We start from the raw sequence: 72,089 nt of genomic DNA on the forward strand, positions 1-72,089 counted from the left end.
CAAAAATTTTGCCTCATAAAATGTCCTGCATTACACATAAAAAATATTCCCACTGTTTTCAGTTCCTAGATATTTATTGGACATTGCTACCACCAGCCATTTCTTTTTGCAGAATGGTCTTCTATCTGTTTTGGGGAATAGTATATTGACACATAAATTTTGTCCAAAATATGCAAGAGCCGTATTTTAAACATGCGGCCTATTTAAGAGACAGTCCGCAGATTTAAATCTTCAACTTTCTCTGTGAAGGGAAAATGAATTGTACTTTTTCCTTTTCATTCTATAATGCAAATGTTTAATTGTTTCAGTGAAAGACAAATAAAGGCAACACATTTTATGTAGTTCTTTCCAGAATGAACAAAAGACGACTAAATGGAATTTCAAATGGGAAATTCTATACATAAATCCACAAGATTTTCCATTTGACATCAAATCTTTTCCCATATTTTTTATATCATTCTTTGAAATGCTGTGGGTTTTTTTCCTCTTCAGCACAACAAAAATGCTAAAGGTTTGTAGGAGAAGTGGGAATAGGAAATTCTTTTCTCCAGTATGTGGAGTAGCCAGAATACCCCACTTTTTTTGTAAGTAACTCCGGATTTGTATCACAACTTTTAATGTATCTTCAAAGAACTGTGATCAATAGGCTATTCGCTACTTATAAAAAAGCTGCATACAAAATATGAGAATGGAAATATCTGATGTATTTGGAGGTAAATATGTTTTAAATGCTCACAGTAGAACCCTGTGATGAACAGGGCTGATGCATTTTCATCCTGGTTTTGTGCATGACATCCACTAATAACTAATAGCTCAGCAGGCAGTTCTGAACTCTTTCAGACCATGTAGTATCAGGCAGGTCATTCATTCATGTTCATCATCTCTGTCAAGGGGAAGAGAGTACTTCATTATCTGAGATCTTTTTAATGGTCACTTCTGACACGCCTCTTGTGCCTGGGCAGCATTTTTTACACGTCTTCAACTTCTAGCTAAAAGGTATTCAGAGAGAGAGAGGTTTCTGTCATTATTTTTTTCTCTACAGCAGTAACTTTAGGTTTCATTTTGGGTTGAATTTTGGATTTATTTATATTTCTGAACAGCAGATTATTATATCTTGTTATAAGAGGCAGGAATTTATTTTTGAACATAACTGTGAAACTCCTCTGTTTATATTAATGTATGTTTTTGCAGGTTCCAATTGAGCAATTTTTCATAAAGTAGATCATTAAAAGAAATTCTGCTGAACTTTCTTCATTCTTTGGAATTTCTTTCTCACAGAATAAATAGAAAATCTTATTCCTGTTATGTCAAATGGGGAGCAAGTAGCAGAATTTTGTATGTGATGTCCTGAAAAGAATAATCTTTAAAAATCTCTATATACTGAAAAATATTCACCTAAACTTGTTTAGATTCATGATGTGTTCAGTTTGACCCAGAAATTAATTACACCAGTAGATCTCATCATCTGCAAATTATTTTATCCTCCCATCCTACACTTTTACTCTGAGATATATGGTCTGCATTGCCTCTTCCATCGTCTTCTCAGGATGAGTAGATAATTGTGCAGTCTTCTCTTATGTAGCTCCTCCAGTAATGCTGAACCTCAGTGCAGTAAGTGTCATGGTGCTGGCACTCTTACTTGGTAATTATGAGGAAGAAAAATTCTAATAATTGAAGGATTAAGCTGTTCAATGCCTACCGGGGGTCAAGATAAAGCACCAGCTTTCCAGCTATTTTTCAGCTGTACGTATATGAAATTTCTTACATCTGAGGGAACTGAGGTTCCCATCATTACTCAATTTTGTTGTAGTCTTGTTTTGTTCCAATACTCTTTTCCTCTCATTTGATCTGAGTTCATACAAATGTATTTTTTGCGCACTGGATTGAAACCACTGGCAAAATTCTTTAGTAAGTGGTATCAGCCTCTGTAGATAAGAAATGCAACCTCTTCCATGAACTGTATGCCTTTAAGAGGTACGTTTAGTGACCAGGGAATAGTTCCTGCCCTGGAAGGGATTTCTCCAGCCTGAGGGCTGAAATAGGGTGTGTGATATTTTTAGTATGAAGCTTGCAAGGTGCAGATACAGTTGAAATTCAAAACAATTTCTAAAAGAGGAAAAAAGGGAAGGAAAAAAGCTCATACCAGAAAAATGCAGTGTTTTTCCAGCAAGAGGATGATGCATGACCAATGTGCCAACCGCTGTGCTTTTTGGATAGGACCCACCTTCTGCAGTAACTGGAGGGAAGCAGTCATGTTTGCCAACCCAAAGAAAGGGCAGAATAAATAGGCTCCTTTGGGGCACTCAGCATTAGAGTGGCCAGCCCTGGGAAGTGATGGGCACTGTTCTGCAGAGGACAAGTCATCGCTGCTGGGTGATTATGGTCCTTCTGAGCTGTGCAACAGGTGATTGCTGTTGCCACACTGTAGGGGAGACACAAAGCAAACCACAACTCCTGGACATGCTGATCAGGACTAAGCAAATATCTAGCAGAAGGTATGTCTGGTTAAAATAATCACAAGAGATCTGCACTTCATCTGAGAGTTTGAGAGCTATCTGCCTCTTCCTTGCTCTATGCTTTTCCTCATGCAAACAATGAAAGAAAATTTGCCTGTGAATTGTTGTACCTTGCAGTCTCCAATACGTCCCCCACCAAAGTCCCTTACTGTTTTTCACTTTGCACAGTTTCAGTCCCTATAAGAATCTTTCAAACTCTAATGTTCCTTAAAACCTTTTTATCCTGCCTACATGCAAGATCAGCCAAAGAGGAAACACACAAAATATTTCTGAAGCATTTTAAATTATATCTTCTTTGGGATTCCATCCTTTAATATATAAATCTCTCTGTTACAAATAATTTTAAAGTTGTATTATCTTTGGTTTGCTCTCAAACATGCCTGGATGATGATTTCCTTTCTGACATTCACCACACTACTGGGTGGTGACGTTTATTACCACCTCAAAAACCTGTCAAATACTCATGGTCATGAACGTTCTTATTCTGTGCAGGGTCTGGAACTCCACCACATTAACTGAACACTTGAGCATATGTTCACACCCTTTTGAATCACACCGTTATTTAAGTAACGTCTGTAATTTCACTAAGTCTTTTCTACTGCCTTTAAAAGTCCCTGAGATTTAAAATAGGGGGTCAGCTTTATTCCTAGCATGATTGTTCTCTAATTGTTTAAATGACTCCAGGGATGAATTTGGGTCAAGGTCTTTTCTTAACACCATTTTCTTTAATAGCTGTATTACTTCTGTATATACTCAACATTAGAAATGTCTCTAAATTAATCATTTTAGAAATAACTGTACTTCTTTCACAGAAGAGACGTCTTGGAACACTACTTTTATCAATACATTAAGTACAGCTAACTAGCCATTTCTGCTAGCTATTTCACAAATTAATCAAGTAAATCTCTCATTGCTGTGCTTTACTGAAACTTATAGAAGAGAATGCACAGAAAAATGGAGAAGAATTTTGATTTCATTTAGCTTCTAGTTTGTTGCCTATTTCATAAGGGAATGGAAATAAGAAGTCAATTGCAGGGCTATCTAATTATTCAAAATTTGGTCAGCCACAAGTTGCTGATATGGGTGCAAATTTCCACAGTGCACAGACATTTTGCCATGATGCGTCAACCAAACAAGAATTACAAAGGTCAGGCCAAGTTAGTTACACTGGATCAGGATCTTGAAATGGCCAGGATCCCTTGAGCACAAATAATAAGGTGTTTTATTTATATGAGGGAAATGGGGAGACACAGGCATACATTACAGTTTTTCTTACAATACATGTAGGTCTTGCTAAGTACAATCTTGAGCATCATCACATTGAAGAACTGAATCAGCAAGCCTGAGTACTGGATTTAAAACCTGAGATTGGAAAATTAAACTCAGACCATTGAACAATTTAGGTGGAAAAAATGTTGAAACCTAAGACCAATTAACATTCATATAGTATTTTGAGCTTTACCACCAGCTTTGATGAAGCAGATTCTTTCCACAGAGGAATACAGTTAAAAGTATTTTGATGAAGCACTTACAGCTGGAATGATGCTGGGTTTGGTAGAACCAGATGGGGTCTCTCTCTTGCAAGGTTCAGTAGTGGGTGGCAATCAACTTGAGTCTGCTATTTCCCTTTCTGTCCTTGTTTCAGTGTTCTACTTGACTTGCAATCACCCTCCAAGGTCCCTGTCTCTATTAAGGCTGACCAAACCTCCTTTAGTGAATCAACTCCTTGTAGAACAACTTCCTGTAAATTATTCAGGGATTTTGGAACCTTTAGGCTAGCCTATGCATTAGGAAATCCACCTGCTATAATGGTGCACATTGCTTTCTTTATTCCAAAACAAATCTCATCCAAAAAGCACTAGTTTCGAATAAGAATTTTTTTAATAAAACCCAAACAAATAAAGGCCTATTTTTTTCTTTTTTACATTTACACACTTGCAAATCTCCCATCATATAGGCTTTGCTACATAATAGATTATTTTAAGCTATGAGTAAAACTGTATAGTACTATGATGTTTTTCCATCCCACCAAAACTGCACAGAATATACTGCTTGAAATTACACTATCTGTAGATATATTAAGTAGAAGAGAGTTCTAAAGCTGCATCTTCCTATGGCAAATGTTGAAGCTTTATGTTAAAGGTTACTAAATGGTTCTAAGGTGTACTCATCTCTGGTTTTGGTAAATTAAATATAGCAAATAGAATTTTTTTATAAAATAAGAGTACGGATTTGGGGTCACCTAATGGTTATTTAGTTATGAGTCTTTAAATTCAAGGAACTTTGAGTAGCTATTCTGAATTAAAATACTGGGTTTTTGATTAGTGGGTGGACTTTTGTATTTATTTCCTGTTAGTCAATTCATTTAGACAGAAGATGAACAGAGCTTTCTCCGTAGGTATTCAGTCTTGCCATCATACATTCTACCAAGGAAAATTAAAGCATTTATACTTAAAATTCTGGTAATATAGCCAGAGATTTAAAAAAAACCAAAACCCACTTATATTAAAAATTAGGTGTTTCTTATGGATTACTGATAGCATCTGCTGGTGGGAAGAGACTTGGAGAATTAAGAAAATAATAAAATAATGTCCTCAGAAGCTTCCTTGTGGATGATGGTTCAGATTCTCACATGCCAGATTTGATGGCATGTGTCATACTGTGGTGGGTTGACCCTGGCTAGACATCAGGTGCCCACCAAAGCCACTCTATCCCTTTCCACATCAGGCGGACGGGAGAGAGAGAATGCAACCATAAGTTCCTGGGTCAAAACAAAGACAAGGAGAGAACACCCAGCAATTACCATCACAGGCAAAACAGACTCAGCTTGGGGAAATAAGTTTAATTAAATTACCAAGCAGACCAGATCCAGATAATGAAGAACAAAACCAAACTTTAGGAAACACCTTCCTCCTAAGCGTCCCATCTTTCTGGACTCAGCTTCACTCATAATTTTCTCTCTACCTTCTACATCCTCAACAGTGCAGGGGAATGGTAACAGGCTCTGTTGTCAGTCCACCACATATTGTCTCTGTTATTCCTTCATCCTCACGGGGAGGTTTCTTCACATGCTCCCCCTGCTCCAGTGTGGAGTGCCTCCCATGGACATGAGCCTGAGTCCTTCCCACGGGCTGCAGTTCCTCACAAACTGCTCCCACAAGGTACAGTCCTTCAGAAACAGACTGGCCTAACATGGGTCCCCCGTGGTTTCACAATGCTGGTTGGCATTGCTTCTGTTTTTTCTCACAGAAGCCACCCCTGTTCTATCCCCCTACCAAAACCTTGACAACCAACAGAGGTGCTCTGGCATAAATAAAAGTAGCAAAAATGTATAAACTCAAGGTCATAAAAATTTTACTGTGAAGATATTCAAGTTAAGAAGATAGTCTTATTCAAATCAACATTCACCTTAAGAAAATATCACTTCTAATTATAGTCAGGGAAAATATTGATGTAAAGAGTCACTTATCTGAAAAACACAACCATCCAACCAAACAAAAGGTTTCTGTCTGAAACTTCTTGTCAGGAGAAAAATATCCTATTTTATCATCAACTCTACTATCAACATTAATGCTGTGTTACAGCAGTAGCATTTTATAATGCTTGAAGCTCTGAGATGGTGAGGCAGCAACTGCAAAGTTTTTAAGTCCAGAATGAGTTGCAGGAAAGGATTAGAAGAAAGGTCATTGACTCCAGAGAATGAATAGTGAACAACATCTGTTTTCAGGAACATTGTGCCTTAGAAATAAATGGAGAATAAATTGTTACTTTGCATTTTCCAGTCCATATGCTGATATCATCATTTTTGCATAAAATCTAAAGAAACTGAAGACATCAAATAGAGAAGTGTTTGGTGCCCTTCTGTAATGGTTGCAGTTTAAACTGAAATTAATCAGAGCTATAAAATGCCTGATCTTTGGTAAGAGAAGCAGAGAAAGACTCAGACTTTTCTGGCTCCTAACACAGCAGAAACAAGCAATCTCACAAGAAAGAATGTTGATATCGAATTGATACAAAATATTATATTCTTCTGTTGCCTGGAGCATTTTTTGGAAACAAGATACCCCTGTATGGATAAAAGGCAAAAGAGAGATTGAAGAGGCAACAAAGTATTTCTGTTAAGGAGAGCCATAGCTAAGGGTGATGAGAAGAGTTAGTACCCTTTATGGATCTTGGACAAAAGATCTGAGTCTACATTCCAACATAATACTAAAAACTAGATCAAATTCAGTTGCTGTATATTTCTGTTTTCTCAGTGTTGTAGCTGGGAAAGCTATAGATTCTTGAAGTAAAAAGCTTGAAGAAATTCTAACAGGAATAAATCCAACTTTCCATTTAACTTCATAACTACATCAGTCTGTAACAAGGCCTTGCCTTTGCTAGTAAAAGGCAATAAACTCTGTAGAGAGTTTGGAAGGCCTTGGGACAAATCTGTCAAGTCCACTCTTACTGAGATTTCCTTGACCAGCCTGTAGCTTTGTTTTACTGGATTTAACTCCAACACCATATTTTATATTTGACCAGGTGTCAAAGGGGAGTTTGTTTCCATTCTGTTTATCTCTGTATGCTGCCACCTCTAACACAAAGAAGTAACAAGTAATGTGGACATGGCAGAAGCTTTCCTATGATTGCAGAAGCTTTGAGAAGTGAGGCCATAGGATATGTGTGATATGAGGGGGGTGCAGGTATGGAAAGGTTAGAGACGGAGTACAGACTTGATACAGAATACCCCACACTTATGAATATCTCAACAATGAAGAAATGCATACCTAAAGACAGGCAAAACTGGTTTTTCAGGTAACAAAATAAAAAAAGAAAACATTTAATACATAAAAGTTACTACATTAGTAAATGCAGATGCAACATGCAGCTACAGATCAATTAAGAACAAGGGTGTAAAAACATGCTGTCAAATATACAAGAATTTCCCTAAGTGAATCCTAGAGTGAGGTGAAAGAAGAAACTAGCAACACCATACACCTCCTGATGAGACATCAGAGGTTGACATCTCATTGTAACACCATCTCCAACACTGTAGAGATACCAACTTCACAGCCCACTGGAGCAGTGGAAGGGTGAGTACAACATCAGGAAGGGATAAAAACTTAACATGTGTATTTCAATTTTAATTACATTGTTACTATTATTGATTTTTCTTAATGAAACTATTCTTAATATGTATTATATTTTTTCTTTAACAACTAGATTTAAATTAATATGATTACTCAATTCACTTTTGAATATACTAACAACAAACTCTAGGCTGTATATGCCATGGGTTTTTTTCTGCCTAATTCATTGAAGTAGAAAGCTTGAAGAAATTCTAACAGGAGTTTATGAGGGGCTATGTTACCTCTGATCCATAAGTTCACCTAGCTCAGGTCCCCTTTCTCTACCCTTGGCCATACAGAAGTTGTGGGTACTCTTAAAGATGCTCTCCACAGTGTTAGAAATAATTTCAAGATTTGTTTATTCGGATGGATCCTGACCTTTCTGCAATCACTTTCAGAGCTTTCTGGATTTTACTACTCATTTATGATTGTAAAAGCTGAAACCAAAACTCTTAAATTTGGCTGAAGTTAGGTGATAACAGCAATAATGAAGCACTGTGGTCAATATCCCTATGACAAAGCCACCAATCTTTGATGTGTTCTGGTACTTGTAATCATTCTCTCATATGCTGCTCTGATGAACTCATCTCTTTGTTTCCATCCCACCCTCCACTTTGCCAATATTTCTATTCTCTATAGTTCCTCTTATTTGCCATGCACCCTGTCATCTACCAACCCTGTACCATTTCAAACATTTCTAAACACTAAGTCAATTAAAAGCTCAGTCTCTATTTCTATTGATTTTGAAAGTTGCCATTGCAATTTCCTTTTTTGTAAAGTATCTTTCCTTTACTGGCATGATCCTGACTTACAGGGTTATCCCTGAGGTCTGTCTCACCTTTAGGCTCTGACTACATAACAGAATTTTTGTGTTTAACACTCAGTCACCTCCCTTTCATCAATTTTTTTTTGTGTTTTTTGATTTTCCTTTGCCTTCCCCATGAATCTACATCATTCATTTCTGCACCTAGATGCAGTGTTGCCAAAAAGGGTCAGGACTGTGTCCTAAATTATACTAGATGCTTCCTCTTCAGTTCCTTTTTCTCCATCTTCAGACATTCCTTTTTCAGAAAATGTCTTTAGAATCTCTGATGCACTCCAGGTGATCATAAAATCTTTTGTCAGGCCTCATTTCACAGATGCTATTTTATCCTGACAGCTTTGCTGATGCTTAGGCAAACTCCCCCTGTAAACAAGACCTGTCTTGCCATGGCAATATAGAAAAGCTCTCCAGATATAAAAATGTGTGCTGGGAAAATATCACTTCATATATTTGACCTCACAGATTCTTTCAAGCTGGCTAAAGCAGGGACAGGCTTATATTCAGCAAAATAATGAGCTCCCTTTCTAAAATGTGAATGCTGGTGCTTGTGGTAAGAATCCCATCTACACACGACAGAGATTAGCATCAGTATCTTTGTAAAAACAACATTTCCTTTCTGGTGACCCTCTTCTTCCTTTCTCTGACTCAACAGCAACAAACCCAAACAAAAACACCCCGAAACCAAACAACAACAAAAATCAATTGCAAAGTCAGAGCCATGTTGTTTACTGAGCTTGCTATCAGGCTGTGCTATCAAAAGTAGTGTTGACCATAAAAGGTTTGCACAACTCTACGAAATTCCACTTTATTTCTGAAATATGCACATGGTTTCTTCATGATTTCTCTCCTCAGCAGGATCTTTCTAATCATTTTCTGAGGTAATTTTCATAAAAATCTCAGAATTGTCAGTTTTTCATGCGCAATGACAGAGAGTCCTTTCCCTTTAAAAGCATACACACACACCTGTGTGTGCACACATGCACACATAAAGGTTTGCACGGTTTTGTTTCTATAGCAATAATTAAAAGAGGTATTGTTTGTGCTGAGAGCATTGTGTTTTCTGTTTAGGGAAAGTGAATGTTTCAGATGCTACGGTAATAGCTTGGATGGCTCAAAAGGAAAAGATATCTTTGAAACAGGGATGAGAGTACACGGTTCTCAAAATATGAGTGTAAAAATAAAAACATTGCTCAAATGAACTACTTTCAAATGACTGGCTGGCTTTTTATTGGAATAAATAAGCTTAAATTATTGCGGATTACAGATTCACAACTGGAAGGCTAGTCGTTCATGAGACTTCTTAAAATTAAAGAAAAATAAACCCTTCACCTCTGTGTAAAGCTTAGAGGCTTTATGAAGTGGCAAAAGAAGACCACAGAAAGGAATTTGACCTGGTTATGAGAGAAGTAGTGTTATCTTCTGGGATGTGCTCTTTAAACTGTGATAATTAACTTCTCACTAGCAGGTGCGATATTTGACACCTCTTTTCACACAAACCTGGCCCTGAGTCACCTGCAGGCACGTGGCACTGATAAATTTCAGCAGGCTCTACAGAACAGCATTGTAAAGTATTGAAAAAGGAGATATATTATGCAGTTGATAAATTCAACACATTTGGAATGGAAATGGCGTTATTTGCAAATAGCTTTTTTTGCTGCCCCTCCCTGCTCTGCAAACTGACATCCCATTATCAAGGATTTAAAAGTCTATGGCAAAGAAAAAGTATTGACCTTCAAGTTAATGCTATTAAAAATGTAATGTGATTCAAATGAATGGAATTGAAAAGAATCTCTGCATAATGTACAATACTGTCTTAATTAACAGTGCATTAATGTGCTGAAGCACAAGGTCAGAGGCATTAATGTATTTGCAGGAAAAGAATGACCAGAAGTCACAAATCTTTCAAATACTAAATGATTTTAAAACTCTGGCATTATGCAAAAGTCAGACATTTTATGTACTCATCTGCTTTAGCAAACAGATGCAAAATCCATTCACTCCACCTAAGTGCAAACCATGATCTAGCCTAGCCTTTTTGACTTCTACTAGTAGAAGTCATTCCTCCTTTCCATTACCCCACTTCAGTAGGTTTTGATGGCACAATCAGCACTGTACTGAGTGCAATATCAGGATTATCACTGGAAGATTATAGAATATTCTGTGTATATAGAATATTCTGTTTATTGCCTTTAATTCCTCTATTGCCATAATAATTTAACTTGAAGTTGAAGCCATATCTTAGTCAAAATTTTTCTTCCTGAATGACTTGGTTACTTGACTATAAGAAGGAGCAAAGTATCTGTTAGCCTCATTTGATTGTCTGTTCCACTGATTGATTGCTAAAGGTTTAAATTTAAAGCTAAATTTTGAATTTTAAACTTTCAGCTTTGGATTCTAGCCACTTATGCTTATTATATTTCATGCTTATTATACTATCAGTGCAGTATTATAAGAATATTTAGGCACTTAAATATATTACTTTAACTTTATGGTGAACCAAAAAAAAAAAATACAGATCTTTTAGATGCCTACTCTAGGGATTTTTGCCTGATCATGAAACAATGATGCTCTTAAGATACTAAAAATTTAGGAAGGTCATTCATGTTCTCATGGCCTGTGTTGCTGATTTGCATATGAAACTTACTGGCTTATTAAATTTATTCTATGTATTAGAACTATATAATGCAATAGTCACAAGCATCCTTTCCATACTTTTTGATAGTCTTTGTATTACCTAAAGACCAAAAGCAGTTGAGACCTTTAGATCTTGTCATTCATCTGTGTGTCAGTTATTTCCTAGATTGTGTCAGGCTTTCAGAATAATAATTTTATTATTATTTTAAAATTATTATTATTTCAGAATAATAATTTTATTATTATTTCATAATAATAATGAACAGAGTTTACTGCCCAGATTTCTATACAAGAGACACAATAACAACAGAGGTTTTGATTCTACAAAAATTGTTTTCTTTCAATATTCTAACTTTGAAAACAAGCAAATAATAACTTCTTATTATGCATTTCTGAATAGCTCAAGTCAGAACAGTACAAAATCTGTCATACTGCAGCTTGTGCAAAATCCCCTTGAAAGGAAGCATGCCAGAATAGCACACAATATTGTATTAAATTTGTATCTAAGTCAAGTCACTTCTTTTCACTTGCTTATTTTTTTGCACTAGCCTTATTTTGTTATAGAAGCACACTGAGCAGTTATATTGAGTTATTTGTCCATGAAGACATTTAAAATCTATACAGACTCATTGGTGTAGAATACATTTCTTTTTCTTAGGACAGGTTGCATTGGCATTTTGCTGTATTAACAATTTTTTTCCTCATAGCTCCCAGCTTGCTAAGTGAAGGAGGAACTGCCACCTGTTCGATCACAAGATATAGGAAACTGTTCTCTGAAATCACTCCTTCTTGCAAGGATTCATCCTGAACCATAGGTCTGGTTTAAATTTTGTAACTCAACAAAGATGGTTAAGGGACTGGAGCATTTCTCCTATGAGGAAAGGCTGAGATCTCAAGAAGGTTCAACTTCAAGAAGAGATGCCCGAGAGTGGACCTGATCAATGTCTATGAATATCTGAAGGGAGTAGTGTCAAGAGGATGCAGCTAGGCTCTTCTCAGTGGTACCCAGAAATAGAACAAGAGAAAATCTGCAAAAACTGGACCACGGGAATTTCCACCTGAACATCAGGAAGAATTTCTTTACTCTGCAGGTGACCATGCATTGGAACAGATTTCCCGGAGAGATTGTGGAGTCTCTCTCACTGGAGATAGTCAAGAACTGCCTGCATGAAATCCTGTGCAAATTGCTCTACAATGACCCTGCTTAAACAGAGAGGCTGGATCAGATGATCCACTGTAGTTCCTTCCAAACTTACCCATTCTGTGGTCCTGTGACACTGGGCTTTCTGTGTGCCACCATGCAAGACTGAACCAAGAATGTATTCTAGAGAAGTGTTTAGTTCCATGCTTTGTCTTTTCTAAAACAAGAGGGAAGCTAACAGCAGAAACAGGAATTCAAACTACTGACAATTTTGTTTGTATTCTGCTCTGGCAGCAGCTGAAATTCTGTGATTTTTCGTCTTGAGAGTTTGTGACCAAGCTACAATTGAATCCTAGATTGTTAGTAAAATGTCTATTCATAAATGCACACCTTCAGTATTGTTAAATTGCCAATAGGTGGTTTAGATTTCTACTTGGAACTTTATATGCATTATAGAAATAGTACACTCATAGAGGATAAAAGCACTATTGGTGCATAGTAGAGCTGTAATGATTCTAGTGAAATAAAAAAGAGTCTGAGAGCCACAGCTCATAAAGGAGCTGAAAAGCAGAATCACTAAACACTATAGAAAAAACAGTAGCACTGTGATACCTCTGGAGGTATTTTTCTGTAGAATTGAGAATATGGAGCAGAATCTTCTTTAGACTCTATACACCTACTATGCACAACCTTTTCACTATTCACTTCTGCATAAAATAGGGGAATATTTTACTCTGCAAACAATCTGTGATGAGCAGAGTCCTCAGTTAATACCTCTCATCAGTGTGCAAAATTTCAGTCAGTCAAAGGTAAGTATTTTTGAGGCAGAGAGGAGGTGAGGGCAGGAGTCAGAATGTGTAACTAACTTATTATTCCAAGGATGTCACACAGTCTCATAATATTTAGCCCTAAATCCAATTTTGATAGCATGTGATTTTTTAAGGGAAACTTTCCAGGGAATTAAAATGTCCCCTTGCTAAGTAAAGATACTGATTTAGTCAGAGGTTTTTTATTTAAATATAATCTCCTTTTTCTTTCACCTATGTGAGAAACTGAAATGTTAATGGTTAAAGGATCAAACAATTAGCCATTTGAAAAAGCAGTGGGTGTTTTGCTGACAATGTGCAAGACAACAGCCCAGGTGAAGCAGGTGTGAGCACCAGAGGATGACCACCACAAATCAATCTTTGTTTAGCAAGAAGCTGGGATTTGGGCCAGGTAAGGGAAGAAGCTGATAAGAAGAAAATTTCTTAGTTGATATATTTAATAAATATATCTTTGTACTTTTTTTTTTTTTTTTTTTTTTTTTTGCATTTAATTTTATGTGTAATTATATGCAAAACTAATTAGCAATGGCCCAGCTGTGCCTTAAGGCATAATTTCAAAAGACACCACTACCCAAACTGGGGCCAAATTTCCAAAACAGCTGTGTTCTCACACAGATGTAGATAAATTTTGTCAACAAGCAACAGGAAAAAGAGGACAACAAAGAGCAAAAGGCAGCAGAGGAAGAGGAAAAAGAGGAAGAAAGCACATCAAATTCACAAAAAAAAAATGTACAGAACAAATACTATTTTATGAAAGCAATCTAAAAATATTTTACATCAATATAGTTGAAAATCTTTGTTTAAAACAAAAGTTGTAAGGGAAGTTGAACTTACTTTACTCTTTTCCCAGCATATAAAATATTAGCCTTCAAACACATTAAAATTAACAATGACAATTGAAAGAGATATAAAAATACAAGTGCAAATACATGTGCAGACATGAACGAGAATTTTAATGGAAATATTTAGCACTGAATCTTATCCGTCTTAAGTCTTATATTTAATATGTGGTCAAAAAATCAGTATATTTGCTAGGGAAAACTTGTATATGAAGAGAGAGCATAGTATTTTTGCAACTGAATATAGTAACTTGAAATAATCACACTTAGAGAATTTAGTTTGCAGTAGAGGAAGTTTTAAAAATGTTAGGAAATATTGAAAGAAACTTCAGTATGGTGCGTGAAATCATTTGGGAATAATTTGTAAAGTCCTAAAGCACTCTTTGTCCCAGTTGGGAAGCTAAGCTAAAAGAAAAATATTTTTTTAAAGATTATACTAGTAAAACAAAAAGTCATCTGATTGAAAATTAAATATTTAATTTAATTATAACTCTGCTTATCAGACTAGTCCTTACAGTTTTGACTACAACATTGGAATTTGTTAGTATGCTTTCTTACTAAACTGATATTATCAGCATCAATGAGTTCAAACTTGTTTATAAAATATAAGCAACTACTTTTTATGAATTTCAATCTTTGTATTCTAGTCAAGTCCTTGATCTTGAAAAGATTAACCAGGCTGGGCATTACTCTTTCACAGATGCAAATGTAAGACATCTTAGAATATTATTTGGCTTAAAAATCTGTTGTTTGAGAAATAGTTGTTGGATGGTTGATAAACAAATTAGCATTTCTCAAGTTAGCTCAGGAAATCTATCAGAAGTAATGATTAAAGAAACTGTATACTAAGAGCTGACATAGTGATGAAGGCTCTTCCAAAATACTAAGAAAATTGCTGCAAATCTTTCTATACAATAATATTAATCTTGACTGAATTAAGGCATTTTATAAGAGAAATCTGTTTTAATCATGAAGTATCATTGGCTTTGTTCAGGCTTGTCATTGTGTCCAGCATCACCACAAATTATATAATGCAGGATCCGAGAGAAGGAAGTATACTATCACTGTCTGACACAAACACATTCATACCTGCTTGGGTTTTGTACTACTAGACTGCAGTGCAAAATTACATTGTTGTAATATTGATAAAGTGAGAGAAAAATATTTACTACCCAGTCTCGTCAACCCTGTAACAGAGGGATGAAACAACTGGTATCTCAGTATATTTTAGCTGTCAGACATTCAAAGTGATTGATGATAAATAAGAAATAGGGTACCGTGATAGCAGCAATTAGTCTGCAAAATCCAGTGCAGAACCTGGAAACTGACTGGTGAAAGGAAGGTGCAAGTTTCCTGTGGGTAGATCTTAAACTCATGCTTTTGTCTGGCTTCCTTACTGGCCAGTTACTGGCTTCCAAAATTGGAACTTTATATATTAAATGGGACTGAAAACAACTAGTCTAGATGTACTTTCCACTATTATTAATTTCTTTTAGACATCTTAGGAATCAATTTGTCTAACTTTATGTTTCTACACTGTAGATATCTTCTCAGGAAAGCTCAGTGGAGAGAAAAAAAAACCAAATATATTTACTGGAAACCTCATCAGTTTTAGATTTGAGATTATGGATACACAGAAAGTGCTTCTTTTTCTTCAGTGAATACAAAAGGGAGTGAGTTCAGATGTATACACCTTCATTGTAGACAGAGGCATTTGGTAGGATGAATTCCATTCTTCCTGTGTTTTATAAAGAGGAAGAAAACAGCAGCAAAATCTTCCTCGTGTTTCACTGATGAGCACCCATGAGGCCCGTGTCATTAAGGACCTAGTCCTCTAGTCAAAGCAAAACCTGTGTTGTGATTTGAAAGCAAAACGAATGAGAGGCTCCAAGTCAGAGATATAATTTAATAAGAAGAAAGGTAAAAAGGTAAAAATAAAATAAAATAAATGCAATAACACAAAGGACCACTGACAGAGTCAGAATACAACCTGAGCAGGGTGGTGGAAGCAGTCCAGGTGAGGTGGTCTTCCTGAAGCAGTGATCCTGTAGAAAGGTCTGGGAGCTCTGGTCCTCTGGGAATCCAGTAGGTAAGTGCTGCTTGTATTGTCCCAAATCCGAGGTTATATCCAGGTGAGAATGCTTGCCTCCTCCCCCTGGCTGGAGCATCTCACAATGGGATGAGGAGTTGTGAAGTGGGTCCTTGATGGCCCATTAAACAGAGATAACTCCTGGAGGGAGTTATCTGTGAATCATGGTCAAGGCGTTGATGGGCCATTAGCAGAAGACAGCCCTACACTAGAGCTCTGCCCCACTTGGTTTCAACAGTTCATGAAGATGGTGATAGAATAAATACTTTGTGTACATCCCATACTATAACCCAGGACAACCTGACATTAGCTTTCTGTGCAAATGAAGCTTCAGTAAAAAGGATGGGTTACTGCACTTGCACTAATACACTGAAAAGTGACACTAAGCACATGCCACACTAGAGCAAGGACCTTGCCTTGACTGAATTAGAGAAAAGGTGTTATTTGTGAAGACTTTTTTGAAAGTGGTCTCCAGCCATGTTTTTATTCTACAGAGAGTCACACAAGAGAATTTTTCATCCACATAGCCATTTGGTACAGGCAGGAAGAACATAATTTTTCTTTATTAGAATGGAATCACAGGTCATTTTCAGTATTATTTAGCCTCCTGAGTCTTTCTGTGATGAAAATAACAAAACTTTACAGTCTTCTGTTTCTGTTTTGGGTTTTTTTTCATTATTGATACCATTACAGACAATATTAAGCATGAGGATTATGTCAGATCGAATTTCCGCATATTCTGTATTCTGGATGATATTGTTCAAAAACCTATTCAGCCTGCTCTGGGATTGGCAGTTTAGGTCAGAAAATAAGCATTCTCAGTTCCTTATGTCTTCCTGTTCTGGCCATGGTTTCCCATTTGGGAGAATTTAGTGGGACTTGGTACGTGTCAGAAAGTAGCCCAGAGCCATTTGTTCTTAAGGTTGTATCTCCAGAACAGAATTGACATCTATTTTATTTCCAAAATCCAATTATAATCCTTACATGAGTCCAAAAATGACAGATGAATCATCAAAACAGAAATCACCCAAGGTCCTTTTTAAGCTTGGAGAAGAGAAGGCTCTGGGAAGACCTTATAGCACCTTCCAGTACATAAAGAGGACTACTGGAAGACTGGAGAGGGACTTCTTACAAAGTCATGTAATGGTCCTATAGCAGGTAATTTTCTTCTTTATAATGAGAGATGGTTTATATTAGATACGAGGAAGAAATTCTTTAATATGATGGTGGTTCTCGGGTTTATTTTGATTGTTTCTCCCATGATTCCAAAGGCTGGTGGTTCATGTGGGCACGAACGGAGTGATTTTCCCTCTTGACCTCTGAAGGATTTAGGGTCTGCTGTCTGACTCTGTGTCTCTGTGTTCTGTGCTGAGCTCGGTGCTCGGTGTTCGGCGCGAGAATGATGAGGAGTCTCAAGGTCTTGGTTTTCTTGGTTTCTCGCGTTGTTTATTAGTTCTTATCTTACAATTCTCAGTGTCCAGCCAAGATATTCACAGCAGCCTGGACACGAGGTGACTCCCCCTCTGTGTCCGGCTAAGGTGTCTCAGCAGCCTGGACACGAGGTGACTCCCCCCCGTGATGGGAGGTCACTACCTCTTATACAGATAACTACATACCCATTGTTTACAATTCTATGCTAATGTCTATCACCTATACTAACAGGGTCATGTCTACTTTGATCCAATCCACTGAAACTACTTTGTGCCCACGTCACTACAGAAGATGGATGCCAAGGGAGAAGAAGAAGAACCCAGGGCACCGCCCTAAAACCACCATCTTGTCCCCTTGCATCTACATTCTAAAAATTTAAACTACAAAATCTTCTGCACAGTGATAACTACACTACTCTCTGACACATATTTGTGACTTGCAATTCTTCTCTCTGTTAGATGTTTTTCTCATGGACCAAAATCAAAAACTGTGTCTTTCTGGGCTCTATGCCAGGCAAACCCCCCTGCACAGACCCCAGACCCTCTTTTTCGGGTCCCAGGCCTCTCTACCGAGGTCCGTGACTTTCCAGGGCACCCAGAGGGATGCCCTGGACTCCAACAGTGGTGATGTTCCAGTGAACACTAGAACAGAGAAGTTGTGCATGCTGCACCCCTGAAAGTGTTCAAGGACAGGATTGGGCTCTGAGCAACCTGGTCTAGTGGTAGGTGTGTCCAGGGTATCCCAGAGAGCATCAACAGTCTCACATGTTTTCACTGATCACCTCCACTGGAACTACACAACTGCAGATTAGGATTGCCTGTATTGATCCTGTGCCATGCAAGGGAGGTATCTCAGGGACCTGCATAAAAAAAAATAAAAATAAATTCTTACCAAGTTGTTCTGGGCTTGTCTTATTTATATCAGAGGCATGGCAACAGAACACCAGAATTAGGCTTGCTGCTTTTTAAATTACTTTAAATAAAAGCTAAATACTGTCAATTTCTTTTGTAAGCCAGTAACTGGGGACCTGAAAGAAAAAAACTCAGCCAGACTTTAAACATCTCTATTCTTATCACTTTGAAGTCATGCTGTTAAGTCACACTATTGGATTAAATGTTCTAAGTTAATTAAAAGTGATGGGAAAGACAGGTTTGTCTTTTTTTTTCTCCAACGGTGTCATTCTCTCTTTCAGCCAACCAAATTCTAAATGGTTGACCATGTTATTCAAACTCCTACAACCTGTCACTCAGCTTGAAGAAATGCCATTTTTTCCCAACAATAACTCAAGGTTCTTGGACATATGGTGTCTCCTTCTGTAATTGCATTTGATCTTGATAAAGGCCAAACCATTAAAGATATTTTTTCAGGAATAAAATACCCCCAAAGAAATGTAACATTTGTTTGAATAATATACAAATATCATCAAGTTATCAATGACATAAATATTCGAGAAAAAATGGTGTGAGGTGGAGCTGAAGATTTTCAGCTTACTCTTCTGTTTTAAAAAAAGTATGAGTGGTTTTTTTCCTTTTCTTAGGGTTACATTGAAATTCATTTGCTCTAAAGATGTGTTTGTTTTAGGATTGAATGGGGTTTTTTCCTCATAAATGGGTCTAGAACACAGTGTTGCCTTCACCTTGAAAACAAAGTGCACAGTTGCTATGTTTTCCTGATGATGTGACTCAAATCACATAGACATATAATATATGAAATCTTCATATATGAAGATCTCATTTCCAACTACAAATATTCTTCACAAATTCTCTGTAAAATGCCTTGCATAGATGATTTCAAAATCAGTGTGTCTGGTCTGGCTGAGATGGAGTTGATTTTCCTCAAAGTGCTGCGCTTGGGTATTGGTAGCTAGGAAGAGGTTGATAATACACAAGGGTTTTAGCTACTGCTCGGAAGTGCTGGCACAGCATCAGCAATGTCTCCAACATTCTTCCTCCACTCCTTGAATAGTAGGCTAGGGGTGGGCAAATCTGGGGAGGGGACACAGCTGAGACCACTGGCCTCAACTGAGCAGAGGGATTTCCCATACCATATGCTCTCTGCTCAAATAAAAAAGTTAAGTAAAGCAAGGTGTAAGTGGGGAGCATTTGTTATTTGCAATGTTTGCCTTTTAGAGCAACTGCTGCATGTGTGGAAGTGCAGCTTCCCAGGAAGTGGCCAGACATCACTTGCTGATGGGAATGTAGAGAATAATATTTTTTCCTCCTATTTTGTGCCCACAACCTTTCACTTTTGGTTCAGTAAACTGCCTTATCATGACGTATGCATTGTTGTCCCTTTCATTTCATCTCCCCTCTCCAGCTGCAAAGGGGTGTGATGGAGCAGCTTGTTGGGCAGCTGGTGCCCAGACAAGGTCAACCCACCTCAATGAGTCACAGGGCTTTTAAAACTAAAACATATACTGCTGGCATATCTTGGTGATACTATAAACACAAATACTGTGTGCTCACCTGTTTTGACTTAGCATGCTAAGTTCTCATTTATGTCCTTAATTTTTTTGGTGCAGGACTCATTTGAATCATTAGGTAGCACTAGTGTGACAGAAGAGCTCGTGACTTTTGAAGGATTTGTTAGTCAGTTAAAAATTTTACCTCCATGTGGGATTCTTCAGGATGATTGATGTCACAACATTTCTGCTTGTAGTCTTAAAAAAAAAAAAAAAAAAAAAAAAAAAAAAGCATCCAAAGACAATGCCTGTCCTCAATTAATCTTTAAATCCTTCAGTGGGGTTGACCTAAATTACAAAGTCACTTGCTTGTTGTATGGTTGTGACATCCCATGGCTATAAAAAACAATTGTTAATCTTAAAAGCGAAATTTATGCGCAGAAAACCAGCAACGGGTCTGTGATTTTAGAACTCATTTCCATAATAGATCAGAATGACCTCAAACTTCATCCTTAGTGTTAAATGTTGAGCCTGCTTTTTACCTTAACTTTATAGTAATAATGTCATAAAAAACATCCTATAAATAATTTCTCTGATGTGGGAAAAGCTTCAGATATTTTTCTCTACATGTTTATTATTCAAAGTATGATTTTATGATATGAAATTAATTTTATTTGGCTCAAGAAGTTTGCATTTTGGACAGAAGAAAATGTTTTATGTAATTAAACTGAATGCAGGAAAGTATTGATGGAAAAGCAGGGTAGGTTTGTGAAGGAATGATGTAGTTTCCCTCAATCCTCTGAGAAGGCTAAGGAGGAGACCTGGAAAATTCACACGTTGCTTTAATCATTCTACCTGGCATCTTTTATTGGAGTCAAGCTGTTTCATAAGAATAGAGCAGAGGCTGCTGTATGTCTTCCTGAAGCCAAAGGACAGACCTTAAAAAAGCAAATTCTTTCCCTGAAATGAGGCCAGGAATGTTATGAAAATGCATCATTTTTTATTGGCACAAAAGCTTGTTTCAGGGTGAGAGGTTACAGAAGATATCTTGGTCTTGTATCCTAGAGATTCAGCCTTAGGAAGATAGATGGGGAACCTCAGGTGGAAGGCTGAAACCAACAGGCAAAGGCAGCTGGGTATGAGCCAGCAGTGGCTGCTGTGATGCCAGGACAGAAGCACAGGGAGCTTGCCAAAGAGGGACGTGCAGCTACTCAAAGAGGACCTTCCACAGCTTGACATCTGTGCCTTCCCTTTTCAGAAGAGAAAAATGAATACTGTTTTATGATGGGTTGGAGGTTTTTGGGACTCATTCTTTAAGATCCATTGGGGAATTCTTCAGCAAGGGTCAGGGAGCCAGCTGATGCTTTGTTAGTCAGATGGAGAATAGCTCCTGAGAAGGACAGTGGATGTTACTTGGCTGCATCTCAAAACCTCTGGGAAAAGCAGATTCAGCCAGAAGAAAAATAAAGGACTAAGGATTTAAGGGAGCAGTTTCTCTATTGTCATGTAATGCAGAATTGCCAGAATAAAACTTGATTTTCATCATATTTTACAATGCACTGATTGTATGGAATCTATCAGTGCAACAATAAGTTATGACTTCACCATGATTATAGCACATCTTGTATAAGTGGCTAAATGAGAGGCTAAAATTGCTGTGGCATAGGGATTTATATTACAATAGACACTTTTGCATAATGCTATGGTGATGCTTCAGCTTTCCCTGACATCCACATCTTTAGAACCTCCTGTCAAAGGATTCTGAATAAATACTTCCACTAGAGGAGGATAGCATTGACAAGATGGGAGTAAAAGAGATGCAAAAATAGACAAGCCTTTAGCTTCTAGTGGTTAAAATACATAAAAATACATAAAAGAAAACTGGGAGAATCATCTTAGTGCCATTGAATTTTAGAATTCATGTGTACAAGAGAAAAAAAAAGGAAAAAGGAGAAAGATTAGAAGTCTGAATTTTCTGTGTCAGAGTACTTACAGACACACCTCCTCTCAGGAATGCATTTCCTTTGCTTGTTACTATTTGTTTTCAAACTAGAAAAGCACCTGAATACTTAAAATTCATGAGCTTAAAGACAATCCTTTTCCAAACTGTTTCCAGTACAAAATTCAGTTTTCTGTTCTTCTCTGCAAGAACTGTCTGACACATGAAAATTTGTAAATATTTATCACACTTCCTGAAATATATCTAAAATCCCCACTATTGAGTAATTAGAGCAGCAGTGAACACTTAAATGCAATTAAGAAGATGAGAACGGAACTTTGTCATGATAATTAGTCCAGCATTTTGCAATACAGGCATGAGGGAAGGGAAGGGAAGGGAAGGGAAGGGAAGGGAAGGGAAGGGAAGGGAAGGGAAGGGAAGGGAAGGGAAGGGAAGGGAAGGGAAGGGAAGGGAAGGGAAGGGAAGGGAAGGGAAGGGAAGGGAAGGGAAGGGAAGGGAAGGGAAGGGAAGGGAAGGGACTCTTGTCCAGGAATAGGTCCTGTAGTGTCCTTTCTTTGGGGAGCTGGTAAACAACTGGCAGGTGTAGTGTGGTTTGCAATAGGCACCTCTCTGTCTGGAACTTTGGCAATTTTGAAATAGTTAAATATAAATTGACCTAGAAAGTAAGAAACAGAGAAGTTTTCAGATTGTTGATTGGGGGACTCACCTGAGAGAAAGGATTCCTGGATTTTGGACACTACTGAATACAGGTTTACCAAAATGGGTGCATTAAACTGGGGGGAAATAAGCAGCACAATGTTTACTCTTGTCTGGAAAGAGGAAATAGGAGCTGATGATGTACTAGAGGATGTTAGCCACATACAGAAGCAACAGAAAGTAGACTTTGTTTTCATCTTCTGGAGATTTACAGAGACATTTCTCAGATCTCTTTCTTTGACTTTGTACTGAAATGAGGAGTGTGCACAGTGAATCCAAGTTCCATCCATATAGGGAGCAGCGGTCACTTGAGCATAGCTGATCAACTACTTCAAAGCTTTACAGCATGTCTTTCCTCCTGAAAGTTGGCTATTGACAGTAGTAATAGCTGGCAGGATCTGAATATTCAGAATCACTGGCACTTCACCAAGAAACAGAAAGACTGTTTAGAGTAGATTTGGATGTATTGTAAATGAAGCAGGATATATCATGCTTTAAAGTCAAGGACAACTGTTCTTTCTGCAGAGGGGCTAGATGAGGCAAGAAGGACTTATACAATCACTTGAAATTATAAACATTCACAGCTAATAAGAAAAGAAGTCCAGAAGCAATGAAATTTGAGATTAGCCAGGCAGTAATTATCCCAGTAATAATATGGTATATGTTTCTTCTTTACTGCTCTTGTGTGGATTACAAATGGTTTCTAAAGCAGAGCTGGATAAGCCTGGGAATATTGTACTTATACTCAGTTTAGGAGCCAGCAGGAAAATCTACAGGGACTTCAAATCTCACTGAGGTCCTTGCTCAGCCTTATAGACAGGAAACAATAGCAACAAAACATTAAAAGATTAAGAAGGAAGAAATTAAACCTGAGGAAAAAAACTTGCTGGATTTTCCCTGTTGAGCTTGCTTATTAAGTGGACCAGATCCTTCATTTCTGTGTCCATACTTTAATGACCTAACAGCCTGCTTCTTCTACATTGTCCTTTACTGTATTTACATAATTATTTAAAGAAAAAACACAGAAAAGTGACTTCATCTCCTTCAACAGTGTATTCAACACTGGAATAGTCCCTTACTGCCTTCCCTTAAGCTTCTCCTTTGCTTTATCATCTAAGTGCTATAATGTTTACTGCAATCTAGGTACCACGTCAATTTATTTTTGTCCTATCTGTCTTTACTGATGTAGGAATATTTCCCATCTCATTTAGTTTCCTAATGCCAAAAACCAATTTATCTTCCCTCCAGGCTGGGAAAAAAAATTTCATTGATCAACCTTGGAAAATCTGAAACACGTCACATGAAAAGGGGAGATTTCTTCAACCCATAGTATTTGATTTGCCTGTCAGTGTCTCAAGTAAGCCGAGACCCTTGTGCCTCACTAAGTCTGTTGGTGTCCTGCTGTGGGGAGCTTTCACTAAACAGTCCTGCTGGATTGGAGAGTGGTTTAACTGGTTTTATTTAGAGACACACAGCAATGGCATAAGAGCTCTCAGCAGGTCTTCCCACTTTATGACCCTACAATGGGTCTTCCATTTTTATTTGAGTTACCCCCTGCTGGCAACTGCCAGCACTCATGGAGAACTTGCACTTACAGTCTACAGAATAACACTCTTTATTGATATTAAATTGTCAAAGGTTAAGGTTTGAGAATTGTTGGTGATGGTATCTGACTGGAAAAACACATTCACACAATACACAGACAAGTTGTAATCCCCAGCAAAAGTATCTAGCATGCACAGAGTGTGACTCTGACCCAACAGGTGTCCCTATGGGGGAGAAAACAGGTTCAGCCTGTTAACTGATCCCAGTAGTTGCAATGCAGGCTTCCCTAACTTTCTCCCATTTTCAACTTATATATTATTTCTTTATCTTTAGCTGGAACTTGAGTGACTCTAGTCATACATACCTTTTTTGCTGATTGATGTAAAATTCTCTCACTTTGCTCTTGAAGATATAGTCAATAAAATACAGAGCACTCCCCCAGTGAGGGGTGGTAGTACCTTGGAGGTCGGTAATGGTAATGAAGTATCTTCATCTGAAGAGAGTTGTTTTGTCATATTTGTTGGTTCAGGAGCAAGACATTTCCTATCTCCCCTGGTTGACAGATGCCATGCAGTTTAACAGCTGCAAAGTGCCATCCAGTTCCCTTCCCTGCATGGATTCCAACGGAGTGTGGCCATGGTGCTTCTATTCTGCTCCACCCTCCATATCCTCCTTAGCTGTTGCTTGTGGTTGCATATTGTGTGTCTGGGGAATCATCATTGAATAGGTTCTGAGCATGCCAGCCTCATTCCATCTGAGGAGTAGCATCTGTATTTTACCCCGTAATTTCCATATTGTTATGACTTCTGTTAGGATATGAATAAAACTTCACAGTTTCCCCTAATTTTACCCCCAACCATATTTCCACAACATGCATAAAGGTAAAAATATTTGGTTTAGAAAATTCTAATCCCAGTATCGACCAATTTAAAAGTTTTAACCTAAATATCATCATATTGCTCTCAAAATGCACCTTTTCTTTTTCTAATTAAAATTGTGAATCTAAGCAATATTTAATTTTCTTTTCTGCCTGTAAGCTTTGGAGTTTAAAGGCTGTGGAATTCTGAAAGGGTGTGCATTTGCCTGCATATATTTTGACAATTTTCTGGTATCATACTTGGTAGAAATTACAGCATCTAAATCTGTAATCAATGAAAAGTGCTCAAAACACAATAAAATTGTGCAAAAGTCAAGAGATGCCAAATACAGATGGAAAGGAATTGGCACACTGCCTCTAACACCTCGTACCTATTATTGAGTAGCTATTTTGTCTTTATCTCCTTGTTTTCCACTTAACAAGATTGTCTTCCAGCTCTGTAAATTACATATAACCACAGGCTACGTGGCATTAAGCTCCTTCACACTTTAGTGCTCAGCTACTTCCTCGGGGCTCAGTTAGGGAGCAGTGCCCACCTGAGGGCTGTGCCAGGAGTCCCCTGCACTGCACTGCCACGGGACACCCCAGCAAGGGTTGAGGTGCTGCCATAGCCCATATTGGTTTGTCTATTTCACTGCTCAACATATCAGCCTAGCCAGACACAATTTTCAGTGATGCATTGGTTCACCAGCCTACAAGGAGTGGTAAACGAGGACTCCAAGGTTTGGATATGAGCTGTTTTAATGAATGAGATTATCTCCAGTGGAGCCAAAATGGGGAAATATGTTTCCTCTAACTTAAATATATGTGATTAATACTTTTTATCCCTTTAGAGCTTATTCTTTGCCACTTGGGCACAAAAATTAGTTGATTTGTCAGTATTTATTAAATCCACAAAGTGGCTTTCTAGAAAGCTTAACAGCAATAAGGAGTTGAGCCATAATAATAAACTTTTCTCTCTTCTAAAGCCTTTCTTAGGAACCTTACAGAACCATGAGAGTCAGCTTATCTTAAATATTGGATCCTTCCTGAACAAGACTTAGTTCCAGTCTCTAACAATGGTAATATCAGGAAAGTGGTAGTTTTGCTTCAAAATACTAATAAAAATATCCATAATATAAAAACAAGCCTTTGTGTCTCTTAATTCCATCATTAAAGGAACTTGAACTTTCACATATTGAAACTTAAAACTGAGTGAGACAAAACATCTCACAATGGTATTTAACCAAAAATAAAAAAATAAAAATTATGAGGACATTGACGGATATGTCAGAAGAACAATATCTCTGACATTCCCAAGCATTTGGGATGCAGATTTCTATATTTTGCAGTGAGACCACTGCAGTCTTGGCTGTTTACTTTTTCTTTCATGTTTTGTAAATTATTAAATGCAGAATGATTTCAGATGTTCTGTGACTGCTTCTACTTTCTTTTCCACCCTGATAGACAGACTCATAAGTTCCAATATTTGTTTTTCTGTCTCTAAAAGTAGTGTTCCTAGAGGAAAAAAAAAAAAAAAGAAATGAGGTTCATAAAGTTAGCTCTGAAATCTCATTGCCAGTGTCAGTTATAATAAAAATGTCTCCATTACTCCCCAAAACCAGAACGGGGAAGAAGCTCTCAAGCAATTGAATTATATTGACATAAGAAGCCACTGAAAGCAGCAACTAATTAGCTTAGTGGTATTGCTGTAATGCATTACAGTGCTCTCCCATAATTTAGACAGCTTTGGGTCTTTAAAGATACAAGGACATTTGCTATTTTGTTTCTTGTAGATTTGAAGTCAATGAGATGACCACTGATTTACTGAAAACAGCATTTTGCCAATGCTGATGCTTTCGAAAATTTCATCTTTAAAGCTCTGTGGAAGTAATTGGGTAAGCATGCTGGCATGAACTGGGGAAGGAAACCAAATTGCTTTTTAACACCATCTAATGGGCTGTAATGGACAAGACTTAATTAGAATCTCTAAGGAATTGCTGACCAGAACAAAAGGGAGCACTTTACTTTTAAGAAAACAGGTATTAATAGAAAAATAAGTGCCAAAAAATCCAGCCAAACAAAAATGTCAATAACTCTTCAGCATGGACCTCTGGGTACTTAAAGAATTCTAAACTTCTACAAGAAAAGTTTTTGTTGCACAATACCACCTTTCCACTAACAGCCAGTACAGAGTACGGATGAAACATGATGATTTATAGGCTGTATGGACACCACTTTCTATATTTCCATGTAGTAAAGCTGTTATGATCAGCAACTGCAACACGAGAATACCTAGAAGTAGGGCCAGGATGCATATTTTGTGTTGCGGTTGGAATGGATCCTTGAAAGGTTTCAGAAAGTCTGAATATTCATTTCTGTTGGGAGAAGCTAAGGACCTTCTGGGAGAGCAAATTTTTCCATTATTTTGACCAAAGCAAAACAGGACCTCGAAAATCACAGAATTATAGGATTTAATTTTTTAAATTGGTTTCTTGACTTGCCTGAATGGTTTTGTAAAATGGTTAGAGACAATAAATATTTTATTTAATCTGTTTTAATTTCTTCTAAAATCGACACCACTTTTGAGCGCAAGATGATACACAAAATCAAAATTTCCTTCCTGAAAATGTTTTACTATGTCATTTACCAAATCAAGCACTTCCAGTTCTCATGGGCCTTAGAAAAAAGTATTTTGAGATTTAAGCAAAAAGCATCTATGCTATTATGGATATGCCATTTTCTGTAAAATTGTATTTCAACTAGTACCTGAATACGTCTAGCCTATTTCAAATGTTTGGCTTGACAATACAAAAACTCTTCATCTTACATTTTACCATCCAAATTTTATATCATAAAAATATGGTTTCTCTTGTTGAGAAGCAGCCCTATTTAACTAAATTAGCAAATAGCCAGAGCAACAAGGAATACAATAACTGTTTTTCCCCTGGATTTCTCACTGCATTTTCGGCCACTCAGCCACTTGTTCTTGGCAATTCTGCAATCACCCACCTTTAGGTCAAAGATACCCAACATGCAGCCCTTTTCTTGTCATGTCTTGCTTGAGCATATCCCCAGTTTATATTTCTTCTTTCCATTTACAGAGGATATTGCATATTTCCTATTGTAAATAAATACCCAATTGAATGAAAAAAGTGTTCATATATTAGTGAAACTGGAGTCAATTCAACTGGAATGTGATATATATAATCTCTAACTTTTTATATTTTGTGAGGTTAGAACGCTTCCCATTGTAATACAATAACATATAATATCTTTGATGTTTTTGTACCTTCACTGGGGCTATTTACAATAGAATCATTTTTGACTAGGATTTATAAAGTCTGACTGTCATAGGTACCTGCACAATCCTAACACAGTCTGTTGCTGTGCATGTCTTTGTACCTTATTCCAGCAGGTACACAGATGAATTATCAAGGAATCATAGGATGGTGTGGGGTGAAAGGGAACAGACCTTAAAGATCATCTAGTTCCAACCCCCTGCCATGAGCAGGACTACCTTCCACTAGACCAGGTTGCTCATAGACCCATCCAACCTGGACTTGGGCACTTGCAGGGTTGGGATATCCACAACTTGTCTAGAAACCCATTCCAGTCCTCACAGTAAATAATAATAATAACAATAATAATCATAGCTACAACAACAGTCAAAACTATCATCCTAATATCCAATCTAAACATTTCCTTTTTCAGTTTAAAGCCATTCCCCCTTTGTCCTATCACTACATGTCCTGGTAAAAAGCCCCTCTCCAACTTTCCTTTCCCCTCTGGATACTAGAAGGTGCTTTAAGGTCTCCCTGCAGCATTCTCTTCTCCAGGCTGAGAAACCCCAATTCTTTCAGCTTATCTTCACAGGAGAGGTGCTCCAGCCATCTGATCATTTACGTGGCCCTCCAATGGACCCACTTACAAAAGGTTCATGTCTTTCTTATGTTGGGGGCAAGTATTCCAGTCTGGGTGTGGAAATCTCTTTGAGCACATTTGAAGAAGAATTTTCATGCACAGGGATTGCCAAGTCCTGGCCTGGTCACTTTTGTAAAATAGTATTAGTAATACTAATAGTAATAATAATAATAATAATAATAATAATAATAATAATAATAAATACACACTTTATCCTGAATTAAAAATTTCCACATTATCACTAATTTCACTAATTATCATCCTTTTCTTTCATCTGTAAATGTAGTCAGTCTCCTGAAGTGCACCATATGTTCTCACCTACTTTACAGCGAGACCAAATAAAAGCAAACTCAAAGGAAAAGTCTACTTTTCAAAGTTTTGTTGAAGTTTATTTGCTGGAATCTCAAAAAAAAAAAAAAAAAATAGAGCTTTTCAATACAAATGTTTGTGCCAAAAACTGAGTCAGATTCCTTTCTTTTGTAATTCTTTCTCTTCTCTACATTTTTTCTTTTTGAATGATTAGTGGCTTGCAGGGGTTGACAAAACCATTTGGGTTGATGATAGTAAATGATATTATGTCATCATTCTGACAAGACATTTAATATCTCTCCTTTCTAATCACCTTCTACCTTTGAAATATTTCATTACAGTATTTTTCATTGTATGAGGTTTTTTCACCAAATAAGAGACAATACTTGATCATTTTTCCCAAGGCCTAGACAGAAGGCAGAATTTTCATTTCCTATTTTAGTATGAAATGTGCAATGTAATTCAAAGAATCAATAGCAATATTCAATACATGAATCAAAAATCAAGTTTTTGTACTTAAGAGAACAAATCCCCAAACGCTACATACTCAGACCCCAAGAGTATTTATTGAGATAATACATTGCAAAATGCATTCTATTGAGAGCAAGGCATTTCAAGTGGAGTTGCATATTGATCCTAAAAGAATGGATTTCATTCTAAATAGTTCTGGTTTCATTTTTAATTTCTTGCTCTGTATTTGGCAAAGATACAAACCCAGAAGTGCATATCTCCTTCCCAACCTGTTGACATGTTTACCCTTAAAATTAATGGCAACAGCTAAAAATTTTAAAATATTGCAGCCTAACATTTTCTATATCTATCATTCCAAAAATGCATTAAATTTACTTCTCAAACAATCAAATCAGAAAAATTCCATTCCAGTAGCTCTAAGAACAGAGCTGTTCTGTCTTGCAAATTTTAGCCAGAATTTAAGGGTAGAAATAACAGACAGGTGATCCAGCTTGAGCTTTACCAAGAGCATTGTATTTCACCCAAAAGTGAAGCTGTAATACCATGTACTTTTGATAATCCTACAAAATCCTTTCTGGACATGGCCTTAGTCACATTTTCACTCTCTCCATCTATGCTGAATTAGAAATTTAAAGTTCAGTGACAACTGTTTCCTCTGGCAACTCCAAAAACAGTGATTCTGATACATCTCACATAACACTTTGATAAGAACTTGGATGTCTGCAGAAAGTCTGTGTACTTGGCATCATCACAAGATAGAGAATGCAGTGGAGAAGGTGATCTTAATGTATGAATCTCTATGTACAGTAATTGTTCTGCTTCTCTTTTCAGTCCCTGAAAGCTTCCAATAAGTCATTGTACTCAATGTTTTTGTCCGTCTGTTTCCACTTATTATGAACTAAGCTTGATCCCTGACTTCTGGATGAGCTCAGGTGCTCAGAAGACTTTTGCCTAAATCCTTCTTCATCTTCCCCTTTTATTTAAATAAAAAGGTTTTATTAGTCTTTCCTGCCATGAAAATATACAAAGTGATCCCGTTGAGGTGTCTAAGCTCTACTATGAATTCCTGCTTTCCAAGAAAGGCTCATCCTCTTGCTCCAATCCATGCTCTCAGAGTCCCAGTACGTTGTCTTGGAAGTTATTGAATTAAAACGTCATTAAAATGGCAGGATTTAATTTGTAATTCAGAAAATTTTAAAAACAATAAAATTTTTTTCTACTTTCCAGACTACCAACTCCTGTATTTACGTGGAAATATGCGAGAAACTATTGCATGTTTGTCACAGAGATCACAAAGAAATACTTCAATTATCCTTGGGGTAAGGTCTGTTTCCTGTGTTTGTATTGTAGATTCCAATAGCCAAGAATCTCCAGGGCTGAACAGCTCCTGCATATAAATCAAGAGAACCAAGATATCTGGAATCCTTGGCAATTCTGAACAATGAGCAGGGCTGTGAGACCTCATAATAGTGGTCTTCATATGCCTATACTGTGCAGCTTCTTAGGAACATAATGGGAATATGGATAATGAGAACATGGACACAGTGCTGTATACATTTCTTTTGTTTCCTTGAAAACAGAAATTCTTGAAATATTCAGATTTTCTTACTTTCAAGCAAAAACAAATTTCTATGGAGCTCCATTGATGGTAGCCTGGGTAGAACTTGCCTTAAATAAAACCAGGTCAGTGCACTGAAACTTACAGTTAGCCCAGTCAACGATCAAGCAAATAAATGAAATACTTCTATTGTTTTCACAAATGCAAGGCAAATCATTGTTTCCCCTTGAAATTTTATCTCTCTAGCCCATGAAATGTAGAGAGCAGTTGGGCAGTGACAGAAGGCTGACCTGCATGCCCATATAGGTCTTTTCCAGCTCTTGCCCAACAGTCTGTTGCTGTCTTCATTGTTTGTGGGTAGCAGTGAGGACTGTTCAACTTTTATGATTCATCTTTAGCCTTTCTTAATAGCAAGTTGCCAACAATCCGCAAGAATAAAGAAAAATATACTTGATTCAGTTTTACTCAGTCACTGTGATGTAAGTGCCTGATAAAATATCATCTCTTCTTGCCAGCATTTGACATTTCAGTTTTACTAGGGTTCACCCCGCAAGAAGAAAGTAATTCAAGGAATGAATTTCTGAGAGCAGAAAGAGATCTTCTAGAGGGGAAACTGCTTGTCTGACACTGACAAAACTACCCATTATCTACACCACATAATAGCTAGAGAAAGAAAAAGAATATTCACATCAAATTGTGCTGTTACATAGTGTAATAGTTGTTCTGAAGGATTACTTGTGGCCCATAACTACAGCAATATATTCCAAGAATGAAGGAGTGCTCAAAGTTAGAAAGAAGTTCCAAATGGGAAGGTCTGAAATCCAGCAGGATATTTACACCTTTTTTAGATTTAACTGCTTGTCCAAAAGGTTGAGAATGAAGATTCAGATCCCTTTTCAAATTTCTCACATTAATGTAGCTCTAAGTAGATCTCAAACTGATTTGAGGCATTGTCCTTCATGGATCTTTCAGAATTGGTTTCCTCGGTCAGACCACATTTTGAAGGTCCTGGTGTCAAGAAGATGAGCCTGCCATTTGTAAGGGGAGCCTCTGGATACTGCATACCAGAGTACACACACCTAGAGCAGTGAAACAATTTCCCTGAAAATACAAGCTCCTGGCAACTAGATAGTATAAAAAGCTAATGAAACATAAATATTAAGTAGACCTTGCATCTGCTTAGCATAGACACAGTAACTAGGCTCCCAGAGCAGTATAGTCTTATTCAAACAGCAGTCTGACAAAGTTAATTAGCCTGGACATTTTTCTGCACAGCTAATTATCCTGATTGAACACCATGGTTATCCTCTGTTTGAAGCCAATGACACCTCCATATTGTATAGGTCTGGAATTGCTTACTCAAAACTTTATCTTATCAACAGTTCATGACCCAAATCTTTTCTTACTTGCCATTAGTGATCATTCTAGTCAGGGCATCTTCTCTTCTCATACCATACAAAGAGAATAAGTGCAGATACAGTATGTCAGTGTGCTGAAGCCATACACCTAAATAACAAAATAAGATTTTTTTCAGCATTTACCATGTATGTGCTTGGTTGTAGGCCAAATTGTATTCCAAGTCTTAATATTGAGATGCTGCCCTGAAACATGGATAAGCAGCTACCTCTTTAAGTAACTGAATACACCTTTATTTTAAAATATGTTGTAGCCTTAGATGTTCTTTTTCTCTATGGCTAATTATTTTGTGAATCTAATCAACCTTTTGCATATGATGACTTGAAATGTCCACGAGTCCTGTGAGTTAAAGATATCTCTTGTGAAAGGAATTTTATTTGTGCATTTTGAATAGCCTTTGGCTTTTATGCCTGTTTCATGCATTACAAGAAAGGTTAAGTGGAATCTCATTTGGCTACATTTTCTTTTCTCTTCTCACAAAGATACATTTACTATTCTGGTGTTCTTATCCTTTATGATTTTTAAATTACACTTATGATATTTACTTCTTTATTTTTAACTATCATGGGTTATAGGATCATGGGGAAAATTTCAGCTTTACACATCCTGGTTTTGGGTAAACCTTTGTAAAAGGGACTTAAATGTACTCTAAATAAAACCAATGCCTCTCTCCTGTAATCACCTCAATAAATTGTATGGTCTTTAATTCAGCCTTGTAGCATTACTTCCTAGGAATGGAGAGAGGATGGTGCCTCTGTCTATACAGAGCAAACCTGATCTTTTCATGTCTGCAGTATGAAGGAATTTCTTTGTGTTTCTTCCCTCTTTGTCATCCCTCTCTGAATACATTCTGTTTCTGCTACAAAGATTGCTCAGCCAATGTTCTGAGAAAATGGGTAATGTGAAAAAAGCACCACATTGTCAATATATCTTTGGGTTGTATCATTGTAATATATACATATATCATCCATGCCTTCCCATTACTTTGTGTTTCACTGAGATACTGGCTGAAGGTTTTATGAAAATGTGTATAGTGTCTATTATAACAAGGAATGGAAAGAATTTTATAAATTCCACAATGGAAGAAATTAATGAACAAGGTCAGAAAATAGAAAATGCATGGTCCTGCTGGAAGAAATGGCGTCAACCGTGTTCCTTCACCTAAACAATGACAAATCTTAGCTTGTCAGTGAACTGGGACAAAAAGAGATAGGGACATAGACAAAGATACAAACCCTAAATGAAACACTCGAAAAAATCCTGTATAAAGCAATAGGAAAGTGTGAGTATGAAACGTGTTGCTGCAAAGTACCAAGAGACCTAAAGTTTTCCTGGACATTCTTCCAAAGGAAGCGGAAACTGAGAATACCTTTAACTTCGGGGGTGTAAATGATAAAAGTAATAATTCTTTGGAGGACAGGTCTGCTGTCTCTTGATTGTTTTAGACTCAATTCCACAGAGTAACCTCAGTGTGTGTCCTGCCTTTACATGAAGTATTGGGGGAATGCTTCAAGTTCAGCTCTGATTAGCTTCATAAGAACTTGGCAAGTGAGTTTCCACTGCAATAATTAGAGGAGATGTATTGCTCTAAAGCAGAATTTTAGGACAAAAATTTGCTTACCAAAACACATAGGTTGATCTACAGGACAATATATTAAATTAGATCATAATATAGTGACCTGCTCAAAACCATCCAGTTTAACATTTTCCAAATGTGACTTTTTCACAGTTTAGATTGATAAGAGCTTACTATAAGAGGGCTTTTATGAAAAAGGACAAAAATCCATAAAAAAGATTTATATATAAATCTCTCAATTTCTTTTACCAACCAACTCACACCATGGTTTTGTGGATAGAATCATAGCCAATAAAAATATAAGCTGAGTCTCACCCCAGGTTTCTGAACTACTAAATCCAGGATTATTTTCCAATACTTTAGTGCAGAGTTTTGCCTTACACACAAAATGTATTGCCTATTTTTTCCTGAATCTGGCAATTTTAAAAACACTTACATGAAACCTGATTATTTTCCAAGTTTCTTAAAACTGTGTTACAAGATATGCAACACCTTGCAGTATTAGTAAGATCTTAGCTAGGAAACTACTTGCTAGTCTAATATATGGCTTAAATCTGCATTTTATTCTAGGTGAAGTTTAAGATTTGTCATCAACGTAACCAGGAGTCACAGAGTTAGTAACTTTTGATTGCTCAGAAGAAAGATAGGAAAAGCTACTAAGAAGATTGTTGAACTTAATTTGGAGTTGATTTGACAGGACCAGTTATGCAAGAAGTGTGTTACTGAGCTTAGGAGAGTAGGAACACTAGAGGGACAGATAAAAAGAGTAGTGCTAAATAATGACAGCCTAAGTTCATAACATGGTATTTCTTGCTGTATAATTCAGTTCTTACTATCTTTTGATGTCATGCTTTGAATAAAACAGAACCCCCGACATTTTATAACTTGATTAATACCTTCAAGATTATGGTGTTTTTAAGACTGAAAGTGGATATCATTCTCCTTCTTTTCTTTTATGAGTTAAAGGTAAAAGTTTATGCAAATTCCTCAAATTACCAGCTAAGTTAAGGAAGTAAAAACAAATCAATGACAATTCATTGTAAAGACAGCATTTCTCGTTGAGAAATTCTCCTGTCCATGGACTGGTAGAAGTTAGGAGAGTGTTTTGGGTGCATATCTGGAAGAGTTTTCTTCAAGCACACCTTCTTTAACTAGTGTCAAGACACTGGACCTTTGAGTTTAGTGATGGTATCAATTTTAATTGTTAATCTGCATGCTGAGATCTATTAAAACACTTTGTTAACTTCAGCACAAAGATACACTATTTATACTATTTATTTTGCTGGGACTGTTCATATATTTGAACACATATTGAAGTTCATTCTTTTTCCATTACAGCAGTGTAGCAACTGTTGCAACAAAGGTAGTCTCACATTTTAAAAACTATTGCTTTTACTGAGTCATGTTGTTGAAGGGGTCAAAGATTTAAAAAAAATTAAATCCACAGTACTAATTCATGAAATGGCATTTTGCATGCTTTGCTTAAATAATTAATAGATAATATTTTTGTAATTACTTAACATTTCAGATTGCAGCTGGCATCATTTAGATTTTATATAACTGTTTAGTGTAAAATATGGTAAATGATATAGCAAAATGCTTTAAAATCTATGCCAATCTGCTAAATGTTTATATAATTATCTGTAAAATATCAAGTGCTGTAAGAATTGCAACATTCTCCCATTAGATATCAATCTGCCAATGGCATGTGACAAATTAACATAGTGATGTCTTCTATAATTAGTAAAAATCTTTCCTAGATATACAAAAATCTATACATGTTTACATAGCCTTTTCATGGCAATGTTTGGGCTTTTTTTTTTTTAATAATTCAGCTTACTATATGTATGAGTATTGAAATATTGGGTAATACTGCATCATCAGGTACTGTTTGTCTCTATCACATGTATATTAAAAGGCTCTCTAAACATCTTAAGTACAGACCTTGAGTTCCCTAACTCTTCAAGAAGATGAATGGCAGGATTTGAAGACAATTGGCATTGGTTTGGCTTTTTTCTCACTGAAATTGGCTGTAAAACTCCCATCAATCCTAGAAGTTACAAATTTATATTTGTTCAAAGTGCATTCAGACAAATACCAGGAAGATAAATCTACTTGTGGGCTATTAAAACACTACGCCTTTGTTTGCAGTAATAAACTAATCAGAGAGATGGAGCTCAGGTCTGAGAGCCAGCAGGAGACAGCCCTCGCTGCTGCATTGTAACCTGGCCTCTGGCACAGTTTAGGGGGGAGCAACGCAGCACTGCCCCCTGCTCACCCCTACTGCTGGATGTGGTTGTCCTGGCAGTATCCTGGGGCTGGGCCGTTGTATTGTTCGGCATTTCTAACAAGTCCAGTGTTGGTGCAGCTTGACAGCACTTCTCACTGTGAGTAAACCACACAAGATACACCTTTGTTCAGTGCAGGACAGACACAAAGCCTGTACCTGGTTTCAGGTATATCAGATACTTCACAGTTTCTTTAGAAGGGATCCGTACTCCTCAGAGCTGTGCCAGTGGGAAGATCTCCAGTACAAAAAGTGAACACGGATAGGAAGTGCACCTTACCCTGGAGGATCTTTTACTGCAAATGGGTTTCCTCAAAGCCTTTTTTAAGCTTTCATTAAAAAAAAAAAAAAATATATATATATATATATATATATATATATAGACTCCAGTTTTTACCAATAACTGAATCCTGAGTATGGAAAAGTCACATTCAAACAAGCAAGTCAGATATACTTAGGAAGACACTATTTTGCATCTATTCCAACACCAGATATGTGGCTTTTTACTCATACAGTGTCTGCGGGCATTCTTCAGCTTCCCAAATTAAAGGAAAATATATTATTGAAATTACATGAAAGAAAATAATGCATTAGTCATTGTCAAAAGGCATAATGAAAGCAGCATTTTTTCATTACTACTTTTCTTTCCAGTAAGTAAAACAGATTATAGCATCATTTGGTACATATTCATTGTTTGTAAATACTTAAATTGGTTTATATTAATCTGCATTGTTCAATTTGCACTGCGCATGCACTGTGGAACTGAAACTGTTCTCAATGCTGCCAACAAATTCATGGTTCCTATTATTGTTCTGTACATGAGGTCAGTACTGGAAAGACAAGTGCACAAATAAACTTGTAAATACAAGGTTGAGCTATTTTTGTTGTCATTTAAAGGTTTATATTTTCGCAGCATTTAGTAGAACATTACAAGCACCATTTTGTTTATTTGAAATATTTCTACTAAATATATGGCATGTGATTATTGCTAATTGTTGTTCTTTCAGGATGCCATGGAAAAATGTGATTTCTACTAACACTATGTCATGTTCTGTGCACTTTTTCTCTGTTAAAGGACAGTCCTCCCACTATCAGAATGGGGTGATTTATACCCTCAGTTTTGTGTGACTGTTCTCATAATCTTTAGACTATTTGTAATGACTTATTAATTCTATAAGAGTAGGGACTCTTATTCTGCAATATTTGCCACAAAACAGTAGTAAAATTTATCTCAACATTGATTGAATAGATATCCTGTGGTTTGAAGTGTTACTTAATGGCTTGTACTATAGGATCCTCCTACCTGGCTAGAAGGAACCTTCCACAGCTCTGGTTTAACCCTGTGTAGCACTAATGTCTCGTGCCTGAGGAAGCAACTCCCAAGCATTTCTGTAATTTTCCATATGTGGTTAGCTCTGTTGCATCTTATCAAGAAAAGCTTGCAGTCACACAAAAACATTGATTAGAAAACAATCTAAAAGTGTTCTAAAGTTGTGCTGTGAGTTACATATCAACCAATTTTTATGGGGGAGCCTACTTCAGTGAATATACAAACCTTTGATTCCCACAACATTTTCAGTAGAAACAGTTGATTCTAGAGAATACAGTAAAAAAGGGTCCTAACATCATCAAAGAGATTTTGATTGTGGTTTGGGTTTTTTCTCATTTTTGTAGGATGCAATTTTTTTTGTGAATATTCTTCTACAATTTTCACCTATGCTGGCTCAGGCCCTTCTGCAGTAACAAAATAAATACAAACATCACATTTTGAATTAGGATCAAAGATGTACAAAGGCATCTTTTAGTACCAGTGGAAGGAATTAATTTCCTCCATTATTCATTTCATTGTGCTATTTCAAGGCCTGCATGATTGACAGTGAAAAGACAGATTCCTATAATCAGAATTTATATGAGATTGTTCATAGAATAAATATATTGGTTAGAAAATCACAGATATGTATTTGTTTCAGTAGACTTGAAATCATTAGAGTCATCAAAATAATAGTTCTTTGTGGATTTCTTTAAGCCTGTTGAAGGTATCCAAGCGGAATATCCTGTAATTGCTTATTCTCCTTAATGAAATTTGGAGTCTTTTCACATCTTATGTAAATAATAGTAAATGTAAATAACTTAATTAATTTACTATTGGTGTTTTCTTCATTTTGTCTGAAGAGATAAGCTAGTCATGAGTAGAGGAAAGGGAGCATATGGGTATGGAGAAACCGGGGGACATGTGGATAAAATTATGACTATGTTATTAATAAAATTTAGGGCTGTTCAATTACAATTGGCTGTTTGCCAGTTACAATAAACAGTGGAATTGGCTGAAAAACAGTACTAATTAGGGAAAGATTATGAGAATTATAAGGTATTCTGAAAATCAGTGCTGAATGTACTGGTTTATCCTGTTTCATGAAAAAATATGAGACAGTTTTTGCTTCCTGCTCCCCAGATGTATCTGTATACTATAGTAAATAACAGGAACAAAAGTTTCTATTTTGTCTGATTTAGAGTAAAGATTTAATTTTGTAATTTACAAGCTCTATGATATACCTACAGATATTCCTATTACATGGGGTAATTCTTTCACTCCTCGCTCCAATAGCTAAATGAAATTGCTTTACTTCATGAAATTAACATTATTGTATTTTCATTCAGTTTGTTAATTGCTCAATAAATAACATCAATAATCCTAGAGAGATGTTACCATATCTTAGAATGACTGCATCTTTAGCCATCCCTCTCTATTTTTCCACTTATTGCCCTCTAGGAAACAAGGACTGAGTTGAGCAGATCTCCTCTCCTGTTGTGAAAGTTTTGCATTTTCCTTGTAAATTTTCTTGCTTCCACTTAGCTTAAACAAACTGATCACAAGATCACCTAAGTCTAACACATTTGAGTACCAGCAGAAGGATGATATTCTTAACTATATGTTTTCATGGTTCAACTCAGCCGACTTTATAACAAAGGAAGGAAAACTCAATATTTTTGTGTAGGAATTGTATCTATACTTTTGTTAAATACCACCCCTTTCTCTTCCTACTGTATTTTTTTTTTTTTTTTTTTTTTTTTTTTTTTTTTTTTTTTTTTTTTTTTTTTTTTGAGGTGGAGCTTTGGCCTTACTTCTGACTTCAACGTAATTGTGACTTTCTAAAAATGCATATTTCTTTAAGAGCCTCTTTAGTCATTTAAATGGAGCCTAGTTCTAAAATTAGGCTTATTACTGAAGTATCTGATATTAAAACACATCCATTTAAGATGGATAGAACCAGTTAAAAAAATCTCATATATCTTGATTTTGGATCTAATGTCAGGTCAGTCATTTTGATTACTCTATACATAAACTCATTCAAGAGCTCTTGTATGTTGTAATTTCTCTAAGTACTCTGCAGCTGTCAATACATACATCAGAGATGATACTACAATTCAAATTGGCTACAGATTTAATACTATCTGCAACTGCCATATTTCACATAGCTGTAAAAGCAGAATCTCTTCTGCACCTGGAATAGTTGCATTAAAACAGATAAGAGCAGGGGTTATCACTCCCTGTCAAAATTTCCTCAACCCTTTGGAGAGTGAGTTTCAGAGGTCTGTTTTCAAACCTATTTCTAGTTTCTCTTCCAAACTCAAAATGCTTACAACCCCCCAGCTTTGAGACAGCCTTTCCCTGATAAATTTTCTTGATGTCTTTAAAATAGAGCTGTCTGATTATCTTGTAGATTAACCAACTAAAAACATAGAGGTATCCAACATAATCTGGAACCAACCCATGTAATTTACAAAAGTTGTCACTCTCTGTAAACAATCAAGGCATAGGACAAAGTCAGTCTCAATGAAAAATTGTATGAAGGTCCCTGATGCCTACTGAAAATCACTTTTCTTTTTTACTTAAGGGATGCTAGATGTACATATTATGCAGACTCTTGGAAGATGTAACTTGCTGTTAATCCATAACAAGGTACATCTAGAGATGCAAAATGTGTCATTTGAAGACCTGAAAAAAATGTCAGAGATTCACAGTAAATATAAAACTGAACTTGCCATCTTTGTCCTTCACATTTTTCTGTACATGTTCTGACCTGCATTTCTTTACTCCCTGTTTAGACCATACTTCAGCAAAAACTGAAACCTTGACAGAGCACTTTAAGCATTTTACATATGGGCAAATATATGGACTGTGCTAGACAACAAAATTTGTTATACATATTGAGTGGGAGAAAACATCTTTCTCCTAATTTATTTCCAAGGCCTTGGTAAATGAGACATAAAAGTACATGAGGTAGTTCCTTGCAGGTAGTTCCATGGGAAAATGTGTCTTGTGCAAAACGTTAACAGAAATACATTCTTTTCTGCTTTCTGGATTCACACAAGGACTCCTGACTTATTGAACATATTAAGCTGGTGAGTCAGGAGGCAGATAATTTTTTTGTACTTTTGTCTTTTTTATAAATGAATTCCCTTTGCAATTTAGCTGATTACAGTTTTAAAATGAAAATTTCTGATATATTGCAAAGAGTGTACAGAAAAATGTAAAGGGTGAGATTGAGTTATTCCAGAATTTTTTTGAGGGGAGCTTTCTTCAGATGTTTTATTAAGTGCAAGATTGAAGTCTCCTGACATATTCTCATGGCTCAGACATTCTCATTAAAAGAAATTATAGCAACTGAATATAAGATTTGTAAATTTCAGCATGAGCATTTTTCACAAGATTTTTTTTTTTTCCTATCACCTGGGTCTAACCTGAAAACTATTAGGCACTCCACTTGCTTTCATGCATGATAAAAAAATGGCTCACTGTTTTTCCTTTGTTATAATAGTCACCGTTAAAATCCTTCAACCAACACCCCACTACTTGCAATAACCACAACATCCTCCTGTATTTAGAAAGTCAAATGACACTTTAAATGATAAATGCTGAGGTCTTAATATGTTAAACTCTATTAACAGATAAAGAATATTATTTCCTGTGCATCAAGATGCTGCAGGAGCTATACTAATAAAGTGTTGGTAAGATAAATCAGTTTTACTTCTACTTTTACTATTGTGCCATATTTCTGCCAAAGAAAGCCTGTGAGAAGATATCATCTTTCTTCCTCCAGTGATGCTTGAGATCCATCTCCACCAAAGTGCACCTGTGTTACTGTGGCAAGAAAAGGAAGGGAAATAATTGTAGGTTACAGCTGCAGCACCTGGAATGAGGGGCACTAGTGGCTTTGGCAGAGCCACGAGTTACCACTTCATCAGGTGAAAGCAGATCTCAAGTATTTGTCCCACAGATATCAGGTTGTCTCTCCATAGAACCTGTATAATGCATGAGAAAGAAAGCCACACCATTTTCTCTCTTTCTACTGTTTTAAAACCTCCCCTACCTGGGGGTATTTCATTAGAAATTCAGTGGTTGACAAGAAGAGTTTTTTAGTGAGACTGACTACCTAAGCATATGCCAGAAAATTGCTGTCAAATGTACTGGGATGTGTCAGGACACTTACAGAGACAGACTGAAGAGGACAATGAAAAGGTAGGATCTGAGTCACCACCAGAATGAAAAGAGATTCTGCATCTCCTGAGAATAAAGGAAATTATAATGTCCTGAATATGAATGTGTACCTGAAGGAAAATTTTGTCAGTGAAAGGAAAGGACCCTGAAGTGATGAAGAAAACATCAAGATTGATATTGAGGAAGTATATAAAATGAAGAAATAAAGCAGCGAATTTCCTTTATCAAGATAAGGAAAATATTGAACTTTAAATCTAAAAGCATAGCAAAATATGTGTGAGCCATACATTTGTGTATGGTTTTTGATGAACCCTAGTCTGAGATCCCAGTGTTATGATCAGTGTGCATGACTGGAAGGAAATTAGAAAGAAAATAAATATATTCAAATCCTTCAGTTTACTTAGATGCAGTCCTTATTGAACTGAAAGGAGTAAAGACCAGAGGATTTGATGTGCTTTGAGGACACAAAACAGCTACATCCTAATCTGGCAGCCTAGCCCAGCCTTTGTCAAAAACACACAGGTGGATTGAGAGGCATTAGCAGGATTTCTATGATGAGCAAGCGTTAAAGGAAGTTTTATACAGAAAAGTCTTAACATGTGAGTATGAAATGCCTGCCTTGAATGCCAAAATAGCATAGGCCTAGGTTCAGGTGGTGTAAGGTGTCATAAACCTCAATTTGCTTGCAACTACCCTGAAACTACACCTGACCCTCAGTGCTATAAGTGATGTTGGCCACAAAACAGCTCATTTAAATGTAAGGCCCTGAATCCACTAGTAAACAGCTGAGCCCAGCTTTCTCTCCTGAGTTTCCATCAATTACACGCCCTACATTGATTAAAAAGAAAAAAAAAAAGCCTATATTAATTAAAAATAGGACAAATGTCTCCCACATACCGTGATGATATTTTTCATAAGTAGCAAATATTGGAATGAACATAGTATCTTCTTGTCAGAGCACAATTCCTCAATCCAAACTATTGCTGCAAATACAGAGATCAGGGAAATAGTATTCTGTGATCCCTAAGATGCAGTGCAAGCAGTTTATTATTCAACTCAGAAACCTGCTCTGTGGCACAGATGGCTTCATGTTAATCTCTGCAACTTGGCAATCACTTGAATAACCAAAGAAAGACTAAACAATTGAAATACACCCCTTTCCCCAATACAAAACAGAACAGATCTAATTCTATGCTCTTCATATAGGCAAAACTTCCATGGTCATTATCAGAGGTACCTGTCACCTATGAAATGTTGCAATGTCATTAGCTGTGCCAGGTCCAGAGGTTTTTCAGAAGTTTCAGGTTATTTAGTGTCTCACAGAAAAACAGTGGTGTTCTACAACATGCTTCTGTTTTCTCTCATCTTTTTTCAATGATACTTTTCAATGAACTGAAAGCTACACAGCCTCCATTGTTTTCAAGAACAGAGTTCTAATAAAGCAGGCATGACATTGTATATTTATTGGCCCTCATTTCTGAGGCAAAGGCAAAGGTAAAGGCAAAGGGGTTCTTTACCCTATTATTCCCACAGCAGGAACCTTATTGCTTTGTTGGTTAGGTTTAAGTTTCCAGCCAATTTAGAGATTCTCAACCCTTCTCCTACCTTGATGTTTTCTCCAGTGATGCACTTATAAAAAGACACCATATCTCTTCTCAACCTTCAGGCTAAAGAAGACTAAGCCTTTCAGTTGCCCTGTATGAGACAGTGTGGTGGTGCGGTTTTTATATTCTGACCAGTTCTTGTTGTTTGTATTTCCAGCTATGTTATATTATTATAATTGTTCCTATTGTTCAAAATGGCTTCCCCTTCCCTCAGGATTTTCCCGCCTTTCCCCTGTTACCATGACCACAGATATCCCATAATAGTTGTTTACTTCAATTCAGTTAAGTGTCAATCTTTTAGTTATATAACCTTCCCCACCCCCTGTTACATAACCAACCTTTCCCCATTGGCCCAAAGTTTTATCACCCCACTGTTAAAGTTTGTTCTTGAAAGTTGATTTGTTGACAGAGAGACCACCCCTGTTCCCACCCCCTGTTTGATGTTAATAAAAAGCCATGGCAACCCCAGGTTGACGTCTCTCTGGGACGCAGCCTGGGGGACACACGCACCCTTTGGTTCGCCACCTAGAGAGTCCCGCCTTTTCTTTCCTGCGCTTCCCGCGACTTTGGTTTGGCCTGCTTGGCCCTCTGGATAAAAGGCCCCCGGGTTGTGGTGGCAGCTGGGCTGGCCGGAGCCGCTTCCCATTGGGCTGACCACCGCAAGACAGATTCATTATTCCTTTTTCATCTGATCACAGACCTTCTTGACTCTTTTTCTTCTCAAGAACATATTTATGTGATATGAGTGATTAGGAATGCATGCAGCATTTCAGCCATGTTTTCGGCAGTGAAATTAACTTTTTCCTACATCCTGCCCCTATCTGCCTTGCTCTTTAATACCCCTTCCTCAAGCTGCTGTTCTTGTCCTTGACTGACAGCACAAAAATACAGCTGTCTGACACAAAGTGCATTGGATATACTCACAGGCCTTGTATCTCTCAGCTTGCCATCACAGACTTATGTTTCTCACGGTGGTGGCAGCTGCCAGAAGCAGGGCTTGCCTCTGCAGCTGTGTGAAGCCAGAGGAGGAGGAGCAGGCAGCAGGCTGTTGATCCTGGGATTTGGCTGTGCCTGCCACAGGGCCCTCAAAGCTACTGCTCTGCAGGGTGGTTCTTTTGTACCCGCTTGTTGTTTCAGGACATGAAAGCTCCACTGCCAGAAGCCATTCAGTGTGAACCTGTAGCCCTGCTTTCATTGCATCTGCTGGGGGATGAATACATAATGGCAAAGCTTCATTGTCTCTCCCTCCCTCAATCCCTCAAATGGAGAGCACTCATCTCTGTATTATCTTCCTGCTCCGTGTTTGATGTGATTAACTCTGTCTCCAGCCGAGTGCCAGGTACACATGCTGACATCAGTGAGACAGCTTCTTAGCCTGCCCAGAGGCCACTGTTCAAGCTGTCCTGCTCAGTGCACATGTGCCAGCTCTTCTCCAAGAGCCCCTGCAAGAAACACAGCTTCTGAGACCACAACTGGAGAGTGACACGCCCTCTGACAGCAGCACAGCCACAAGTGTCTCCCTCACATCTTTGAACATCCCCACAGGATGGGCTCCAAAAGGCAGACCTGCCACTGGCTTGTAGGATTTCTGCTTCACAGTTATGACACCAAGTCAGAAATCTTAATGTGCCAATTTGACTGAGGGGCCTGAATACATAATTATTTCTAGGAGATGAGAAACATATCAACTGCCAAGTAATAGTTCCCAGTGGAAATATAAAATTTCAGCATTCTATTTCCTTCACAGCGTTTTTCCCAATCTTTAAGAAACAAAAAAAACCTGCAACCAACAGTGTGTATTTTTTCATTTCAAATACATACCCTCAGCTACTGTTTTGAGAGTTTAAATTCAATCAGATTTCTGTGCTTGAAGTGAAAATTTAGGTACAGCACAGAGCACAGGACAGTGACTTTGACACAATTCCACTTTCACCACTGGAATCTTGCATTCAGTGCCCAGTTTAGGATGTAAGTGATTTGCTGTCTCATTTAAGACTCCCCTACTTACTTATCTGCAACACAGGATCTGCAGCATGTGTCACCATCATTTCTGTTTTAAAGGTGCAGTAAACAGCTTCATTTCCACCAGCTAATTCTCATGAGTCACTTCCCCAACACATTTGTCATTTTAAATACTCAAGTTTGGTAGAAACCAAATGTAAAATCAGTGTTCTTTCATGAAATTCAATGAGCTATTCTGATTTATGTCACAGAGCATAAATCTGCAGATGAGGGACTTGTATCTGTTATGGACTCCAAGGCTCTCAAATGTTAAGACCCAGAAATAGTAATAATTTCAAACTCAAGCCCTTTAAACAGACTATCCTTTTCCCTAAAACCAGGGCTCATTTACATGAGGTTGTGACCTTAGGTGTGGACTCTCATGCAAGCAAGATAGCACTGCATTTTTAAATTTGTCTCATATATCAGAAGAAATTGGAAATATGTTTTAACAGATTAGGGAAAAACACACCTAATGAAATATAAATCTGTATGTACTTGTTCATTTTGGATATACTTTGCTTGAAGTTCAGACCTTGGTATATTCCTCCATAGCTATCCTGCCTGTGCTGCCTGAGTCCATTCAGAGCCATTGCCAATTTGTCAATGGCTGCAAAGGTAGCAAGACTGGATTAACTCCTCAAAAGAGGTAAGAAAGGAAATTAAGCATTTGCTTCAGTTGTTGTGCAAAAGCATAAAACTTTGCTAGGGTTATCTCAGAATTGACTTCCAGGTTGATTTAAGCTTGATGTTAGGGCAGAAGAAGAGTGTTCATTCAAGAAGCCAGTATGTCTTTTATAAATTTTTTGAGCTCTAAAATTACTCTAAAGTTACTGGAAACTGGGATATGGAATAACTAAGTGAAATATTAATGTTATGTTTACATTTTTATCACAGCTTTCATGAGTAAAGCTTACATGAAGTTCAAGGTTATTTGGGGAATGAGTTGAACCAGTGTAATAGCTTTTTGTAGATTAACTAACAAAGTGGGGCGGAGGAAAGACATCTTATCTTCCTGCTTAAGTTTGCTCTGATGCCCACAGTAGCTCCTGAATTGCCTGGTCTCTAACTTCCAGTCTGCAGACTGCAATGGCTTTTTGCCATTGGTACCTGAAATGGAAAATACCATTAATGTTATAGCAGTTATACATATGCAGGTTTATATTTATATATAAGGTTTGGAGAATGTATCATCAAAAAAAGAAGGGTTTTTTTTGTTACAGCTGAGTGCTGAGTCTCTTTTAATCTTTCCTCATGTAGCAATCTCTCCATCTTCATGATTATTAGCCATTGTTTTTCCCTGAACTCCATCCAGTTTGTCTACATTTTTCAAGAAATAAGGTGTCTAAAACTCTCAGTGCAATATTCCACCTTCATTGTCACTATACAGATAGGGTCTATTATCTTCCTGCTTCATGAGAGGCATAAATATCTCCACTTTACGCAGCTCAAGGTTGAAATGGTCCTTTAGCTGCCATGTTACTTTGCAAATATATCTGATAAATAAGATTTAAAAAAGGGTTAGGAGGGAAAAAAAAGCACAATAAAAAGCAATATGTGCTGACACAACTGACAAGCAATAATTACCTCTCTGACATTACAAGAAGGTTACTAGCCTTACGTCCCACCATAAAAAAACCACGCTGGTATAAGCTGGTTTAACCAAATTAGTTATTTCCCTTGTGTTAGGGATCTGTGATTTAAATGCTCCACAAATGATCTTGAGATTTTCATAAATCTCAAAAGCACTTCAAACTCTTAAATAAGTAAATAATGTATACTAATCATTATTAAAAATCATAGGTTCCAGTAAAATAGTGTTTGCAGCATACATGCACATTCCCAAGAACTCTATACTAGATAACCTTGGATATGAGAACATTTCAGTGTTTGAACAAAACTGTCCCAAAGTCTTTTATCATATCACAAAATCAAAGGATTAAAAGAACCTAATGAAAAAGAAATTCACTCTGAGATTGCTATTATCACAAGTTACAAACCCCTCAGCTGGGACTTGAGACTCCTGTTTTGGCTGCTATCCTGAGCCTCTGTTCTGGAAAGAATATCCTGCTGTGAACCACTAGTGGGGCTCAATGGGCCTACAGAGAATGGGAATTAAGATTCTTTTTCTGCAATTTCATGTTCATATTGCAGACAAATGTTTCATAACTACATTTTTTTTTTTCCAGTTACTGAATTTAGATACCAAAGGTTGGTGCAAATATGCCCAGCTTTGCATTCCTCACCCTGCAAGGGACAACACAAGGCAAAACCCCCTAAAGATTGTGCTTACTTCGCCTATAGGACCAACATATCAACACAAGAGAGACATCATTTACTGTCTCCACAGAACAGCCCATGTAAAGCTAACATTTTGTACCTCAGTCCACTGGGTTCCTAGAGTACATCAGGGAATTCAAAATGTGTCCATCCAGAGGTCCAGGTCTAACTCGTTAAGGAAGTGCTGTTTGGGTCAAAACCACACTGCCTTTCCTTCCATTCAAAATGTCTGGCAGGCGAGGTGCTGCCCGCTCACCCACGAAATGGACAAACTGGCTTCTGGACTCACCGCAGCTCCAGGCGTCTGCGTCCATCTGCCTGCTCTGATTTTCCCACTCCCTGCTCTTATGCCAAAACGTTGTCCTTCAAGCATCCAAGAACATGGGCACGGTGGGGACCCAGAGGGAGCTGCCAGGAGTCAGATTTGGGTTCAAGAGTTTGGCATGGAAAATGTGTGTGGGTATTTTCCATCTGATCGCTGCTGGAATTAAAACCAAAAGCACTTCTGGAAAAAGAGGCTAAGATGTGTAGCAGCAATTCAGTGTCATTGGGCTGCATCATTTACTGGAGAGAATGGAGCTGTTTTGTTCTGCTGGAGTTTAAAAAGGAGTAATTTCCCATGCTCTCCTCTATCTGCAATGCCCATGTGGAAGAAGCAGCAATAAAAACAGAACTTCTCTCATGCTGAGCACAGGTACCCAGGGCAGGAGCACACTGATTTATATGTTGTATTTCTGCTTTCCATCACATGGACTTTATGAGGAATCATAAAATGGAAGGTAGAGTAATTAAGAAAAAAGTCATATAAGATATGAGTCAGAGTTGTTGCTTCTGCTGCTTGGTATTTCTGCATACCAAGAGAACATTCATTAATTCACTGAGGTTCCTATTCATTACATTGGTTATTCTGTAGTTAATCAGAAAGAAGTACAATATAATTATTTTTTTTTTTAAAGACAAAAACAGGAAAGGAAAAAAACTTGTGAAAGTGCAGTGAGCATAGTCTAAAAGAACAGAATTTTTTTGCCCTGTTGTGGCAGTTGGCACAGTTAAAATTCAATAAAAGGCAGAAAATAAAATAGTTTCCTTATAAATAAGCTAGGGAAAATTATTCCCTACTAGATCAGAAATAGGAAAACTAGATTTAGACATTTCTGAATTGCAGGTAATTGTCTGGAATGCTCTAGGGCTAATGTATTTCTGCTCTGTTCCTTATTCAGTGCAAAATTTTACAGCACTGTCTTTCCTTAAAAGACTTTTCAGTCCTGCAGTGCAGATAGTGTTGCAAAATATTGGTAAGTCCTGAAGTGTAGTGAATTCTAGAAGACAATTCAGATTAACTCAAAGGCAAGTTTACACATTTTTTTTAACACTCACCTACTACAGAGAAGGGCAAAGGTAGAAAAAGGATCATGGGAGAGATGGCAGAACAGAAAACCGTCTGCTTGCTGTCAAGTTATGTATTAGTCAAGTTCCTGTTGTCTTGTTATATCAGCAATGAGCTACCTATCTTTTAAGCAATACCACTTAGGGTTTGGGAAGCAGTGCAATTTATTGGCACATGTTGCAGAAGATTGGCACTGGTAGGAAATCACTTTCTCAGAAAAAAAGAATCGATATTTTAAATACTTTATTGCTTCAAGTATAGACTTCAAGTGTTATCTAAGAATTCGATGTGAACCAAATTTGTTCCTAAGATCTATTAATATAATAGGAAGATTCATATTGTTTTAAATTGGAAACATCTTATTTTCATTAAGAGCTTTGTATACTTCCTTAGAGAACACAGGAAGATATTACAAGAGAAAACTGAACTTTTAAATTTGAAAATGTGATACTTTCATAACTGTGGGGTTTGGGGAGTTTTTTAGTCTATATGGGAAATTTTTCAAAATTGGAAATTTAATCTTTCTTGGTTTTCTTTATTTTAATCACTTCCCTCTCTATAGACATCTAGCTAAACGTTTTTCAAAGAGTTTTATCATTTTTAATGCTTTATCCACTTTCAAAAGTACTCTTTGGCAAATGCCACTGTTAAAACTATAGGGAACCAAGTTAAATGTAAAATTTGCTTATATAAATGATTGCATGAAAACATCAAAGCAAGTCACTCATCTCACCCCCATTATCATCATTCACTATAGTTTCATATGTAAATTAATTCTCTCGAAAGCATTTTCACATTTTGTGCAGGAATGAGAAAACCAGAAAAACAGTGGTGAGATTCACTGAAAGATAGAAAGTAACCAACAATGAAACAAGAAAGTCCTGTCCTTTCAATGAAAGTTTCATTTGAATGCACACCAATTAAACGTAAAAACTGAATGCCTTTAATTTACTCCAGGGATTTCTGACTTTTATTTGCAAGTAGGTAATTTTTCAAACCAAGTCCTATCCTGCAACAAAGACGTGGTATGATGTTATTCCAAATGCACCTTTTCCATGAGTCATTTGAGAAGCTATGCAATATGCAGGTCACTTAAGAAATTCCTCCAAGCAATTTAAAAGTAAGGGATGGGATACTGGACTGAAAAATTTGTGCAAAGATTTGAAGGAAACATGGATTATTTATCTTGCAGGATTCTTCTGGTCATTATTATGTTCACTTTTTCCACCTCTGTTGAGTACTGTTCTTTGGCATCACCCTCACTGGGGTCCACACCCATGCTGAATATTCAATTATAAGGAAATGGTATGGATTATTCTCCATACATGACTCTAAATTTCTTTGATTTCAGCGTGCATTTACAAACCTGCCTAGCCAAGAATTTAGATACTTGTTATTTTATCCAAATCCCTTCTTTCAATGGAGTGGCCTGATATGAGGTGAAGGATTGTTTTGCCATTCATGTTGTTCTTCTGAATGGGGAACTGTGCTGAAAGCAGCCAAATATCAGGTCAAAGCAACACTTCAGAAATACAGAATATTTAATATATACCAAAAACTACCAGGTTTTTAAACTTATTTTAGTCTGTAAAATTAGGGTATTTAGTGTTTTAGCTTATGCTATCTCAAATACTTTCCTCTTCTTCCTTCTCACAAAATATAATGTTATCAGGATAGGAAGAGACACAACAAGACAGAAAACAATACTTCTAATTAAGCTTTTCAACTGCACTGCATTCTTGGGAATACAATAATTCTTCATGCAGATTAGAGATCCTGTTCCAGAAAATTATAATTCATGATAATCTCATTGTTGGGAGCAGATGGAGAAAGCTCTCTCATACGACACCATTATGCTCATTTCTGGAGTGTTTTAAAGGTAGTTTATTCTATGAGTACTGTAAATATTCTCTTCCTTTTACTGTGAAGAATTCAGGGAGGATAAAGAAATGATGGGACTGGCAGACCTTTCATGGCAAACCAGAAAAAACTTGTGCTTTTGCTGCACTCCGATCTTCTCACTGGAGTTAGCATCCTGTTCTTATTGATTTCTTACCTTCATGGCTCACTGCAATAAATTTGAATCCTAAATCAAGCTTCCACAAAAACAAAAGCACTGATTTTCTGCTACATTTCTATTTCTGTAGTCATTTATAGCTGAGCTGTTGCATATTTAGCATTCCTGATCCAATATGCTAATATCTTACACCTTATTCACTTTATTTGTACTCTTTGCAAAGCAGCAAAGATGAAGTGAACATCGAGTATGTGGAGTAATAAAAAGAGAGATACAAAGGAAAGTAGAAATAGAAAAAGATTGGGCACTGGGGGCAGGTTCTGGCACAATGCTCATTTATCTCTATCATCTGTAATGATATAAGTGAGTGCATCTAGCTGGGGGCAAAAGATGCTGTAATTGCTAAAAATAATATAGTTTTTATTTTCTAGATGGGCTCTCTAATAAAAGAGATACTTGTGTTTCTGAACATTATTGCCAATATTTCTACATCTGACTTTATCAGTTAGAGGGCAGAAGGGGCAGTTATAAGACTTTGGTAAGAAAATTAAGGATATGGTCACCTGACATCAGTTTGTAATTTTCTCCTTTAAACTGAATATATATCATAAAAATACAAGAGAAGCGGGCATCATAGTAATAAGGCCTTGACCTGTATGGCAAAATTTAACCACCTAATATGAAAAAAAGTATCTTCAAAAATGCATTTATTAAATCAACCTACAACTCAGTGTCAGAGAAGGGGCAATACCTGGTCTGCCTATAGCCTTAAAATGATAGTACAATTTTAATTCAAGTGAATTTCTTCTTTTGTAAATTTACTTTAGAATTTTGTTTAAGGAACAAGATAATTGTCTATTTCTAGCAGAAATGGTAAAAGTTCAGGCATGTACTTGAGTTGTGCCTTTAAAATATTTTCTTCTGATCATCTATTTGGATGATAAAAAATGTTCCTGTTCTATTTCCTGTAAGGAAAATAATGCTTAGCGTTAAAAATTTTGTCATTGATGGTCTCCATTTTTATCTTCTAATGAAAAGATTTGGTTTTCCTGTATGCCACAAAAGTTAAAGGTAGGGAAAACACAGTAACTTGTACATTCCTAATCAGTTGTATTTTAGAGATTATTTCAGTAACTCAGCATCAGGATAAAGATGAGCTGATGTGTGTTCACTTCCTAAAGGTATCTGGTTTATCTGTGGTTACTGGGTATTTACATCCTTGATTGAATTTTTTTTCCCTATAAAAATCCCAAACAATGCAAAGCCATCACACCTCAAAGCAGCACTGCTGTAAGAAGATTAAAATATTCAAATGCTAGAAAATGTGGGCACTTGTTTATTCTCTAAACCTGTACTACATCAAAATTTTCAAGATAAAATATCAAACAGATCAGCTGATTCATAAGTACAATACCAGGCAGAAGCAAAGTTGTTTGGGCAGTGAAACTGCAGGAACAATGGCAGTTTTCAAAAGAAGATTCAAATAGAAATTAATTTAAAGACGTTTAAGGTACAGATTCTAGACCCAAACACTTCATTACTGAAGTGATTTTTCTGACAGTATATAGATCAGCAAAAAAAATCTCACCCTTCTCTTGCTAATAACCTCCTTGCAGTATTTCTAAATTGACTTTAAAATGGGCTTTGGAGTAGATATTTTTCTGCTGTAAGGTTGGATGAAAAATTTGTTATCTATGCCAACACTATGGATTTAGTAATTGTTTTACCTCCAGAATGAATTCACCAGTGCAATAAATATGCCCTACATTTTTGTTTTAGAACCATGTGAATTCACATCTAGCTGAATTTACAGTCCTCAGCTTGTCTCCACATAACTGTTATACTACTGAAAATGTGTAAGAGTTCTTTTGTTATGCTATGCAGTGTCATTTATATATGTGTTCAGGAAGAACTGTACAGTACAGAAGTAAAACTTCCTGCACAGTAACTGCACAAAGCTTTCACAAAACTGAAACACACATTTACTCTTGCTTTCTAAAATACCAGTCTCATATGAGCAGGGACTGTGTCAGGATGAACAATTACCAGAGGACAGTGGTATTTTTAGGGAAGATTAGTAAGGCATCTAAGCTAAATATTATAATTGCTTCTTGCCACCAATGGTTACAATTCCGAAGAGAAAATGACTCATGGGAGTCATGGAGAACATCTGTCCTTCTCCAAAGTGCTCCCTAAAAAAAAGCAATAGTCCAGGATGTTTTCAAATTAATTGCTTTCCACCTAGAATGTATATAGATACATAATTTCAGATAAATTTAAAGATTTAGATCTCAAGTTCCTTCTAAACTTTAAACATCCCAGTATTCCAAAAAGCAGTGATTAATTTGGCTTCATCTTGCTGAATCAAAGTAACAATTATTTTATTTGAAAATACGGGTTATTTTTGTCAAGCATTATGCTTGCTTCTGTTTTGCATGATTTACAGTCTGTAGGTATTTGGTAACAAAGAATCATCTATGTGGGCTGTATCATTCATGCCAGAGAAGAATTCAGGCCAGGAATACATTGCCAAAGTTTTCTTAAGGAGATTACTCATAGGGATTATGCTGGTTTTCAAAAGGTATTTTTTCACAAGAATAGTAAGCACAATAAAGAGATACTGAACTTTGAAGGCATGGTGTTCTCCTGTAAATCACACTGAACTCTTTTGCAAGCACTGACAGATTTAACTAGCCACAAATCCAAACATTTCTCACATTTAAGAAAAGATAATTATCCTCATGATGCAAGTTAGTGTCTGCTAGGCAATAATCTTTTTCTTTAGTGAAAAGCACTATTGCTATCAAAAACAACTATAACTTTTTTTGAAGTTAAAAAGAAAACAGGAACCCAGTAAAACAGAAATCTTTTTATTAATTCTCTTGTTTTTTCTGCTTTTGCGAGAAATAAAATTGAGAACAAGACACTGCATATATACCAGTTTCTACCAAACCTGCTTATTATTCAGATTATAACAGGGTTTTTTTCTAGCTGGAATTGTTCATGTAGAGATGAAAAATGTGTTAGTTATTCTAGGATGATTAAAAACATAAAAGATTTGTGGTCTAAACATTTCAAGCTAAGGAATAGAAAAAAGCCTATCATCTTCAAAAATGAAAAAAAAAATGCCTTATAATATTCTCATGTATAAATATCATGTAATTTATACACTTTAGTGCAATGATACTGGTCCAAGTGTCCAAGGTTAGGCTTGGGTTTGTGCTTTCCTGGCTAGCTACATGTTAGTTCACATGTAATGGCTATTTTTTCCATCATCACCTACCACTGGCTTCATGTCAGAGTTGCTGACAGACCAGGAGCTGTGGCTTCTGACTACTATGTAGAATGCAACTTTCTCAGTCTGTTTTTTTTGTGGATTTTTTGGGGGGGTTTTGGTGTTTTGTTTTGTTGGGTTTTTTTGGTTGTTTTTTTTTTTTTTTTTTTTTTTTTTTTTTTTTTTTTTGTGGGTTTTTTTATTGTGGTTTTTTTTTTATTGTGGGTTTGGTTTTTTTTGTTTGTTTTTTTTTGTTTGTTTGTTTTTTGTTTTTTGTTTTTTGTTTTTTGTTTTTTTTTTTTTTTTTGTGGCAAAAGCAGGGGGGACAGGAAGGGAAACACCATGTGGAAAAGGACAGAAGCACCACACAGGACTCAGGTACACTTACTTCTAACCACAGCCTCTCAACCACTTCATAGCAGTACTTGCTGTGCTCTTCAAAGCAAACCTGTGTGGTGCTTCTGTCCTTTTCCACATGGTGTTTACACTGCATATATAAGGTAACAGAGGGAGTTACATATGCAATAGCCAAGCCCCAGTGTATATTATACAGGCAATTACTACCAATCAGCTACTTAACACACTGAAAATTTAAAATATGGCAGTGGTATGAACACAGAATACCTAAATACAACACAAATTTTTTTATCCCTAAAGAATACCATAGGTAGACTGGGTAGTAGTGCACTAGCTTGTCAAACTTTCAAAAGGTTTTTTCTTTTGATAGAAAGCAAGACAAAAGAGAGGTTGTGTTAGAGGCAAAAGAAAGCAAGGCAGCAGGAACCAATAAGATCTTGAGAGCTGAGGAGAATAAATATTTGTATGTATATGGGAAAGTAAAGTTGTTTCGATAAAAATTGTTTAAATTGTTTTTAGGACAAAAGCAATAAAAAGAAAAAATTAATATGCCTTTCAGTAAAAATAATTTCCTTGTGAATTCTTCTTCAGCCAAATTACAATAACAACAAAAGAAAAAGGATTTTATTCCCCTAAAGCAGTATTTTAGAGCAGTTGCCTTCAGTCAGTCACAGGGCCTGATTCTGCCCTAGCTGCTCTGAAATTGCTCTCACTCCTGTTCTAATAACCATCCCAATGATTTCACCCTTCCCAAAATGTTTGGTTGGATGAGGGTTTTTTGTGGGACATTTGCATGTCTGTTTCAGCCAAGGGGGTTCAAACACCTATACTTGAAGACTTCTATAATGCTATATAGCGAAAAGTGTACTGGGCACCCAAAATCACACATGAACATAGTGAGAAACAACTCAATCCTTTGTGCTGCTGAATGCCATGTTGCCATTCCACAGTAAACGGCAGAAAAGAGTGCTGAAATTCATCATCAAAATTAGAAAGGATTTTGCATTATCATTGTCATTTTTGTCCTTAATTTTCTTCTTTTAAGCAGAAAGGTTATGATTCATTTGATATAGCTTATCTCTAAGATGAAGTGATATTGCACTATACAGTAATTTTTAAAATCTAATTAATTTTTGTACCCAGAACTGTATTTTGTCACTGAATGGAAAGAGAAAGCTGAACTTTAAGTCAGCTCATTTAAATCAAGAGTTGCCTGCTGGCTTTCTAATCAATAGGAAATGGAAATACTTTTATACCTTATAGTCTGAAGCTGTAGCCATATAAACAGGTACAAATAAATTCCTGCCAAATCTCTTAAAATTTTGCAAGACTTTTTAATACATATTTGCATTTTTTAATACTCATCAACTTGTAGATCTAATAAACTCACTGGCTTGATACAGTGGACTAGATGGCCTCTGTACTGAGATCAACTTTGAACAGTATTTAGATTTTGAGTTTCTGCAACTAAAGCTGTGACACAAATGACTAATTCATATAACCTTAGCTTGGAATCTGCATCCACCTTGTTATTGTAGAGAGGTGATTTCTCAGAGAAAAAAGAAGTGTTAGGATTTTTCATGTCTGACTGATAGTACCTTTGTCACCATACCCAATCAAGGTATGAACTAAAATTTGCTTAGAAATCTTCACCAGATATTGTTCTGGAATGCTCTAGACTCTTGAAAGCTCCATGAAACAGAATTAAAATCCAGCTAATAGAATTGGATTCCATTTCTTTAATCATAAAATTCATGAATTTAAAGGCAAGTTGGTATCTTTAAGACAGAATGTCACAGAAGGTAAAAGGGAGATTTGATTTCTAATCCCCAGATGTCTACCATTGCAGGTTGTCATTCTGGGTACCTCAGAAAGGTCACAGAATGTGATAGGAATCACTGGCCAGAAAAATGTTTTCCAAGACCCAAGTTCACTAACTTTAAGCTCTGGTAAAAAAGGTCAAAAATCTGCAGCCATTGTGTGACACATGAAAATACCGCTTGGATTCAAAGGCACGTTTCACTACAACCCAACATTCTAAGTGTCTGCAGGAGCAAGAAATATTTTAAATAAAATTCCCAGTATAAAGTGTGTTCTACACTAGAAATGAAGAATAATCCCAGTTCTTCCTTCTATCTCCCATTGTAACACCTTTTATTTGTGTTTGGTGTAGTCATGACCATATGAATGTAAATACTAGAACGATGAGAAATTCTAGTTGCATAGGACAATAAGTTTCCTGTATCTAATTCCTGCCCTCAGTTGTAGTTTCCTGTTTCCCAAGGACAAAAAGCACAACCAAAAGAGCTGAAGAGCAAAGTGACTTCCAGGGTCAGAAGGACCTTACTGGTTCACAGAGACTCAGAAGTTCTGAAACATGAAACTCTTACAAGCACAAAAAGACAATGCCTTGGAGATATCAACACATTAGATATCTGTAGTTTCATGTCAAAAATTCAATTTACCAAACCAAATGTGGAGTTATATCTTTAAGTTTCATGCTCTTTTCCATAAGTTTATGAACAAAACAAAAAGTAAGAGGAAAAGGAGAAATTTCCCCTTGCCACTGCTAGCTTTTCAAAATGTTGATCCTTGGAAATTTAGGAGTCATATTCAACCTTTCAATCCAATTAATTCTCAAGTAATTTTTAAATATTTGATCTTCTATTAAGTTTCATTTCATTCATCTTATTAAGTTTCATTTCAATAATTGTTTTATTTTCCTCTATTTGCCTCAAATATGATATGAAGAATTACCATATAATGTAACAGCCTTATTTGGTCAAATTGGCCCAAATAAACCAACTTCTTTTAATATTTCTTCATAATATGCATGTTTCAGTGCTCTGATCACTTTAGAATGTGTTCCAAATTACTGGTACATCAGAATGCATCAAAATTTGACCAGCGTCTTGTAGAATGATCATTCACACCTCTTACCTTAAAGTATTTCAACTACTCCATCCTTGAATTTCATGAGATTTTTTTCAAAGCTCTTTCATATTGATAGTTCATAGCTGTTATATGATTAGTCAAAACAGATAGGTCTCTTCCTCCTCTTTTATTTCTAGCTATTTAATTGTTGCTTCAGACTAAAAATGTTTGGACTATGAGATTTTTGCACTTCACACAATAAATTTTCTCACTCTTCAGTCAGAAAGGACATTTGACCTTTCTTGTACAACATTTTGGTCACCTTGGCAGTGTCAAGGACTCCCAAATTAAAAAACCATACAGATTTGTATTTGTTCATATCCTGATGTTACTAATAAATGCATGAAGCAAGAACAATCTCAGAAACAGCTTCTGAGGGATGTCATTCCTGTTAATATGCCTTTGGCATGACCCACAATAGCCTTCTCAGACAGTTTCTCATACAATCCCTTGTTCTTTTATCAATTCTTTCACTTTCCACCATAGACAATATCATATTGCAAAACACAGCAAAAGATATTTACTTAAATTGATACAGATGAAGCTCAGTGAATTAATTCCATCAAAGAAATCAATAATTTTAGCAGAAAAGACTGAACATTAATGAAACACCATTCACCTTTGATGATCAACGTTTCAATTTATCTCACTTTACCACCTCTCAATTACCTCCATCCCTGATTGTTCTTTGTTTCAAAAATATGTTCTCAGTCTTGAGGTCAACTTAATAGACCCATTTCTGCTTATATAATTTTTTTTTTTACCTTTACACTATCATTTTTTCTTATTTTCTAGTAATCAGGTACTATCCTCCCAAAATATAAATAACTATAAAAATTTATATGCTACCGTACTTTGAACATTTAATAGACAGAGTAGGAGGTAGAGTGCTAAGTACTTTCTAAGATTGTATTTTGGTAACTTCTAAAAGGTATATTTACAGAACAGGGGCTGCTTTGAAATCTATATCAATATGCAAGGAGCTTTGCATAAGATCTATCTTGCATTCTGTTACTTGAAGCATAACTCAAGTTAAATTTACTTGTAATTAAGTCATTATCACCACAGTAATAATCTTGGAACCATATAAGACTAAGGTACCACTGGTGGAAATCTTGCAACCAGCTGTAATCCCTTCCTTTTAGGTCATATCTTTCTGTGCTGAACTAAAAATATTTTTCTAAAGGCATTGTGCTTACTGACTAAAGTATAAGGATTAGAAAAGATTTCCATTAAAAAACCTTGTATTTTCAAAAAGACATTGTAAGTTTTTTTCACATGAAGCAAAATTTGTGCTTAAGAAATATGATGTTTACTTGTTTAAAGAAAAGAAAATTGATACAATAAAAATTTTGTTTGGGTTTGTTGGTTTGATTCAGTTTACTTTTAATTATAGACTGTGTTACATGTTGATTAGCCAATAACTGTATAAGGGTCTGAGGAAAAATATCCCAGTAAAAGCAATTGAAGGAAATTTGTAAGAAAAACTTTTTTTATTTTTGGCACGGAAAAACTCCGGGAAGATCAATAAGTATTGCAGGAGGGTTTTGTTTCATTATGTAATTGATCCTTCAAATGTAAAGAAGTCATTTATTTAATCATTTTTTTCTGTTCTGGTAGGTACATTAAAATTAATCTTCTACTCCCCATGTCTGTCGTAGCAAAACAGAGTATTTCAAGGAGACAGATTCAGTACTTTATCCCTCTTTATTATTAGTCATTACTCACAGCAAACACTTGAAGACACAAATAAAGCAATGTACTGGCTAATTGTCCCTTAGAGGAAACACACAGCTAACTATATCAACCAAAATATTACCTTCATATTAAATGATCATTTATATTTCATTAAAAATTTTGTCAGTTTCCATGTCTGAGAACAAACAATGAAGAAATCACACATATTGAATTTAAAAGGAGTGTTTTGGTAAGTGTGATGCCAACCAATAGCACGGCATAGGCTAAAAGTTCTCTATGGCTTTATTTCCATCTGGGAGTAATGGCACAGCAGAAACCCCTAATCTACATGGCAAAATTACCTCTTTCCAGGTAGCCTGTTATATCACAGTTGTCTCCTGATCTGGAGTCCTCTCTTACAGTGGACACAAGATATGACTATTTTAAATATGTTTCAAAATCATGATAAAGCTTTGAATTTACATCTCTTCCAGCCTACAAAATAAAACTCTCTCATTTTTGTAAGAAGAACACCAGGTTTTCAGTCCGTCGTGTCCAGAAATTTAGGAGTGTTTATTGGGGTATTTTATTTGTTTGAGGTTTTTAAATCTGAAGTCTGTTCCTGGTGCATACCTATAGAAGGCATGATACTCAGTGCTCTTTTGTACTGCAGATGTATCCAAAGTTGCTTCATTGCCATCAGTAATGAAATGCAATACAGACACAAGTATTATATCCCACACTGTAAATTCTGGTCTATATATGAATATCTATCTTGTTTGAAAGTAAGGGTCACTTTGACCCTCTGGTTTGTTACATACCTACTATAAACTCTAGTTGCTTAAGGAATTTGAAATTAGCCTTATTTTGAGGGATCCAAAAGTACATTTCATCAATACTGTTTAATGACCTTTGTGACAGAGGGAGACATTGTCTGTGTCTCAATATGAATCTTTCCCCTCTCTCACTCTTCAGTACAAGAGATGATTTCACAACTGGCAGCAACCTCATACAGGTGTCAGAGACAACTTCATTCATGTGATGCCCCTATCCATTTTCATCTGTGTTTACCTCTGAAAAAAACAAAAAGGACTGTTGTCGAAGACCTAACCCAGTATAGGCAATATCAGATGCATCCTGGTTTTTACAGAGTGAAATATCAACTCATAGACCTGTTAATCACAGCTTTTCATTCAGAGTAATATAGAAAGTAATAAGTGATGTAGAACACTAGCAGGAACTACTGTTGTCTCTTTTCAGTGTAGATACAAGGACACAACACGATCTTAACTGTACTCTCATGTCAGGTGATCATTCGAAGGGTCAAAACTATGAAGATATAAAAAGTTTTTTCACCACAGTTATAATACAGAATTCCACATTAATTTAATATGGATGCTTACTGAAATTCTACACTAATTTGCTAAATTGTTTGCTAACTTGGATAATCTCTTGCCTTCCGTAATCTTTTTCAACAGATATAATTTCAACAATGTACTTTATCTTGTTGGAGGACATTCAAGAATTCTTTTTACAAGCCACAGGGATATGATGTTTTTCAAAGTAATCATAACATTTGATATGGTACAGCATAAAACCAATAATAATATAAAATAAGATAAATTAGTTATCTTTTCAGGAATCTTTTGGTTAAATGCGTGACAAGCTTTGTGCAAAAAGTGACTGGCTGATGAAAACCTCTCTTGAGCGTGAGCAAATTGGATTATCAATTAGCTGTGTGTCTTCAAAAATCTCCTTTTCTCAAGCCTTCTTCAGCTACATCCTCATTTGTCAAATGTCAGTGAAAAATGTTTGTGATACACAGAAAAGCCTTGTTTGCAGACTGCCATTTTCTTCTTTAAAATTATTGCTTGGTAAGCTTCACTAAACCGGTCTAGTAAAATCCCTTACAGCAAAAACAAAGCACAAAGAATTTCTTAAAATTAATTATTTCAGTGATTTAAAATAATATTAAAGTCAAGCTGAAAAATTGTCAGCCACTCTAAGATCCCAGGGCAAATCCACAAGCTTAGGCAGTGACAAACCGGGACTGCAGAACATATTCATAGAGCTGAGGGCTACAGATCTGGGGTTGTTACGGCTTTAGGTTTCAACTTCTATTAATGCCCAGAAGCAACCTATCCTCTAGTCATGTCACTATGGACTGAGAATGTTTCTTCTTCTTTTCCTGAGTCTTTCTGTATGTATTTTATATTTTATATTAGAAAAACTGGTATGCCTCAACAGCAAGAAATATAGTAGCTTTTGTTTGGGCAAAATTAAATTTTGTATGTTGGAATTAATAGAAAACTTTGACTTAACGATTCTCCTGAATCTGGGCACTACCATACTCCTGGGAATTCAGATCAATTTGTTTTTTCCTCAATGATATTTGTAAGGTATAAAAGTACTGAAAAACATAGTGTTTGCAGTACATAATGCTAATCTGCTTTCTTTAAATTTTCTACTGCCAGCAAATGTTTCATCAAAATAAGACCACATCCATATGCTAGCTGGGAAAGAAAAAGGCAGAATTAGAAAAAGATTAGTATTGTTATTAACCAAATCCTTTGACTCCCTCACAAGAAACAATTTTAATTCCCCATTTATTTATTGATATGGAATTTCTCTGCTCTTTCCCAGCTTGCTTTTCATAGTGGATTTAATGGCACACCAAGGCCTGTAAAGCAAAGGCAGCCTACTGGAGAAATGGCCATAAAGCTGTTACAACTTCATCACACTTCAGTGGCATGATATTTTTAATTTTAAACTTCATGGCTCCTTGCGTTTCCTGGATAACTGTCTCTCCAAAACTACAGTTACCTCTTCATCTCCAAAACAATTGGAATAACAGCTGATCTTAGCTCTGTATATGCTGTTTTATTTTAAACACAGTTTTAATATCCGCAAGACTAACAGCACTAGAAATAAAAGCATTTTGATTGCTCTGAAACAGAAATATTATAGAGGGTGATGACAAGGTCTTACAGACTCACAGAAGTGAAAAATCATAGAATATCCTGAGTTGGAAGGGACCCACAAGGATCATCAATGTCCACTTCCTGACCCTGCACAGGAACACCTCCAAGAGTCACTGTGCCTGCCCAAGAGCATTGTCCAAATCCTTCTTGACCTCTGTCAAGTTTGGGGCTGTGGCTATTTCTCCAGAGAGGCTGCTCCAGTGCCAAATTCCCCTCGGTTTCACTCCCTGGTTCCTGTCACCAGCCACCAGCGTGAAATCAGTGCCTGCTCCTCCTCTCACCCTCACGAAGAAGTTGTAGCTGTGATGAGGTGTCTTTTCAGTCTACTATCCTCCAGGCTGAATAGACCAAGTGATCTCAGCCACTCTTCATACCCTCTATACCCTTCCCCTCCTTTGGACAATCTCTAATATTTTCATGTCTTTCTTGTATTTTGGCACCCAAAACTTCACAAAGTATTCAAGGTGATGCTGCACCAGTGCAGAGTAGAGCAGGACAATCATCTCCTTTGATCAGCTTTCTTCTCTATGTCACTCTGTCTGGTACAAGAATTGGAAAGTTTGTAAATCCCATGTTTTGTCATGGTGAATAATTATGTTCTATACCTTTCATAAATTATCTAAGAACTAATGAAATCTTTTACTGCTCCTCCTTTTGAAACACTGTTCCACAGCCTTGGTGCTATGAAGACAAGAGTATTTCCAACATGACTCTCTCTCACTCCAGTGCTAAGGAGTTCTTTTAACAGTCTTTTAACATATTCATTTAAGCAATTTTTCCTCACAATGCAGTTTAGCACAGAAAGATATTCAGAGAGTGTTCACAGTCTTTCTCTTTTGCACTTCCAAATAAATGAAACACTTTAATCCAGCTGTTAAACTAGAGGTTTTCCAGTTCTCTTAACAGCCTGTTCCAATTTTAAGATAGAGACTGAGTATAGTTACTTTTTTTATTACCTTCAGGAAATCACCCTTAAATCATATTTGGAAGTGAGAGGCATGCCTGGAATGTGTTGAGCCTCAGATTTCTATGTCTTTGTCCCCTTTTTTAAACACAAATGCACCCTTATTCTCTGACATTGGCATTTAGACTGACTAACGGGGACTCATAATCAATCCCAAGTCTGTTCAGGCTTTGGCAGTTCCACTTCTGTTTAAAGGTTTACCTTCACACTAATAGTATCTTGAAAATATTGTTTGCCAAGTGCTGTGTTGAGATTGTCTTCCTAACAGTCTGCAAGACAATGCACCTCTGCTGACCTCCAGCCTTCCTAAAGGGGTCTTGTTCTGGCCAGTGCTCTATTGGTCACATCTATCTTAATGCTTTACTAAAGCTTCTGCATACATGGTAATCAGCATGATAGCAAGGCTAAAATCACCAAAGGAACAAATAAAAAATTCTGAGCTTGGTAGGGCTTGCTCGGAATACAAACATGGGACCCTGTGAAGGATCAAATCATGGATCATTTTCTTCAAGATTATAGAAAAAGTCTGAAACGCAATTATTTAGCCATACCCATAGATACAACTATCTATAGATACATAAATAAATCTCTGCATCTCAAAAATGGCAGGTAAATCTGAATTAGACATGAATTTCCTGACATGGTTGTCACTAGCATAGCCTTCTTACTGTTTTATTGCATAGTTTGGAAAGTGACATTAAAAAAACCACAACAAAACAGTAACAGCAGAAACTATGAAGACCATTTCCCCCTTGCAATTATAGCATGAACAATGTTTCAACTTCAGTTTAGACCACATTTGTTCATGAGTGTATCTGAAAGTGATTTCAACCATTATTATTATCAGTCACTGTGCAGTGACAAGACCAATGTGTCTTGCACCATGGATAGGAGAGCAGGATATTTTTTATCCCAAAAGACATATATCAATGTCTCCAGGAGAGGAGAAAAGAGAGAGTGAAATATTTCTCAGACTGGTTTTATTTGATCTATTTCAGACTTTGATATACAGAAGAAATGAGTCAGTGTTTGGCTTCATGGAACTATCACAAGAAAAACCTTTCACTCTTATCTCAGATAATGTTCAAATTGCAGCCAGACAGCAATGGAATGGAAAATCAACAGATGAAAAAGAATGGTTTGGGAGTGAAGATATGAAGGGAAAAACTGTTAAAAATGCAGGGCTTAATTATGCCTAGTTTCTCTCTGCATCATCTTATTGTCCAAAAAGTCAAATCTGGGTAGACTTCACTGCTCAGGTTAGAGAAAATTCAGTGGAAGAATGAAACATCTTGACAATAAGGGACCCTGGTTTGAAACATATTTACAGACAAATTTGCAGATGATGTGACTGGAATAAATTCACAAGTTTTATTTTCTCCAGAACAATTACATGTTTTCTGTAGAAAGTCTGACTTTATGTTAAGACATTTATGCATAAATTATTGCTATGCAACAATTAAATGAATAGATAGGCAACCAGAATTTAAAAAATTCTAAGAATGAGTCAACATTTCTGTGATTGAAAGGCTATTTTTTTCACCTAATTATCCAAATAGCCCTCCTATATTCAGATCTAGCGAGAGTAAGAATGGGAGTATTCTGAGGGATTGTGAACCTGCAGACCAAAATGCAAATGTATAGTAAAATAATTTATTTGTCTATCATATAAAAAGTGATTTAGAAACCATATGAACATTTTCTCATGCAAAATGGTAAATGTGTAAAATGGTTTTCTGCTGTCTTACCTTGGCATTTATGTATTAACACTTTCCTGGAATGACCACAATAGGAGATGCTCTCTATATGAGAGTTTGGGTTGTTCAGCCAGAAGTCTCCAGGGAGACCTTTGTAACAGCTTTCCAGTACCTGAAGGGAGCCTACCAGAGAGATGGAAAGAAACTATTTACAAGGACATATAGAGACAGGACAAAGTAAAATGGCTTCAAAAATGAAAAAGAGCAGGTTTAGATCAGATATTAGGAAGAAGCTTTTTACTGTGAGTGTGGCAAGGCACAAAAACTTGTTTCCCAGAGAAGTGGTGGATGTCCCACCTCTGGAAGTGTTCAAGGCCAGGTTGGATGAGGCTCTGAGCAACTTGGTTTAATGGAAGGTGCCCCTGCCTATGGCAGGAGGGTTGTAACTAGAGGATTGTAATGTCCTGTCCAACCCAAACCATTCTGTATTCTATGAGTCTGGTCTGTGGGATTACAAAACTGGTGACACCATCACTGCTCTACACATGCACAGGGGCCTGACAAGAATAGCACAAGCCATCCTGACGTCTCACACCATGAATAAAAGAGAATGGCCACTTTTCCTTCTTCATCTCTGTGAGGGGAATGGGAACATTTTACAAAATCTTCTGGCAGCAAGAAAATCTAGAAGGCATTATGTCCGTCTCTGTTATGTCTCCCAAATGCTAGCAAGCAGTTATAAAAAGTCTCTCCTTATTGTGAAACATCTCACTGGGGAGAAGGTTGGTTGAAGATAGTGATCACAGTTACTATTTTGTTTTAGTCTCAGCTGCCTGAGGCTTTCTGTCAAAAAATGAAACAAAGCCTGGCCCAGAATACAGTTGTTTTCCCAAAGTAAACAATTTCCTAATGTTCTAGTTACACATACTTAGCATTTTCCATCACAGTCTAATTCACAGTGTTCATTATGATTATGTCAAGATATATGGCACATAATAAGTAGGCTTAATTTTTTTTCCATTCTAACAAATTAGCATCTAGGAAGTCTCCACTAGACTTCAGTAGTATTTTTGGGACATATGAATGATTTTTCATTAGTGAAAAAATTGCTACTGGGTTGCAAATTCACAGTTTCACCTCTTCTTCAGACTAGGTTTTCACACTGTTGCAATTCAAAATGTAAACTTTTTATACATGAAAAGCAATCTATCAGAAATGCATACCAGAAACACAACTTCCAAGGGAAATTCAGTATTTTCACTCAAAAGATAAGTAGTCACCACTAAATTTTTAATGACCTTTGAATGAAATTTATTTTGAGCTTGTGTGTTTCCCACTTCACTGGGCTAAAATAATCATTTTTGGTTGCTCTTAAATTTCACTGATTTAATTCCTAATTAAATTCCATTAAAAATAGTGAAAATTATTTAGAATTTTAGGAAGCAAAGTGATAAATGATTATAAAATATAAAGGTTTTGCTATTTTTTTGGAAACAGTTAATAAAAAATATGTAGCCTCTCTATTATAAGTACTCTGGTATTATCTGAGTAGAGTATTTATGATGATGTATTCCCTCAGGTATTAATTGCATGACTGTTTGTTTCATAGAAAGTACTTAAATGTAAATTAGAAATATTAGCTTGCTCTATTTCAATTTTTTTACTTGGTAAAATGCAACCTACACAGTGAATACAATTATGATGTTAATCACTGCTACACTGTCCTGTTTTCACAGTGCAGACTTCCTTGTTTCAGATTTCTGAGGATTATTTTTATGGCACAGCTCCTTACTTTTGTATATCAATGATATGGAGGTATCTATTTCACGTTTTATGAATTCTATTTGTATCTGTCACTTTTTGTTGTATGAAAAGGCTAAAAATTCATAAATATGTTAAAAAACTTTAAAAAATAGAAGATTGATTTCCTTTTCCCCGGAGGTCTGTCAGGTGTACATTAAATCAGAAAATAGTTAAAGAAGTGCTGTCTCTCACTAGCATTTGATTTTTCACAAAACACTTTCAAAAACAAAACATGCAAGAGTTCTCAAGTCGTGTGCTTGTATTTAGCAAGCAGGAAGCTTGTAGTTCATTTCTGTCATATTATTCCACTGAGTGACAAGAAAAAATGCCAATGAAGCACTAAAGGAAATGCACTTAAGATATGTAGCTCAGCTAGCATCCAGGGACACTGCAATAAAATGGTGCCTGTGTACAACAGAAAGAAAAAAGGTCTGTCAAAGTAATCTGCAAAACTGGAAAAAGACAAAGCTTGGCAGATCCTGTATTCCCAAGGCGCAGTGAATAATTATCAATTTGACTTCACCTTCTTAATATTTCCTTTTTTCTGAGTGAGCAAGGCATTGAATGGAAAAATGGATTCTTAAGGAAAATCTGCGAGGATAATGAAAATAACCACTATAAAATCAGTGCACAAACTAAGAAAGCAAAAAAAAAATCTATATATATTTATATTTAAATATTTACAGATAAATCCTAAACCCCCAGGATCAATGATACTATCACAAACTCGACCTTTATTCTCATTAAAGGAATCAATCCTCAGTCAGTTGAATAAGTTATCTACCATCTCATTTTTTTTAATAGGGGCTCTTCCTTTTACATCTAGGTAGCCTTAAACTCTCTTCTGGTTTTTGCTCCCTTACTGCAACAAGGTTGCAAATACAATTTTTGGAAAGTTAAATTTACACATCTTACAGCCTGCAATTGTAACATTGATTTTTGTGACCACCCTCAAAGGACTGAAATAAAAACTTTTATTCTGACAAATATAGACCTGACATACACTCTTTTGCAAATTGGAATTCATGAAATCAATTAAAATATGAATAAGGTTTGCAAACTGGTTTGCATTCCGAGCAGGAAAACGTGTGGGAATACACTAATGCTTCAATGGTTCTCTTGGGAAGTAAACTCTAACTTTCAAAAAATGTGTCATTTCCCACATGGTTAACAGAAGCCACATTCCAAGAACACACACATACACCCTGTCTGCTTGCCTCAGATTTAGAATTTTTGCTGCATGCAAACAAAAATCCTTCCCTAAAATCTGACAATGATTGTACTGGTAGCACAGGTGGGACTTCCCTAGAGGCAAGGGGAAGAGGCAGGTGAGTATGGGAGTCACTGGATGCTGCTTTGTACAGGGGCAGAAACGTGTGCACAGCCTGGCTCAACTGACCAAAATCTATAAAATATCTTTCTGTGTTCCCTTAATGGAAGATGGAGATCTGCCCATCTTATGCTTTTAGACAAGCCCAGTTTGCACATTCTTTTCAGTGCTACAGGTCAGACTGTGATAGATTTTGAAGTCGTTTTGGCCCTGTCACAGGAGGACACAATTTGACATAGGTTAAATATACTTTAGATTATATGCAAGTAAGATTTCTTCTTATTTTTGTATCCACAAGGACATGGTTGTGTATCTGCAAAGGATGTGCAAAGAAGCAGGATGTCAAAAATTGTTGCATCAAGAAGAAAAAGACTCATTTCCCTCTCTTTTGCCATGAGAATTATCAACAGCCTAAGATGCAGGTCTTAGATACTGCAAGCCCATAGTACTAGGCATGAAGAAGGTATCTACTGACTTCTCCAAGCTCAGGAATTTACTATCTTATAATAAATCAGAGAGAAAGGTGACATGGAAATTCAGGCACACAAAGTGACTGTCTTGGCTCAGCAATAGGCTGATGAGGGAAGGAGTAATGCATACTGCATCAATTTGAACATGTCAATGAAACTTTTAAATTTCTCGAATCAATCTCAATATGAGGAAGCCATGCTCACTGATTTATCTGTCTGAAAAGATGCCTTGACTGTTTTAATACTCCTCCAGAAATTCAATTATTACTATATATTTCTTTTTATTTGCTAGATAAGCTGGCAAGATGTGTTTTAATGAATGTCCTTATTTTGCATTCTCTGTATTCTCAACACTAGAAAGTATTTTATTATGGAATTATGAATCAGTATTTTGTTTCATGCAATGGCTGACATTACTGTATGTAACAGAACTCCTAAGGGTACGTGCTTGTGAGATAAAGCACTTGAACTTCTAGCCTGGCCTATTTTTCTTCCACTCTTATTCTACTTTTTATGTTTTGGTCTTTTCTTATGTAAATATTTTTTCCAAACTTACATACGAAAGACATGTAAGTGTAAATAATCCTTTTTCTTTGCAATTCCCCATGTCTTAGAGTGGAAATCACTTAAATTCTGATTATGGTGTGTAATTATCCTCTGTGCATCCAATGTCTCTGGCAAAAATCTTCCTTAACAAGCGATTGAGGTGAAAGAATCACATTTTATTTCATTAGAAGCAATGTTATTAACAGCACCAGCACGGAACTTATATGTAATGAGACAATTTCCTAATGACTTTTCCTTCTAAGCAAATATTCTGCATACCCTACCTCCCTGAGCCTGGTTTCCTGAATGAGAGTTTTTCTTATGGAGGATCCCTCACAGCTGGCAATTTGTAGAAAGCCTGTAAAAGTTCAAAAGGCCAAACTCTAATCTGAATAGTAGGAAGTTTACATGGTTTTGATGCACTGTGAGTACATTAAGCTAAAAGGTCTACGTAGACTCTTTTTCACAACCATTATCATCTCTACCAGAAAGACCCTGAAAGCTAAACTTTATGTTAAAAACATTATGTTCTCAAAAGAGAGTAATAAATGCTGTATTTCAAGCCCAGTATCAGGAATGCAATTCTGCGATAGAATCTGCTAAGTAACTTCAGATTTGGAAAACATAAAATGTATATTACACTTCTCTCTTTACAAAAACCACAAAACTACACAATATTTTTGTCACTCAGGCGTTTAATTAAAATTTCAAAAATAGATTAATTGTAATTGAAAATGTAATAAACCATAGTTTGGGATTTTTTTTTCTAGGGAAATCCAAATTAACATAGTTAATGAAATTACTTTACTTTTTTGCTTTGTCAGTAAACTAAATCCCTTCCACAGCTTTCTATTTGGAAAAAAACCCAACCAAACAGATAATCTGCTAAAGCAAATGGTCTGCTTTTTCACCCAGGGATTACAAAAGCTATTAAGGCAAATTCCTATGAACTACATCAACAGTACTTTAAAATGAACTTTTAACACCTTACAAATGTTATTTTATTGGAAAAAAATGACACCAATTTCTCTAAATGCTAGAAGGATTTAAACAGTGGTAAGATGAAGTCAGTAGTTTTATGAAGTGTATTATCTTCTGGATACTGGTTTGTTGAAGATTTTAAAACCATTATCTCACTAAGCTCTCAAGTAATGCTAAGAATGCCTATGAGCTCATTTGACATTGATCCACAGTGTAATAAAGAAAAACAATATATTTTCTTCCAGTTGTCAAACCACCATGAATAAACTAAGCCACTCTGGACATGTTTAAGGAATGTAGAGAAAAAGCCTGTAAAGATCAAGTAGGACATTCCCAGTGCTGGGAAAATATGAGCAGGTTTGTGTACAATTCTGTTCAGTGCCTATACCTCAGCAAAGGAGACTCCTCCTCTGGATGAGTTGTTCAACACGGTGAAAGCAAAGTGGTGCTTTGCTGTGGCTGAACTGCAACAAAACGTTGTTACAGGGAGTTTGTGTGTGTGGGACTGTGCACTCTGCTGGGAGATTCTCCTTGCTTGATTCCTCAAATGGTCAACAAAAATGTTCAAATTCAAAACATAGAACAGGGTGTAGACAGCAAAAAAATACCTGAATATTTGGGAAGGCACACAGTGTACAGCTAAACAAAATAAAGCTCAATTCTATTTCTTCTTCTGTATGAGTTTTATTTCATTTTCACAACTCCATAAATCTCTGTTCCTTAAAAAAATGCATGTTATGATTGGTTTTGGAACAAAGCATTTTCTTTCAACATAATCAAAGCACAACACAGTGCTGAACTTAAGAATAATTTCCACATTAACACTGAAACATTTCATACCCCTAATGTCATGAAAGAATTAATATTTTGAGTCTAACTCTTTTTTTTGTTCTAAGTGACACCTTTGAAAAAATTAGCACAATTCCAGAAAGCACATATATTTTCACATCAATGAGAAAATTTCATCAAGTAATTTCTGATTGAATTAAAACATATAATTGAAAAAAAGGTTTTTTTAAAATGTGAAAATAACATTAATTTCACTATGCATACTTTTCTTCTTTTTTTTTTTTTCCTAGTTTAGCAATCAGTTTTACTGAAATTTCTATCCTTTTCTACTCTTAATAGAGCTTTTGGTTGGTGGCAATATTTATCTCCCTTATGATATTATATTAGTCCTTGCTCATTGTTTCAGGGCAGCCTGAGTACAGGGAAAATCCCCATATGTATGCAACACATTTTATATATCTTTGATGTATAGAAGAGAGGTAAATATATCATAAAATTCCTTCTCTTTTAATACTTTTACTGATTTAGTAGTCACTATAAAACACTTCTCATCACTTTTTAAAATGAAAGTGTATAGTCTTATTCACTGATGCATTTGCATTTAAATTATTTGCAAATATAGACAATATATTGCTGTGAAAATTTGTGGTTTTAAACTAAGTCATCATTAAATCTGACATCTTTATGGTAGGTCTGTCAATCAAATGACAAATAGTTGACATGAAAAATGTGTACTGCTATTCAAATTGTAATAATTTAATCTTAATCTTATTTTATTAAAAAAAAAAGCAAACAAAAAAACATTAGGTTAGATGTTATACATGAAGAATCTGCTTCAAATCAAGCTGCTGGGAATCCTATTTGAATATTTCCAGCAGAGAACATAATTTTCTAAATGAACAAAAAAGATTTTATTTTAATGCATTTAGAACAAACCAAAGCCAAACTAACAAAACTCCAGCTGGATTTATCATCAGAAACACAGCTCTGTGACTGGGTAGCTGTGGGGTAGATAACAGGACATTCCTAAATGAAACATCAGGAAACATCACTTTATTTGAGGCGTCAAGTAAGCTTTTTAAAGAGA

Source organism: Zosterops lateralis (assembly GCF_965231275.1).
Source record: "Zosterops lateralis genome assembly, chromosome: 4".
Lineage (NCBI taxonomy): Eukaryota > Metazoa > Chordata > Aves > Passeriformes > Zosteropidae > Zosterops > Zosterops lateralis.